The sequence below is a fragment of the Oncorhynchus masou genome, chromosome 30 (genome assembly GCF_036934945.1).
Source record: "Oncorhynchus masou masou isolate Uvic2021 chromosome 30, UVic_Omas_1.1, whole genome shotgun sequence".
NCBI lineage: Eukaryota > Metazoa > Chordata > Actinopteri > Salmoniformes > Salmonidae > Oncorhynchus > Oncorhynchus masou.
In genome coordinates, this window is record NC_088241.1 from 45,385,056 (window position 1) to 45,457,144 (window position 72,089).

General features: G+C 42.8%; 1 protein-coding gene across 5 annotated transcripts; it reads right to left on the reverse strand.

Annotated features, from left to right (window-relative positions):
- Window positions 1–22,156: 22,156 nt before the first annotated feature.
- On the reverse strand, window positions 22,157–57,743 carry pfkpa (phosphofructokinase, platelet a). 5 transcript variants are annotated; one of them, XM_064949116.1, is made up of 23 exons: window positions 57,474–57,743; window positions 47,539–47,612; window positions 45,958–46,038; window positions 45,590–45,779; window positions 43,577–43,742; window positions 43,428–43,472; window positions 41,896–42,004; window positions 41,107–41,202; window positions 40,115–40,207; window positions 39,287–39,412; window positions 38,822–38,886; window positions 38,095–38,164; window positions 37,512–37,658; window positions 31,416–31,486; window positions 30,367–30,454; window positions 27,789–27,941; window positions 26,092–26,244; window positions 25,321–25,485; window positions 24,904–24,965; window positions 24,607–24,718; window positions 24,390–24,489; window positions 23,447–23,552; window positions 22,157–22,969 (listed from the first exon to the last, which is right to left on the reverse strand). In XM_064949116.1, exons 1-23 carry the CDS (start codon window positions 57,568–57,570, stop codon window positions 22,810–22,812), a joined length of 2,529 nt encoding a protein of 842 aa, XP_064805188.1. In that variant the 5' UTR covers window positions 57,571–57,743; the 3' UTR covers window positions 22,157–22,809. The 5 variants fall into 5 exon arrangements, with proteins under 5 accessions (XP_064805188.1, XP_064805185.1, XP_064805187.1 ...); XM_064949113.1 differs by lacking the exon at window positions 27,789–27,941; XM_064949115.1 differs by lacking the exon at window positions 26,092–26,244.
- Between the last annotated feature and the right edge of the window lie 14,346 nt (window positions 57,744–72,089).

Here is a 72,089-nt window from a genome sequence, read left to right on the forward strand (position 1 = left end):
CGGCCTAGGAACAGTGGGTTTGAACGACAGATTAGTACCTTGTCAGCTTCCGGTTACTAGTCCAACGCTCTAACCACGAGGCTACCCTGCCGCTCCAATGAAATCACTGTGGCTCTAAAAGATTCTGACAAATTTTGGGGGATTTGGACAGAGCTGTTTTTTCTCATCTTGATCCGCGGGACTTGGGTTCGATGTTGTTTCTTGTAGCCCATTACAGCTACCCGCCCTGTGAGTTGAGAGTTGAAGCCCGACACAAACACTGAGCCCTAGCTGTAACATGCAGCCAGGAGATTACCCCCCGGAGGAAATGGGAGTGTGTAACAGGGGTGAACCTGAGGTTGAGTCAACTTGAGGCCACAGTGAACGGCTAGTTGAGGAAGGACGATTTCCAGACCGGTTTTGTGTTACCTGAGATTGGTGTCGGTATGGATAGTACAAGCAATCATGTCTCCTAAGCCTTGTGAATAAAAACACTTTGGTCCTTGTTTTTGTTACCTGGCTGGCATTGATCTTACATTAAGTAAACTCATGAGCTTTGTGAAATAAAAACATAACACTAACACTTTGGTTTGGTTTGGTTACTATGAAAGGAGTATCTGTGATTGTTATTGTCATGGTGTTAGCTCGGCTAGAGCCTGGCTTTAAGCAATGGAACCAGGTGCTACTTTGGGCTGCACATGCTGATAGTGCCAGTCAGCCACCAAATTTACAATTACCCTGAATGTAGCTAACGTCTGTACAGAGACATGATTGCTTGATTGGCAGTTGTTATTTCCGTAGCAATTATTTAGATTTTGATTATGTCAATCATTTCACTCTACCAGCACCATGTGGCATCGCCATCAACTAGACCTGTTCACCTGATGATGTGTCTGGGTGGCTGTTTAGAGGTGGATTCTGTTTCTGTACAGCAGTGAAAACTTTAAGAAATTCATGGGTCTGTTCACTGCTTATTACCTGGGAGCTCTGTAGCTCTCTAGTTCATTCTCACTTACTAATGGGTCTGTATATTGTTCCTATAATGGTTATTTCATCTCCATGTCACTAATGCAGTGCACTGTGATTGCTAGATGACGGCAATTTCAGGCAATTCTCTATACTTATTTTATGTCCCACGTTCTTACATTATTAATTGCAAAAATCTTTGACTGCTACTACAACCACCATTTAAACTACCTTTACTCCTATTAGATGTTATCTCCATACTGCTACTACAGCCAATCATAGTCATCATTTCCAACATAATCATCATCACCGCCACCGTGATTATCATCTATTTACTACATGATACGATTAGTGTGTCATCAGATAAAGGTCATGTGAGAGTTGGGTAATCACTCCTTTGAATATATTTCTTTTCAACGGGGATTTTTTACCCCCTTCTCTTTGCATCTCAGAAGAGGGGAAATGACCTTGCTTTCCATTTCATACTAAGGACAACTGTTTCATACCAAGGACAACTGTGCGTGTGCACTTTTAAACGAACCTAGTATCCATGGCAACTGATATGTTTTGCCCATTGGAAGGGAGATCGTGACTGTGACGTTCATAGAGTTCAGTGATATTCGATTTGCAAACATATATTAAAATAATATGAAGAATGGCAGGCTAAACTATAACAATTTATGTTTCTGTAACAGGGAGCAATACTTTTGAACAAACTATTAGCTTATCTGAGCAAAGCAATCTCATAATTGAATTAAATCATTGTTTATATGGTTCCCTGCTTCTGCAAATGTTGAATTAAGTCAGGTCCAGCATTTTCTAGCTAAAATAGGTGTAGCAAGTTATTTACCTGAGCAGCAAAGATCAAGCTAAATAAATTACGATTCTTTATAGTGTATGAAGTATTATAATACTGATCTGCCATTCAAGTACTGTATATACTGTATGGGATCATCCAACACATGCTATCACCAGAAGTGGAGCTAACGTCTTGCGAGAGTTCATATTTTCTGTTAGTCTGAGCTGATATTGAGAGCTCTCCTGTGATGTGTTGAAGTGTGCTTGCTATCAACTCGTTTACCAACACTGACCTGTATCTGGACAGATGAAAGAGAGCAGACCCTACCGCCACCCTTACCACACCACAGCTGTTTTGTCTGAACGTTGGAAGTGAAGTAGGGAAAAAACCCTACTCCAGCTGCACAACACACACGTCTGACAGACTCAGTGTGTGTGTGTGTTAGCGTACTGTACACTCTGGTACAGAGGTCTGCATGCACTGGAGTGGGCCGGAGAACATAATCATCAACACCCCCCGCCCCACACCCCCACAGTGCTGCACACACACCCCCACAGTGCTGTATGACCCCCCTTGAGATATGGATTTATTTATTTTTTTAAACACCCCTCTAATTATGGACTTCATAAAGGAGCTCTGGAATTAATGTAATCACTGTCTAGTCTATATACGGTACTGTATATCTCTAAATATAATCATAACCCATATACTCCGTGAGAGAAAAAAGATTTGGGATGTGTCTTGGAGTAAAACAGTTTAAGCTTGTTGTGAGACTAAAATTGTATTTGATATGAATGCTAAATACATAGCAGCAAAGAGCTCTTGGGGGTATTTATTCCAATGTTATAATGAGATGTGTGTGTGTGTGTGAGAGAAAGTTATGTGCATTAAGGCTCTTTCTCTAAGTTACATACTTATTTGATTGTGTGTGGATGGAGGGAGGCATACGTTTGGTCTAATTCACTCACACTCGTGCACTGGGGCTAATTTCCTCCAAACAAGCGCGAGATGCCACTTCCATGTCAGTACAGCAGTAGTCCACCCGGCCGCTCTTAAAGCCAACCAATTAGTAAAGGCCTCTGTGTCTGTCAGGCCCCTGAGAAGTGATCCTAAGGTTTCTGAAGCCCTTGGAGGATGAATGAGGTCTTGGTTGCATGAAGTGTGGAGGGGGCATACTGTAGCAGTAATAAGCTGTATCTCTCTCTCTCAACATGAAAGACGTCACACGCAACATCAAATATATAATGCTTAAGCTGGCCTTGCCATTAAAAATATATATATTTAGTGACAAATCTCCCCCAAAATTAGCTCCGAATTTTACAAATGAACCATTCAATATGGTCCAGTTTTAATTACCCTAGAGTTGCATTACATTACTAGGCAGACTAAAGCTTTGTTGGAAAAAAAAGAGAAAAACCTTTCCCCTTCTCCCTTGTTTTTGGTCTAAGCCGAAACACATTTAGGTGTCAGGCTGCCTGCTGGGTTGGCTGAAAGGGAACTCGACACTGTGCAGAATTACAATGGTTCCACAAAGGGAATAGTTAATTGGATGGTAATTAATGGCCAATGATAAATACCTTCGTTGTGAGGGAGGCAGGCTTTTCAAGGACGAGGAAGTTAGGATAGGAGAGAGAGCTAGAGAGATAGAGAGAGAGAGAGAGAGAGAGAGAGAGAGAGAGAGAGAGAGAGAGAGAGAGAGAGAGAGAGAGAGGGAGAGACACTCCTTTTCTTCGTTCTGTCAGTTGATCATACTATACTATGCTAACGCCCCCCCCCCCACCACCACCACCAGCCCTTCCCAAATTCACCACACCCCCCGCCCATCAGGACCCCACCCCCCCATCTCCTGTGCCCCATCTGACTAGTTTCCATGGAAACCTGAGAATAAAAAGAGTTACTGCAAGATAAAATGAATGATTTGAAGTACCCCAAACATTTTACGAGCCCTTTGAATTGTGTTCCACAAATTCCTGTTATTACCCTTTATTCTCCTAGACATGGCAGGATGAGTTTCACAACCTGGGATGAATTTAATACAACCACAATATTTTGTCTTATTGTGCTCACTGCTCTATTATAGCACCTATTCACTTGTTAACAGCAATTGGGCAGAGAATTGCAAAGATCTGTATTTTTTTGTGTCTTGTTGTTCCTGTGTGTGTGAGTGTCCGTATGTGCGTGTGTGAGAAATATCTCTCCAGTTGGTTTAATTTAACAGGCTTATTGCAGATGAGTAAGCAAACGACAAACAGCCAGGATGACATCAATAGCAGGTGAGGCTTTTAACCAGCCACTGAGTGCAGTGTAGTCCTTTACACATGGCCGAGCCCTGAAGGAGATGGACTGGTAATATTACCTGGCTGGCTGCAAGGACACACACACACACACACACACACACACACACACACACACACACACACACACACACACACACACACACACACACACACACACACACACACACACACACACACACACACACACACACACTGCTTATTACAGGCAGACAGGCACACAGAGCGGATCTTAATCCCAGGTGAACTGGAGAGTACTCTTACCGAAAACCATGATTTCACGTGACATTTCCACAGGTTTTGCAGGAGTGTTTTTGGAACACTTCACATGTGATGATGTGGATTTTCATATGTGAAATAATCTGAAACCTTGTGTTTTTGGAAGACTTCACGTGATCACACAACGTTTCACATGTGGATTCACATTTTCACATGAGATTTCACAGGTGATGCCCTGCAACCAAAAATGTGTCTCTATGATACACACAGTGCTTTTAACTTACATATTTGGCACACATGACTAAGTTGTGTACGTTTATTTGTACAGTAAATATTACTCAACGCGTCCTTTCTTGGGATTTGAACTCTCAACCTCTTTGGTCACGGCAATCTGATCTTCCTGCTTCGCCACCATGTCTGTCAGTAACTGATTACACTTTGGATGTCAAAGTAAATCTCTGTTAAAAATACATTCAAGAAAACCATTATATTTAACAGAGTGATTCAGGAGTAACATTAAAACAGAATAATATGCGTTGCCAACAAAAAACCCTCAAATAGCTGAAATAAGTCTATTAAATCAATAACGAAAGAATAGTCAGAACAACTGAAAATAGCAGTGCAGATGGCACTGCAATAACCGACACCCGCATTGCTGGTGTTTTGGCGGTGTCGGAGCTGTAACTGCGTTAGAGCTGTCAAATCCACGTCATGAATGCCACACCTGTCCTACTAGCATTCCCATTTCAGAATGAGAAAGTGTAGGCTACACAGAAATAATGACACTTAAGTTGAAAATCATTCATTCAAATCTTGAGGATTACTGTCAGTCATATCGAGGTGTCGATTACATATCACATTTCAGTATCTCAGAAACTATGTCTATGGTTTACTGAGAATGGTGGGACAAACCAAAAACATCCAGTCAGCGTCAGTCCTGTGGGCGAAAACAGCTTGTTGATGAGAGAGGTCGCAGGAGAATGGCAACAGTCATGCATGCTAACAGGCAGGCCACAAACAGACACATAACAGCTTAGTAAAGCATTGGTGTGCAGAATGACATCTCGGGAACTCACAACTCGTCGATCCTTGTCACGGATGGGCTACTGGTTCCACTCCTATCAGCTAGAAACAAGAAGAAGCAGCTATAGTAGGCACACGATCACCAATCCTGGACAATTGAGGAATGGAAAAACAAAGCCTGGAACATGACAGCGAGTTCATTTTACTTGGGCGGCCTGCACAGTCCCCAGACCTCAACCCAATAGAATAGAGCATCTGTGGTATGAGATGGAACGGGCTGTTCGCAGCATGAATGTACCACTGTCAAATATGCATCAATTGCGTGATGCCATCACGTTAGCATGGACCAACATCCGGGCTGTTCTGGAGGCAAAGGGGGGTCCAACCCAGTACTAGATGTACCTAATAAACTGTCCGGTGAGTGTATATCCACACACTCAAAAATAAGAGTATGGCTACTGTACAGTGTTGTTCTCTGGTGTACAAAAAGGTCCAAGGTACACATAAGGTATCTTCAGAGGTACACATAGGAACTCACATGGTGGTTTTCGGTACCTTATAGGGTACGGATAATTTAGTAAAATGGTACATTTTTCTACCCAATATATAAAATATAATGCTGTGTTCGTAACCATGTGGGAGGTCGAAATTTACCAGTTGTGAAGTCATAAATACAAGTTGGATGCATTCACATGCTTTGAAATCATTGGGAAACGATAATTTGCTAATGGCCAATAAGCTGTGTCAACCATAAACTGAAAGTACAGCCTTCCTACTGTAGGTGACCTCAAAGGTCAGCATGTGGGAGTAATGTCAGCCGAAGTCAGCATGTTTCCCAGTCATATGTGGTAAATTCCCACTTGGTTTTGAATGCAGCATTAGGTAGGCTCATTAACATATTTACGGGCACGGTCTAAAATATGTTGTATTTGTGCAACCTGTCAGTTGAAATGTTGTACCAGTTTAAGTGGTGTTACTGTTATGTTGATGAACCGTTGTCAGTTCTGCAATCTTTGTAATAATTTGTGATATTCAAGAACTGCACTGTAAAGAGCAGAGGTGTGGACTCGAGTCACATGACTTGGACTCGAGTCAGACTCGAGTCACAAATACGATGACTTGCAACTCGACTTTGACTTTAACACCAATGACTCTTAACTTGGACTTGAGCCTTTTGACTCGAACTGACTTGATACCCTCCCCAAGCCCAAATATTAAAAATGATGCTACTAAAAAAAGTGTGCAGCTCATCAACTCTTCATTTAACGAATTACAGTTTGAATCGGACAGCAGCCAATCAAATTGTGCCAGCTGAGAAAAAGTTGCGTGCTCCATTCAGATGGAGCCTTTGGAAAGATGATACCCAAAAATATTATTTTCGGATATAAAGACTACGTTGTATCAACAGAAAACGGATTGCAACTTGCAAAACATGCGGGAAGAAAATGACAGACGGAGGCGCAACAACTTCCAACTTTGTTCAACATTTGTAGCTGCACAAAGAACGGTATGTCATGGCTAATATAGCCGACAGCTATACCATTCATAACTTTGCTAGTGGAGCATGTTGGCTAACGTAACGTTAAATCAATGAGCCTCCACACAGTCAGTCAGTGCGGGAACATGATCAATGCACCCAAGATTGAGCTACAACTGGCTATGCAGTTGGTAGCCTAAATCCTGCCTGATGTTACTGCTGTTCCTAAAGCCATTGACATATTGTATGTTAGCCTACTGTAACCACACACACAGTGTGTGTGTGTGTGTGTGTGTGTGTGTGTGTGTGTGTGTGTGTGTGTGTGTGTGTGTGTGTGTGTTAAGGTTGGGCGATTGTGTACAAGCCTACATCGCCCGATTGCGCCCCATAGCGATCCTCGATAGTCAATCGCTATTGAGGGGGGTCTTTCTTATGGCTACCCATGTATTTCCATGGAAATATAAAGTTTATTTGGAAAGTAATACATATATTTTTTTAAATCATTCATGATTTGCGTAAATGTAATATTCAAACTATTACTCTTGTTAAAAATATGAAATGGTATTACATTTGGTGAAGAGCACATTATGACTTGTTTAGGACTCGAAACTCAAAGTTTAGGACTTGAGACTTGACTTGAGACTTGTTGGTCTTGACTTGAGACTTGACTCGGACTTGCCTGTCTTGACTTGGGAATTGAGTGAAACAATTACTTTGTCCCACCTCTGGTAAAGAAGTTACTGTGCATTTTCCTGTAGCTTTTAATGGCAGCTGTTTCACAGGAATTTAGTGTTTACCTTTCAATAACTTACTGTCAACTAGTTACTGTCAACTAGTTATTGTAAAATTCACAGTAATTTGCTGTTGCTAATTCCTCACGCTCACTGACCTGATGGTCTGGTACCAAAGTGATTATTACAATTACATAGTGACTAGCTATAAATGAAGGCTGCAGAACTGACAGTGTACAAGCTTAATGTTAATGAACAGAGGGAGGACATTCCCTTTTATATGAGCCCCACCAGTACATTGCCCCCACCTATCAAAGCTCAGTGACGATCATAACTTACATTCAAAATATTGGGTAGAAAAATGCCCCATTGAGTTCATGTGTCCCTGTGAAGTGTGCCTTTGACCATGTACCCCAGATAATCATACACTTATTTTGTGTTAATATGTTCCAAGCAATTAGTATGAACCTGGTGGCACTGCCAATCAGAATACAGCAGCATAATGTTATTTTATAGAAATAACACCTTCAAGTTGTTTTTTACTGCAACTTTAGGCAAAGTGCAGATAGGTATTCTTGCCAATCTCCATGATGTTACCAGATCTGGTGGAGCAGCATTAACTTAAGGTAACTATCAGGGAAATCCCAAGAGATGTTGAGTCCCAAGTAAACTGCATACTGTCCATTAACACCTGAATTTAGCTGTAAAAATACAGTAACTAGATGTACTGTATTTTCATCGCTACGAGATAAAACCCTCCAGGGGACCATGACATAATATTCTAAAATCCTACTTGGGGCATCCCTGAAACAAACCAGGAGCTAGACAAAAACTGCAGGGGACCATGACATAATATTATTTAAAAAACTACTTGGGGACGTCCCTGAAGCAAACCAGGATCTAGACAAAACCTGCATGGGACCATGACTGTTTAAATTGAATTCATTTCAATTATGGCTTTCAAAGTAAAATACTCTAAATTACATTTGACACTTGTGTTTTCACGTGCTCAAATGTTGTCACGTGTAGTGTTATGGTATCACACGTGGAAATGTTGCATCCTCGTTGTCACATTTATTTAACATTTATTCAACAACATCACATGTGTTCACGTGAAATTCATATGGTTTCTCCATACGGGTAGAGATAGCCGACAGGAACTCGTCAGAGAGTCAATTAATACAGATCAGACTGTATTGTAGTGTTCATCTTTAAAACCACAGTCTGTAAGATGTCCAGTCTTATCAACCACTCAAATATACCCCTCCATTTTAACTCTCTAGCCAGAGTCATGTTACCAGACCACGTCACCATCTTAAATACCAGTCTGTCATGTTTCAAGTACATTTAACTCTTGAAATTTGATTTGAAAAAATGTGACTTATAAATACCTTAATGAGATGAGTACAACTGTCTAATATCTAATCTAACACCACAACAGCATAGCGTAGCACCCCGTATTATCAGCATACTCAACAGCGTTTAACTATATTACCTTCAACGGTGTTACCTTGTGATCAAGCTATCAATGTTTTGTGATCATTATTGTTGTAAAAATGTTAGCTAACAGGTTAGCAATTAGCATGTTTGACTTATCAGTGGAAATACTACTCCGATCAGCTTTTTGACAAGCGGTTTTGCAAAACAAATATGTCCCGAATTATCAGCATACTGCCGGTCCCCAGTTATTGGCCACCTAATTCTGTTCAAAAAAGAGACACCAACCTCATATCCGAAGTGTTTACTAGACAGTTGACTTGTAGGTTAGCCTTCAAGTTAAAAAAAGGACCTGCCTGTCAATTTATCATAGCGTAGCCAGGTGCACCCTCCTTGGTTCTTCACCATCATCTTCTTCAGGGTTGTAACCAAATGATGTCTCATGATTTGTTTTACAGATTAATCTTATGTTTTGAGAAAGTAGATAACAGTTTTAATACTAACATATAAATGAGTATGAATAATTTAGGTAGAAGCTGGATATTAAACGGTGTGGTCTGTCGTGCAGTCGAATGTTACACTATACAGCATGTCCCACAAAATGTCAATATATATAACTTTTTTGAAAACTCTCCAAACCTAACTTAACTTACATAAACTGCAATGAAAATTGGTGGTCAGCTAGCTAGAAGGTTGTCTTTAGTCGCAAAATGTTTTCCAGGCTATTTAAATGTTGAGCTCCAGATGATTTAATCCTCCAACCGCTAGAGAGCGTCCGAAGTTAGGTTGTTTCCGAAGTTCGGGGGTGTCTGTAGTTAGGGGGAAATTAGCTACAGTAATGCTAGCACCGCTACCGCCCAATGTGATGTGATTTATGAGGCACGCCTAATTAATCAATGAATAGGGGTGCCGATTCGTTACAGTGTGTTACAGCACTCCCCTTTAGTGCTTTGTTAAATACGCTTAAACTGCTTGTCTGCCCAATCAATGGTGCTGATACTGGGGGTTCCAGAGGTTGCATTCCAAATGGCACCCTATCCCCTATATGGTGCACTACTTTTAAACAGTAGTGCACTCACTACATAGGGTATAGGGTTCCTTTTGGGATTTAGACAGAGAGTTAACAAGTAACCCTGTGAGAGAATACGAAAGGAATGATTTACTTTGTCATATCTACCTCAATTACCTCATAACTCTGCACATGGACTCGGTACTGGTACCCAGTGTATATAGCCAAGTTATTGTTACTCATTGTATATTTACTCCTCTTGTAATTGTTTCTATATTTTCTTTTTCTCTCTGCATTGCTGGTGTAAGTAAGCATTTCATTTGTAGTCTACACCTGTTGTTTATGAATGTGACAAATAAAACTCTATGTGATTTTGAATTTATCATCTGTTTTCACACAGGGACCTAACCCGAGCAGCCATTGAAGAGGAGTCAGTTCATATTGACATTCCTTACAGTCCGTCTCCCTAGAGGAATATCCACCCTGGGTAAACAGAGCCCACACATCAGATGGTGTGGATGATACATGGAAATAGAATTACTAGAATGGTAAATGGTAAAAAAAAAAACGAAATTGGTCCACCTATCACAGCATATTGACTTGAATAGGAATTCACGTTCTAGTGATTTTATTTCTATGGTCCAGCATACCTCTGGATTATGGACAGGTCACTGTGAATGACTGGGGAATAATTACATTTTAGCACTCTTTGACACCACCACCACCGACTGAACTACAACACCAGCCAGCTAGGGTCGAGGTCAGCCTCCCGTAAATATCTTCACACTTGTTAACGTGTCAGGGCCTTAATGCGCCAGCTAACAGCCCACGGGGGACCTATGGAAAAATAAAAATGGGTGGCTTGAACTGTCGAACAGGACTCTGGACCATCGTTATTTTTACAAGTCTTTACGACTCAATTTAGCTGTCAGGATATAAAACAAGCAGGTATCAAGCGTCAAAATAAAAGCGGCCCAGGTCCAAATGAGTTATTGTCAGTGGAGGTCTCTTGTCAATGATCTCTGCATGGGGGTGGAAGGGTGGAGGAGAGGAAGCGGGAGGAGGATGGGAGGGTCGGCTAATCAACGGGTTTATTTAGATCAGCCTTGGCTTCAAATCCTGCAGAAAATCAAAGTCCACTGGGTTATGTGGATGGGGAGATATAGGACTCATCTCTGTTTGTCAAACAGAGAGAGAGGCCCCTTCACTCATTTGCTGGGTTGGCATGTTCTAAGGGCTCCAACCAAGCACCATCTTCTCCTCCTCCTCAATCTACACCCTAATTATCCAACCGATTTCAATTAAAAACCCACATTTTAAATGCAAATGAACGGACGGTTTAAAAAAATATGTTTTCCTTTTTCATTTCCCTCCCTGTCTTAATATTCCAAACTGGATATTCCCCTGCTAGGAATTGATTAGGTTTTTGCTTTTCTTTTTTTAAAGCTGGCTTAAATGGTAGCTTTGCTGCCTGTGTTAATTATTCTCTGATATAGCTTTTATATCACTCCTGATAGCTAATGTTAATGGCACTGTCTCTCCCTTCAGAAAGGCCTTTTCTGCTGTTATTTCAGACCAATTGGAGCGTACTCTAAAGGAAGGGAGGAGACGATCTGTAATTAAAATTCTGTTCAGCATGACAACGCTGTTTCATGGCTCATTTTACACACGTGTGATGAATGCCTAATAAGCATGGCAACTACAATGGGTAAATAGATACCGGTAGTTCTAGGATACAGATTTACTATTATATAGCCACACCTACATTACAGCTCATGCTTATCTATAGTGGATACAGAACTTATTAGGTTGTGTTTACATATGCATCCCAAATCTGACCTTTTCCCACTAATTGTTCATTTGACCAATCAGATCAGCTCGTTTGCCTATAATTGGGCAACATATCAGAATTGGGATTCTTGTGTAAATGCACTGAAATAATGAATGTGTTTGTTGTTCTGAAAGCTGAACATCTTTAAGGGGACAGTGGTGTGTGAGAGAACTGAGGTGTGTGTGTGTGTGTGTGTGTGTGTGTGTGTGTGTGTGTGTGTGTGTGTGTGTGTGTGTGTGTGTGTGTGTGTGTGTGTGTGTGTGTGTGTGTGTGTGTGTGTGTGTGTGTGTGTGTGTGTGTGTGTGTGTGTGTGTGTGTGTGTGTGTGTGTGTGTGTTTGTGTGTGCATACTGATTATGTGATGTGTTTACACGGTTAGGGGCAGCAGGGTGAGAGATAAACTCCTGGGACGGTGTCCACTGGGCTTGTCAACTAGTGTCACTCACTAATCAATGTATGCTCCTCTGCCTCTGAGCTGGTCTCAACTGAACAAAGACAGCATCCAAGGGACCAGTCCTCTTCAGTATTTAACCTCCACTGTATCCTACCACTCTCTTTTTTCCTCATCAAAGCATTCTGGCTATTTTGTTTCCCAGCTCTGCAGAGAATTATTGCTCATGACAACGATCGCAGAAGTTTTTTTTCCATCTCCCTCTCGACTCAATGCATGCTGGGATTGTATTACCCTGTGATATTCTACCGCTACCTATTAAATATGCATGAACCCTGGAGATGAAAAATAATTTTGGGAATGCTGCTAGTAGACTGTCTCCCTCTCTTTGAATGTTCAAATATGCCTTCATCGTCTTTTGTATCAAACCTTGAATTCATTCTTTAATTTAGGATGACTGGGTATAACAGAAAGATGGGTAGCATTTTGCTATTGATCTCATTAAAAAAGGAAGAAAGGAAAAAAAGAAAGAGGTCCGGACTTAACCAGATGCAAGAAAACGAGGGGTTTGATCCACCAAATACGAACAACTTTGCCCCAAGCTCCTACCCATGAATATTTAGGAAATGAAATTGGAAACAATAAATGAAATTATGTACAGTATGTATGACGGGTGTAAATGTGGACCACCATAATGTGGTTAGTGTTTTGCAACATGATCCTCTCGTTTTCTAGCATTGAATTAGATTCATCATACAGAACAGAACTACATGCAATCATCATGCAGTCTGATGTTGACCTCTGGTCCAAAATGTAAACTATTCATGTGGTTGTTTTGTATGTTCATCTGGATAGAGTTAAACAATTTTCTGGACACAGTTTGAGCCCTGCTATGCACCAAAATGTTATTTCAATCAGGGGTTAGAACAGGATCAGGGAACAGAACTGAAAACTGGAAAATAACAACACTTTTCTTGCAATAGAATCATAAGAGGGTACACCAGTGATCTATACTGTTCTGGAACAGAACCTTTGTTTTAAAAGCAAAGGGAATAATAACTTTCAGGGCATTCATTTTCAGCCCTACACTTGTCTTTCCGTAACGCAAACAACTATAGCTTGCCCACTCCATAGCCTGATTGGTGAAGCAATTTAATATCGAGCTATTTCAAAGGTTTAAAAAGGAACAGAAGGCCTCCTGGGTGGCACAGCGGTCTAGGGCCAGAGACTCACAGCTGGCGGCGACCGGGAGGTCCATGGGACGACGCACAATTGGCCTAGTGTCGTTAGGGAGGGTTTGGCCCGGTAGGAATATCCTTGTCTCATCGCGCACTAGCGACTCCTGTGGCGGGCTGGGCGCAGTGCACACTAACTAGGTGCACGGTGTGTCCTCTGACACATTGTGTTAAGAAGCAGTGCGGCTTGGTTGGGTTGTGTTTCGGAGGACGCCTGGCTTTCGACCTTTGTCTCTCTCCCGAGCCCGTACGGGAGTTGTAGTGACAATTGGATTCCATGAAAAGGAGGTAATTTTTTATTTAAAGGAACAGAAAGGAATGATAAAAAAAACAATACTTTTGGGGAGGTTTGAATTGGTTCAGAACTTTATTTTGCTGGTCAGAACAGTGCAACGGAATTTAAAAAAAGTATTGTTCCAACCCCTGCTTTCAATGGTGATGTCCCACCGAGCAGGTACAGGCTATTGCAATCTGGGCCCAGGAAACTGTCACTAAGTGTAATAAAGGCACCACCTTGGAAGTTGTGGGAACTTAAATTATTGGTTTCCCATTGGTTCTGGGATCAACGTTATGGGAAGGTACGTTTTTGGTTTCCCATTGGTTCTGAGAACAAAGCCCTATGCTTCCTGACCGGTAAAACATAGATTTTCTTAACGTTCTGAGAACAGAAGTGAACAGTTCTGAGAACTTTTTAAAATGGTTCCCTGAACGTTTTCCTGGGAGGTTGTATTAACTTTGTGAGAAGTGAAATTGTATGTTATTTGAAGGTAGGTATTTAAATAAATAACGTTTTGGAGAATATTTTCAATAACACTTTAAATAACACTGCTAGCTTACAGTAGGCTAACTGTTTGACTTCTAAGCACAGACAGGACACATTAATATTCATTTGCTTAGGCATTACTCATGCAAACACATTTTGTTTTGTGGCACAGCGTCAGTGAGATTCAAACCTATGATCTTCTGTTCTGTATCCATGGAATTAATCCACTTCTCCGCCAGGATTGAGCTACTGTAGCATGCCATGTTTTTTTTATTCATACAAATCTGTTAATTTTAGTCTATTCAAACATTCCCCATTTCAAAGTAAACAAGTACTAATTATGATCAGGTGTAGCCAATTAGTGTGCGTGGCAAACACACTTAAACACACTTAACAAGTTAGAGGATAGAGAGAGTTTTGTTGATGCTGTGTTAAATGTTAAATAACATTCTTAGAACGTTCTCTGAACATTACTAAAGTTTGCTTTTGATTTTTATAAACATTTTTCTTAACGTTCTCCAAAAAAATGTGAGAACAGTACTTTAAATAGAACCACGAGGAAACCTGTTGGAAACACTATGCTGAAGAACTGAAATTCCCACAGTAGAACAACCAGTTGAAGAACGTTCCTAGAACATTACCAAAATTGAAATGAAATGTAACCATGTTTGAAGATTTAGGAAACGTTCTGTTAAAGTAATGAAATAGAATGAAAATAATGTTTTTTTTGTCAAGTTCTTTAAATGTGCTGAGAATGTTCTGAAGTCAAGCAACTATCTTGCACCATTCCAAGAAAGTTGTGGGAAGGTTGTATGCAAAATAACCATAAGACAACCACGCTCTCACCAAGCTCTAAGAAACATATGGTTCTCAGAACATTATGTGCTAGCTGGGCAGTTTCCTCTGTCTCTGTCTCATTGAGTTATTGGGCACTCTGTGTTCCCTGTCTCTATCTTTCTCTGAAATGTTGGGCATATATACACATTGTTTGTTATGTCATTGCTGCTGCTGGCTCTGAAGCCTTCCCAGCTAGCATATACATTTCTGAGAACCATATGTTTCTTAGAGCTTGTTGAAAGCCTGGCTGTCCCTTGGTTATTTAGCATACAACTTTCCCACAAAATTCTGGGAATGGCTAAGGATAGTTGCTTGGCTTTGGAACATTCTCAGCACATTTATAGAACTTGACAAAAAAGCAAAAATGTTTTTTAGCATTTCATTACTTCAACAGAACATTTCCTAAATGTTCAAACATGGTTACATTTCATTTACATTTGGATTGTTCTCGGAATGTTCTCCAACTTGTTTTACATTGGGAATGTTCTCAAATAGTTCAGAGAACGTTAAGAAACAACATTCTTCAGAGGGAATTTCAGTACTTCAGCATAATATTATCTACAAGTTTCCTCATGGTTCTATTTCAAGTCATGTTCTCAAATTTTTCTGAGAATGTTAAGAAAACTTTCCAGAAAAACCACAAGAAAACTTTAGTAATGTTCAGAGAACGCTCTACAAATGTTACTTAAAAACATATACATTCCATTCTCATCATCAACAAAACTCTCTCCATCTTCTAACTTGTTACTGTAGTGTGTTCAGGTGTCCACTAATTGGCCGTACCTGATCTTAATGAATGCTTGTTTCCTTTGAAATGGTGTCTGTTTGAATAGACTAAAATTAACAGCTTTGGCGCAGTGGGCTAATTTCATGAATAGAGAACAGAAGATTATAGGTTTGAATATCACTGATGTCATGTCACAATAAAAAATAAATGTGTTTGCATGATTAATGTTTATGGAAATTAATTTCGGTGCTTGGAATTGAATTGTTTATACCCCAAACAGGCTAGCAATGTTATTAAACATCTTATTGAAACAGTCAGTGAAGGTTTTAAGGAAGGTATTTAAAAACCTTCAAATAACCTATCATTTCTGTTCTCAGTGTTAATAAAACCTCCCAGGAAAAATTCAAGGAACCAGAGTAAAATGTTCTCAAAACCTCCCTGCAACCTCAAAATAAACATATACAGAACAGGTGAAATTTTCACTTCTGTTTTCAGAATGTTCAAAAAACTTACCGGTCAGGAAATGTATGGCTTCATTCCCACCAACAATGTGAAATCAAAAACATATGTTCCCACAACTTCCAAGGAATCAAATGTGCTAGCTGGGTTCTGTAGGTCAGGAAATGTATGGCTTCATTCCCACCAACAATGTGAAACCAAAAACGTATGTTCCCACAACTTCCAAGGAATCAAATGTGCTAGCTGGGTTCTGTAGGTCACACACGATGGTACAGTACAGTAGGACCAGCCTCCCTCCCTCCCGCGTCGACCCACCAGCCCCCTATGGGTGGCATTCATTCACTCCAAACCACATCTGCATAACTGCATCTTTCATGAGCAGTTCAGCCATGCCGAGTCCATATTGTATAGAGAGAGAGCCCAGCAGCCCCAATGAGTCCCCTTTCTACCAGAGACAAATCACCATGATCCACACCATCCAAAGACCTGCAGTGGAGAGGAACTGCCTTTTCATGGACAATTAGAAGCCCTTCCATCTCTTTATCACCCTGGTGCTAGTTAGTACTGGCAGCTTGTTTGTGGCTGGTCAATATTAGCTGAAGAGGGATGTGGCCACTAGGTAGTGGGCCACCTCAGGGTTCTTATCAACTAAAGTGGTTTTTGATTAGTGTTAATGGGGGAGGCCTTTAATGGCATTTGGCTGTAACACCCAACGCTCATGATTCAAGTCTGCTTTCAACATTGTCAATGTGTGTGTGTGTACTTTGTGTGTGTGTGTGTGTGTGTACTTTGTGTGTGTGTGTGTGTGTGTGTGTGACTTGAAGCCTTTTGCAAGTCAAGGGAATGTGGACAGCTGCACCATTGAGAGCATCTTGACTAGCTGCATCACTGCTTGGTATGGCCACAGCACCACCCTCAATCGCATGGTGCTACAGAGGGTGGTGCGGACTGCTTCCACACGGCAAGTGGTTCCGCTGCATCAAGTCTGACACCAACAAGCTCATGGACTGCTTCCATCCCCAAGCTATAAGCCTGCTAAATAGCTAACAAAATGGCTACACCGATTATCTGAGTTGACCCTTGACATTCCAACACAAACATTTCATTTGCTCACACACAAATAACACGCACACACATTTATACTGACTCTACACACACGCACACACACTCACATACAATCATCATACACCCTGATGCCTACTGTAGTCATAGTCACCTTACCCCTAAACATATCTACCTCAGTATCCCTGCACATTGTAATTATGGTACAGGAACTGAGCCTGTATATAGTTCTTATTATTTCTTATTTCTCATGTTTTTGTTCTTCTACCTTACACTCTTAGAAACAAAAGGTGCTAAGTAGAACCATATATGATTCCTCGGTTTGTCCCCATAGAGAAACCCTTTTTGGTTCTGGGTAGAACCCTTTGCAGAGGGTTCTGCCTAGAACCCACTAGGAACGGTTCCACCAGCCTTATTTGCTTTTAAAATTGTATAATCTATGAGAATACATTATATATATCATAAGGAATTTCTTTGAGGGCCTAGTTACAGTATAACCTAACAGAGTGGTGTTAGGAATCTCCTGGTCTACATGCCACATTAGGACTGCAAGTCACATTATGCTGGCTTGCAAAGTGATGTGTAATTCCTATTACAATTCCATCAAGTGGAATTGTAAATTACCCACAACCTGCATTCAGTATGACTGCCAGGGTAGGGAAGATAGAACGTTGAGACTGCCTCAATCATCAAATCTGGAACAACCATCTCAGTAATGGGTGCAATATATCCAACAGATTGGATTAGTTCAGAAAACTGTAGGTTATTTATCTCTGTGTAGCATAAAATGTATTAACCAATCAATGTAAATGCAAAAACACAAATATTACAACAAAACGAAAAAAAATCTGAAAATCTAGCACATGCCGGGAAATATTATATGGTTCTTTGTAGTACCCTTCTTGCCTTCCAAATAATCATTCTTGCCTTCCAAAGAAACATCAAATAACCCGTTCTTCCAAAAACGTTTCTTAGGATGTTAAAGGTTCTAGGTAGAACCCTTTGCCTTACAAGAACCCTTGTCTTCCAAAAAGGATTCTTCTGATCAAAACAGTTCTCGGTATAACCCTATCCCAATTCAAAGACCCCTTTTGGAACCCTTTTTCTAAGAGTGTGTGTTAGTTTTAGTACAATACTGAACAAGAATATAAATGGAACATGCAACAATTTCAAAGATTTTACTGAGTTACAGTTCATATAACGAAATCAGTCAATTGAATTAAATAAATGAGGCCCACTCTATGGATTTCACGGCTGGGCAGGGGTGCAGTCATGGGTGGGCCTGGGAGAGCAGAGGCCCACCCACTGGGGAGCCAGGCCCAGCCAATCAGAATACATTTTTCCACACAAAAGGGCTTTATTACATAGAGAAATACTCCCAAGCTCTGTTGGACATTCCTGCAGTCAGCATGCTAATTGCCCGCTCCCTCAAAACTTGACATCTGTGGCATTGTGTTGTGCGATGAAACTGCACAATCTAAAGTAGCCTTTTATTGTCCCCAGCACAAGGTGCACCTCTGTAATGATCATGCTGTTTAATCAGCTTCTTGATATGCAAACACCTGTCAGGTGGATGGATTATCTTGGCAAAGGATAAATACTCACAAACAGTGATATAAACAAATTTGTATGGAACATTCCAGGGATTTTTTTCCAGGTCATGAAACATGTGACCAACACTTTACACGTTGCGTTTATATTTTTGTTCAGTGTACACTGATATTGATTACTGCATTGTCACGTACTTGTGCACGTGACATTAAAACTTGATTCCGCCCTAGTTTTGGTCTTAAACCTGTTGCCTAATCGATACCCTTTCACTAGCGCTTTTAGCTATTCAGAGAATGCTGTTGGTCAGAGGGTATCAGTGTTGCAATACATCCATTGGTTACAATACCAGAGCAGGATCTTTGTCATCTTTTCACAATGTGGGCTATTTACGTCTGGGACTGTGAGTGGAATGAGGGTTTTCTTGTTGCGCATAGCTTTAGGATGCACTCATAACCCCAGAATGAAACAGGGCCATGGCTCTGACTTCCCAAAATGCCTGGCGTCTGGTAAGCTTGACAGCCGCTTGGCATACTAATGGCAAGTTAATATTATTCTTATGAACTGCGAGTGACTTCACATGTTAGCGAGCACTCTGTCAAATTAATGTCAATTCCATTAATGCTGCCTTCTATTCCTCATCGCATGCCGCGCCGGGTCTCGCTCCCTCTCTCTCACACAGACGCACACGCAAAGTCATGCACAGACCCACACACACAGACATGCGGACGTACACCTGCCCACGCACACGCTCACACTGGCCCACACACTCGCCCACACACACACACAAAACACACACACACACACACACACACACACACACACACACACACACACACACACACACACACACACACACACACACACACACACACACACACACACACACACACACACACACACACAGTTTTGATTCTTCACACAGAGGAAAGGAGAGATGAGACAGAGAGGAAAATGAATGTCCTGAATCATTTATCATACAGGTCCAAAAGTATAGATGATCCTGCGATGAAAATCTGTCCTGAGAAATGTCAGGATGATATTAACTCCAATACATCAAAGGACAGCTGCAGTCTCTGAGCTGACTGCCAACTAAAGCTCCTCTCCTTTCATTAAATACAGCAATACAACGCCACCGTCAATATCATCTACTCTGTTCTCTCTATCTGTCACATACAGACGAGTAAATAAAGACACAGACTCCAAGTCGCTTTCTTCAAAAGATTAACATTGTAAATGATGCAGAGCGAACATCATTAGCGGCTCCAATACAATTCCTTATATCTGTCCGATGCCATTGAAGTGTGTGTGAGAGAAATGAAAGAAAATTGCTTTTCCATGTAGATTTCTCATATCAATTCTGAGGCAAATGCCACATAATGGAGTGATGACTATGTTAGGGATGAGTGGACAGGTAGCAGGTTAAACAACATAGAGACCAATGTAAAATTACAGCTTTTCATGCCCTCATGGAAACCCTAATAGCCAAGTGTGATGACCAGTGACCAGTCTCCAGTATCCACTCATTCGGTAAATTGTAAAAATACTCAAATGAGGTTCAACTCACTGCACCTGCCTAAGCCAACACTACACTTCTCTGTGCTTTGCAACATGTTCAATATATCTTTCAACTGGGTCTGAGAACGAGAGCTGTGTGGTTCTAAATCAACCTGCACCACAGTAGTATCACTATTCCAATCCTGCATGGATCCAGAGAACGGAGGAATTGTACTCGTACTTACAATCCATTTACACAGCTACAGCTATAGGCAATATGCATGTTCCTTCATGGGGCAGACATTTGTGCTGCAATGTATTAGCTATTCTAGTATTTTTTAAATATGAATCTTTCCCATGTCACTTATACATGATTTATCTGAAAGGAAAATATTGTTTTTTTAATAACACAAGCAAAGATTTATTGGCTGTCGTTACTCTTGTAATCACAATACCTTTCAAAGTAATCTGTTTTAGCCCCATGGTGGGTAGACTTTATTCACCATTTACAGCGAGAAGAATTCTCTGCCAATATTCCTCATTATCCCTTCAATTCAAGTGTATGAACTTAAAGAGGAAAACATGCTTTTCATCTAGTAAAGGTCAACATAGCAGCCCATTTCAGTGATTCAGTGTCCCATCTTGTAATTGGGCCTTTGGTTAAAGAGAATGCTACATTAAATGAAGACAAAGTTGCGGCTTTGATACATAACTAGAGAGAGGACCCTTCATTTGCAACCTTTAATCAGCCCGATGAGATCAGGTGTGTGTGTGTGTGTGTGTGTGTGTGTGTGTGTGTGATTTTACAACAGAAAGAGGGGAGAAATGAAAGGTAATGACTATTGATTACCTATGTGCATATGACCCCACAGGCTCTCTCTCTCTCTGCATTCTTATATCAATTCAAATGATTGGAGTTGCTAATTTCGTGCTGTAGGAGGGTCAGAGAAGCAATGGGAGAATAATACCTCCCTCTAACCCGAGCCCCCATCACTGAAGGTGAGGAAAACAATATGATGATGAAAAAGAGAACGCTTTTGTAAGAAAGCATGAGTGACTTATACTGTAGTTTAATGTATCATATTAGTTTGAGTTAAAGCTGATTCCCAAGGGAATAAAGATGGTGGTTATGGGTAACTTTTATGAGTAGAATTCATATTTCGTGTTGCTGACTGTCACTTTGCAGTGGTCTTAGCCCTCTGTATACACGCTCACATAACTGCTTATGATTAGCAAAGCAAATCCATTTAGGTGTGAAAAAAATTACCCTATTACATGTATACACATTTAATACACCTCAGGGAAATTGAAATTCCCTTTAAATTAAAAGATAAATTCATTATTATGGTGGCTATGTAGACATAGAAATTCAGGCGCACGCTTTCATGTCTTTTAAAAACATTTTTTTTTTTTTTACAAGAGCCCATGCTCTGAAATGGTTCTGAATGGAATAGGTAGAAATTGTAGGGAGCTTGTTGGAAAACGCCTAGTTAGAAAATGTAGCCTCGGCTACACTGCAGGACAGTACTTTGCTGCCATCAGGTGGCAAAGAAAATAAAACCAATGAACCCAATGACGCATCTAATGCATATGGAATCTTATCGACTCATCATCAGGGCCTTATTCATAAAGAGTCTCAGAGTAGGAGTTCTAATCTAGGATCAGTTTTGTCTTTCAGATAGTAATGAATAGATGACATGAACAAGGAGAACCTGATTCTAGATCAGCACTCCTACTCTGAGATACTATATTAATACAGGCCCAGGAAGGTATAATGAAACCCATTGCATAAGGCTTTTAAAAGGACGTTTTAGTATGTTTGAGTAAATACACAAGTATGTGACCATTAATATAACAAATGCAACGACTTCAGTTCCTTTGTATTTACCTGTTTAATAATGTTTATTGTGTGGGGAATATTGGCCGTACACATTTAAATGAATGGTGCATTACATTTGACTCCTACTTTAAGTAGTGTCTAAATAGTAGTTGTATAATATATCCATGTTTCAAGCAAATTAACATGAAGTTAAAACAAAAACAAAACATTTGTGATGTGAAACTCACAGCCAATATCAGCATTGTATTTCATTCAGTCTTACAGGTACGTAAATATGGCCAGTAACTTCACACTGGCAGATCTACCATATGGTGTTATCTATTCTCAGATGGGTTAGTCTTGGGAACAGACATCAGGGTGTCAGAGGAGGAAGGAGAAAGTACAGTTCAACACAAAGGGTCAGTGTGAAAACAGACAGAAGCACTGGAGTTAGGCTGGAGAGCTCTCAATGGTGACAGACAGACATTCCTAGTCCTACTGTATACGCCGGTTTGTAAATAAAACAAAAAAAGGGACTTTTACAATGGGGACGAATGAAAGACAGACAGAAAAATAAACAAATTGACCGATAACTGACCAACAGAGGACTTTTACGCTGCTATTGGTTGTTGCTAGTTGGTACTCTTTTACGCAGACAGCCCCCTGTTCTAAAGGGGACAATCAGAGAGACCTATGACAACAGATGCTCACATGGCCCCGGAGGGGTCCGACTCCTTGGGCTGGATGTTGCGGACCACGTGCTCCAGCTGGCCAGAGTCAGACACGTCATAGCTGGTCTTGTACTTGGCCAGGATCTTCATCAGGGGGCGGAGCTTCAGCCACCACTGTTCCTTAGGGATCCTGTGGCTGCAGGGGGACAGACAGAGAGGAAAAGATTGTACAGTTGAAGTCAGAAGTTTACATACACCTTAGCCAAATACATTTAAACTCAAGTTTTTCACAATTCCTGACATTTAATCCCAGTAAAAAAATCCCTGTTTTAGGTCAGTTAGGATCAACACTTTATTGTAAGAATGTGAAATGTCGGAATAATAGTAGAGATAATTATTTATTTCAGCTTTTATTTCTTTCATCACATTCCCAGTGGGTCAGAAGTTTACATGCACTTAATTAGTATTTGGTAGCACTGACATTAAATTGTTTAACTTGGGTCAAACGTTTTGGGTAGCCTTCCACAAGCTTCCCACAATAAGTTGGAGTTTTGGCTCATTTCTCCTGACAGAGCTGGTGTAACTGAGTCAGGTTTGTAGGACTTAAGGTGTAGGTGTTACTGTCAGGGGGTGCTGTACAGTGACAAAAGCTGTCAGAGGTAAAGTGACCTACACAAAGTCAGTTTCATCCTTCAGCTGTACGACGGGCTGGAAGACCAGGGCCCTGCGACGCATCCCCAACAGACAGCACGTGTCTTCTGTGTTGGCAAACACTCTCCCTACAAAACAACAGTCAGCAGTCACACACTCATCCATGATGTATATGCCACTTCACGGTTATGGTCCAAGTTTCTAGTACATTATTATGGGTAATGGTTGTTTAGTCAACTTCCTACAATTGGAATGTCACTATACTGTCTACATGGATCTAGGATCATGTTTGAATGGGAAAGGGGAAATACTGTTCTAATTTAGGTTTGACAGAAGGAAACATCTGAATAAGAGCAAACCAAAGAAAAATACACAGATCCAGAAATATCAAAATATAATACCTGCTCTAGTTTTTTTTAACAGAACCTCCAACTGCTACAAACACCAACTAAACTCTATTTGAGACATGTGACACTACAAGGGCATGATGGGTAAAGGGACATGGAACTAGATCTAATGAAATAGATGGTCATGGAGCCAGAGTCAATTAATTAAGTCATTTACCTTCATCTTATATCATCCATGTGCACAACAAATAGACAAAAGACAAAGAAGAATGTCATGTTTTAACGTTAGCCTTAATCAAGAAACTAGTATAGTACTTATTTGACTATTTATTTACTTAGTAAATAAGTAATATAAAAACATGTACATGATGTGATATGCACTTATAGTGCAGTATAAGCTCAATTGTCACATTTATTATGGAATAGTTACTTGCAATTTCCATCATGCAAAGTGTTCTGCTGTGTGATGGATGCATTGTGAACAAAACTACCTAAAACACCCAAAAGGTTATTGAAGGACTCCATGACATATCCAGGTAAAGGTGCTGCATCACGATCACAATCTTCTCTGAGGACACTAGGAATCTACTGGCATGACTACAGTCTTTACTACTGTACCTTGTCTGAAGGTCTCGTTCATTTTCTTGGTGAGCCATAGCATGGCTTTGGCCGAGATCTTTGTCCCAAAGTTGCGGTCGAAAGGAGATGGTGCCCCTCCCTTTCAAAACAATCACAACAGCTGTCACTATATTCACCTCTTCTCAAAAGTAGTGCACAATATAGGAAATAGGGATCTGTTTTGGACGCAACCACAGAGTATTCTACGGTTACCTACCTGCTGCATGTGTCCTAGTACATTCTTCCTGCAGTCGAACACTCCTCTCCCTTCCTCAGAGTACAGCTGGTAGATGAAGTCTGTCGTGTAGTTCTCGTTGCTGTTCTCATTTCTGCCACACCAAAATGAGAATGAGGGAGTGAGTGAGGGAGTGAGTGAGAGAGGGATTGAATGAGACGGTGAGTGAGTGGATACGTCCCAATTATCTCTCCTTTCTCCCAAAGTGTACACTTTTCTCTTGCCTTCACTGAAAAGGAGATATTGGGACACATCCAGTGAGTTAGTGCACTGCGTTACCTGAGGACCAATCCTCTTTGAATGGCTCCCTTCATCTTCTCTGTCAGATGCTCAACGTTGGACTGAAACAAAACATGCTACGAGTCAGTGTTCCTTCTCTTGACCAGCAAAAAGCATAACTGCACCTTAAAAACATTGATCTATATTGGGCACAAATCCATTCTGTTCCACTTACACATGCTCTACTATTATACTGCACTGCTAGCCAAATAGAGCAACTTGAGTATCTTACCTAAACAACAGTCTCTGCAAAGGCAGATGGTCATAACCTGATGTTAGCTGTTATAACTGCTTAGGACATATTCCATTTACAGTATGTCATGGTTATGAGATGCTATGAGGGTCCAAGTTGAAGGTTTTTGGGAGAGATTAACTTGCACATATATTCCTGTCTGTTTAAGTGTGCGTTTGTCTCACCTGAAGGTCCCTGATGTCAAAGGGTTCTTCGTAGATGTAGGCAGCGTCCGCCCCAGCAGCCAACCCCCCGACACTGGCCAGGTACCCACAGTACCCTCCCATGGTCTCAATGATGAACACACGCCGCTTGGTCCCGCTGGCAGACTGCTTGATGCGGTCGCATGTCTGACACACACAAACACACTCGCAGAGTTAGACAGACGCCGACAGCATTAGTCGGGAGATCAAGTGAACAGACACACCATTCCAGGCAGACTACTGCCACAACAGAAGGTGCTAAAAACATGTGAACTCATTTTCTTTCTCATTCTGTTCATACATAATAAGTGGAGAATTCCTGGATTGTTCACGACACGCTATGTTTACACATCTGAAGTGAACAAGTCAACCCAGGCTTCGTGATAGTACATCCCTCATCATAGCGTTACTCCGCCCTACTCGTGGCAGACAACCATAAAGCATTCTGATACTGCCGCAGGTCATTGAGTGGTTATGATACCACGACACGGCTCGCTTGCTATACTAAGCACACATGGGCCCGTTCGTTCTAAAATGTTCTATTCACCAAAAGACTGGAGACCTGCAGAAGGCTAAAAAAGTATATATCGTTTTGTGGTAAATATGTTACATTACATGCAGTGTGTGATACTGTCTAAACATTGCACATCTAAATGTTGTGTTATTTTGTAACAGAGGTAAAACATCTAGAAGAGAGATTTCAATCGATAAGTCATCAAAGTAGTGTGATCTTAGCGGGGGTTTGTCCCTTACCTCCACGATGGAATTGAGGGCTGTGTCTGCCCCAATACTAAGGTCAGTGCCAGGCACATTGTTACTAATGGTGGCAGGCAGCATACACATGGGGATGCAAAACTCCTCATAGCTGGACCGAGCCTCATACAGCTGCAGAAGACACTCAAGCGCCTGAAGCAGTAGGCAGTAGTACAACACGCATTAGACAACCAGGGGGAGACTTCTGACTGAGAGACGGTCGAACACACCTCTCGGAGACACTGATCGAGTGTACCCTGCTATTCCGGGCTCTTTCCGTGTGATAGCAGCTATGGCTTCCCATTGGCAGAGAGGGGGATGGCAGGGAACGGAGGGAGGGAAGAGAGAGGGAAGGATGGAGGAAAAGGCTAAGGTAAGGAACTGGTAGAGGAGGTAGGGAGGTGAGAGGAGGGGGTAGAGAGGTTGGAGGGTTGAAAAAAGAAGCGATTCATCTGATGGAGAGGCAGAGAGGCCTGTTTGGGTTTCGCAGCTCAATGCAGCTGGTGACACTGCGTACAGTACCTCAGCCAATCGAAGCGGTGGCTGGAGGCGGGGCACACAGGTGGCAGGACAAGCACGGGTCAAGTCCACAAACAGAGGATGAGGATGATGACAGAGGGGGGACGGAGATGAAGGAGGAAGAGATGTCGGTCAACTGGTAGCCCAGACTGGACCTCTGCCTTGTCGTTTCACAACATGCTGTTTGGACTGCATACAACAACGTTGTGATGTTGTGCCTATCTGCTGTATACAATCCTTAAAAAAGAGGACTCTTGTACAGTAACTCTTTCACAAGGACCTTTGTTAAAAAAAAAACGAACTGGACTAGATTCTGGTGGATGAATAATCACTAAATTATTTAACCGTGTGCTAAAAAAAAGTGCTAAATAAAAAGAACTGTTCACCATTTTGCTGTAATCTTTACACAAAACACTTACTAAGGGATCGTTCTAAAAAAATGTTTTATGCAAACTTAGCAATAGCACACACGTAGTATCAATGTGAGAGCTTCAACAGCTACTAACGACTTAGCTACCACAACCTAACAACTACAGCATGTTAGTTTGTGCATTTTAGAGGGTAAAAGAGCATTCTATTAAACACTAAGCAGTGTAAAGCCTGAACGTTGTTGACCGTTGGTCTTTGTTAATGAGGTAGGTACACACACAGTCAAGGGGCAGGCTGGAGCAAACATGGTGGCCACCACGACACATAGGTACGGTCAAAGCATGCCTCCATGTCATTACGCACTTACCTGGGAGTGCTAGGGACAACTCGGCTTTGGTTTACCAGACATCCAATTCCCCCTCTGGGGATCAATAATGTTTATTCAAATTCAAACTATGTGTAATGAATGTTTATCTGTTAGTTATAAACTGAGGGAAATATTTAGCCAACATTCACTGCGTGGTTGTTAATTTCAGAAACGGTGTTATTGAATCAATTGTTACATTTAGTCAAATTTAGTACAGTAGATAAAATAAAACATTTTCCTATTCAGGTCCAAAACCTTTTGCCCTGTCAACTGTATCAATGCAAATGTTGGCCAGGATAGCTGATCGTGATAGCTGATTGGCTGATGCTGGTAAATGGAAGGCCGAGGGGGTTGGTCCAGGTCAGCGTTGCCCCTTTATGTGATTGGCTGAGCCTACCAGGAAGTAGGTGTGGCTAGCTCTTTTTTTCCCAGCCTCGCTTACATCAGTGATGGCGTTCAGAGCTGTGTCAGCGCCAATGCTGAGGTCTGAACCCGGCACATTGTTGGAGACAGTGGCTGGCACCATGACCATGGGCACACAGAACTCGTCATATTTCCCACGGGCTTCTAACAATTCCATGAGTCCCAGGTAGGCCTGCAGGGCAGAGCCAGAGCCAGGGGTTTTAGTTACGAGATGGTGCTGATAAAGCAGACTGACAGTCAGGGAGGAGGAGACATGAAAGGATGCCAAGGGGAGAGCCAAGTCTATCACAACGGACAGCAGCGTGAAACAGACAGGTACCACTCCAGACATACACACACAGTGTTCCTACACATGTGTGCATACACGCGCACAGGCACACACACACACACACACACACACTCAATTGAACACACTCTTACATACACATATATAGAAAGCTGGTGAGCCTAGTGCACAGGTGTGCGTGAAATGACGTGTGACTTAATGTGCATTCTGTGTTTTCCAGTGGGACCAAATTATCACTTATCTTTTAAGTTTCAGACCGTTGGTTCACTATTCATTTGAATGTTTTGAATGCCTCAACTAAAGGATCTATTCTAGGTTTTGAACTGAAATCAAAAACTGAACAATGAACCAACTGTTCTTTTCGAATTCTTAAATTGAACTGATTATTCATTTACTTATGCACTTGATGCAACAACAAGTACCAAATAATGGGCATGGCTATGCATTAAAGCAGGTGGGTACGAGCCAACGCTACAAAGAAGCAGATTGATGGAAAGGGTTGGCAAAATCAACATAACAATGTTTTCTATGATGAACTCACACAATAAGCATTACAAAGTTATATATTAGTTATATATACATATTAATACTTTACATCTACAGTATAATACACATGAATGATTCATTTGAATCATGAATTTAATTACAAATACAGAGTACCAGTCAAAGGTTTGGACACACCTACTCATTTAAGGGTTTTTCTTAATGTTTTATTATTTTCTACATCGTTGTAGAATAGTGAAGACATCAAAACTATGAAATAACACATATGGAATCATGTAGTAACCCCAAAAAATCGAAATATATTTAATATTTTTCAAAGTAGTCACCCTTTGTATTGATGACAGCTTTGCACACCCTTGGCATTCTCTCAATCAGCTTCACGAGGAATGCTTTTCCAGCAGTCTTGAAGTAGTTCCCACATATGCTGAGCACTTGTTGGCTGCTTTTCCTTCACTCTATGGTCCAATTTATCCCAAACCATCTCAATTGGGTTTAGGTCAGGTGATTGTGGAGGCCAAGTAATCTGATGCAGCACTCCATTTCTCTCATTCTTGGTCAAATAGCCCTTACACAGCCTGGAGGTGTGTTGGGCCATTGTCCTGTTGAAATACAAATGATAGCGCAACCAGATGGGATAACCAGATGGGATGGCGTATCACTGCAGAATGCTGTGGTAGCAATGCTGGTTAAGTGTGTCTTGAATTCTAAATAAATCACTGACAGTGTCACCAGCAATGCACCCCCACACCATCACACCTTCTCCTCCATGCTTCCCCGTGGGAACCACACATGCGGTGATCATCAATTCACCTACTCTGTGTCTCACAAAGACACTGCGGCTGGAACCAAAAATCTCCAATTTGGACTCATCAGACCAAAAGGACAGAATTCCACTGGTCTAATGTCAATGGCTTGTGTTTCTTGGCCCAAGCATTTCTCTTCTTCTTACTGGTGTTCTTTAGTAGTGGTTTCTTTGCATCAATTCGACCATGAAAGCCTGATTCACGCAGTCTCCTCTAAACAGTTGATGCTGAGATGTGTCTGTTACTTGAACTCTGTGAAGCATTTATTTGGGCTGCAATCTGAGGTGCATGTCAAGTAACTCCTTTCCTATCCTTTTCTATGGCGGTCCTCATGAGTTTCCTCATGAGAGCCAGTTTCCTCATAGCGCTTGGTGGTTTTTGCGACTGCACTTCAAGAATAATTCTTGAAATGTTACACATTGACTGACCTTGATGTCTTAAAGTAATGATGGACTGTCGTTTCTCTTTGCTTATTTGAGCTGTTCTTGCCATAATATGGACTTGGTCTTTTACCAAATAGGGCTATCTTCTGTATACCTCCCCTACTTTGTCACAATACAACTGATTGGCTCAAACATATTAAGGAAAGAAATTCCACAAATGTACTTTTAACATACTTTTAAACGCATTCCTGGTGACTACCTCATGAAGCTGCTTGAGAGAATGCCAAGAGTATGCAAAGCTGTTATCAAGGCAAAGGGTGGCTACTTTGAAGAATCTCAAATTTAAAATATATTTTGATTTGTTTAACACTTTTTTGGTTACTACATGATTCAATATGTGTTATTTCATAGTTTTGATGTCTTCACAATTATTCTATAACGTAGAAAATAATGCAAATAAAGAAACTCTTGAATGAGTAGGTGTGTCCAAACTTTTGACTGGTACTGTATATATTGTAAAATACATGAAAAATGTGTAAAAAAACTAAATCTAACACAAAGCTCGAAATTCATGAAATAATAATATCTACTATATAGCAAAAACAACAGGCGTCAACATACCTCGAATCCTCCGATAACTAACAATGCATTTATGTTATGTGCTCGCATCTGCTCAGCAATTTTTTCAACATGCTTTGCAGGGAGAGTTCTGAAAAAAGAAAATAGGATAAAGCAACAGAAGAGTTACACAGTTTTACATTTAGTGTGTGGGGTGGGGAGGAGACCCTACCTGTGTACTGTAAAAAATAATTGCACTTCAGCATGGTTTTGAGGCACAGTCGATGCCACCCTGGGCTATGGGCCAGAAGGTCGAGGGTTCGCTGACCACCACAGTCGAGTTTACTTTTCCTGCCCGGCTCATTACACAACGATCAGAGCCAGCTGCAGACAATAATCAGCTAGGGGGAATCCGTTTTTCTACATTTTGATGCTATTTTTATAATTATATAAAATAAATGCAATGATTTTCCACCAGCGGGTTTCTGTGTCAATGCACCACACACAACCAATAAGCAACGCATAACTGCATACCGATTACCGACTCCGAGCGCTTCATCACGGTTTGTATTTTCAACACCACAATCAAATGCAATACGACAGTCTCGACTTACAGAAGATACATCCCTCTCTACTCAGTATCAAAGGCTTGGCAAACTCTGAATGTTATTAAACTTTCTGGTGTTTTGTAACAGATGTTTCTTTCCATTCACCGAATGGCCGGTGTGCAGTTTGGATGTTGAAATGATATTAGAATGGAGTCGAATGTGCGCCGGTAGTCTACAGGAGACTTTTGAAGTAGCCTCATCAGCTTGAAACATTATGACTGGTTGCGTTTATGCCACACAAAAAAAAGGTCATACATTTTAAAAGTTAAAGATGTACTATGCAGAAATCGCTCAGCCGTTTCCTGGTTGCTAAAATTGTAATAGTTTGTCTAATTTCAGTTTGTGACAAAACAAGCAAGTATAGTGTAGATAATCATTGCACCATCTAAACTGCTGTGAAATAGATTTTCCATAACGCAAACAAATTGTATTTTTTCTATAATATTATAATTCAAGTGAGTGATATTATATCAAATAAGTTTGCATTTGGGATGGAGACGTTACCGTTTTGTTCCCAACAGAGATCCACCTTGCCCTGTCCATCCTCCGACATCTGCCCATTTGATCTCTTTTATCTGAAGGGACAAAAACACAATCAAAACAAACCAAATCACATTTTATTGGTCACATCCACGTTTAGCAGATGGTGTTGCTGGATGTAGCGAAATGCTTGAGAAAATATTGGAGCCTACTGTAACTTGTGTTGATTGCCCTTACAGTTGCTTGCGAAAGTATCCACCCCCTTGGCATTCTTCCTATTTTGTTGCCTTACAACCTGGAATTAACATGGATTTTTGGAGGTGTTGTATTGATTTACACAACATGCCTACCACTATTTATTGTTTGTGAAACAAACAAGAAATAAGACCAAAAAAAAAAGAACTTGAGCGTGCATAACTATTCACCCCTCCAAAGTCAATACTTTGTAGAGCCACCTTTTGCAGCAATTACAGCTGCAAGTCTCTTGGGGTATGTCTCTATAAGCTTGGCACATCTAGCCACTGGGATTTTTGCCCATTCTTCAAGGCAAAACTGCTCCAGCTCTTTCAAGTTGGATGGGTTCTGCTAGAGTACAGCAATCTTTAAGTCATCCCACAGATTCTTAATTGGATTGAGGTCTGGGCTTTGACTCGGCCATTCCAAGACATTTAAATGTTTCCCCTTAAACCACTTGAGTTTTGCTTTATCAGTATGCTTAGGGCCATTGTCCTGAAGGAAGGTGAACCTCCATCCCAGTCTCAAATCTCTCGAAGACAAACAGGTTTCCCTCAAGTATTTCCCTGTATTTAGCGACATCCACCATTCCTTCAAGTCTGACCAGTTTCCCAGTCCCTGCAGAGTAAAAACATCCCCACAGTATGATGCTGCCACCACCATGCTTCACTGTGGGGAAGCTACATTTTAGTAACATCTGAACAAAGTACCTTCTTCCATATGTTTGGGGAGTCTCCCACATGCCTTTTGGCGAACACCAAACATCTTTGTTTATTTTTTTCTTAAAGCGATGGCTTTTTTTCCTGGCAACTCTTCTGTAAAGCCCAGCTCTGTGAAGTGTACAGCTTAAAGTGGTCCTATGGACAGATACTCCAATCTCCGACGTGGAGCTTTCCAGCTCCTTCAGGGTTATCTTTGGTCTCTTTGTTGCCTCTCTGATTAATGCTCTCCTTGCCTGGACTATTAGTTTGTTGTGGTGCCATATTCTTTCTTTTTTTTAATAATGGATTTAATGGTGGTCCGTGGCATGTTCAAAGTTTCTGATATTATTTTACAACCCAACCCTGATCTGTACTTCTCCACAACTTTGTCCCTGACTTGTTTGAAGAGCTCATTGGTCTTCATGGTGCCGCTTGCTTGGTGGTAAACTACTGAAAGAGCTGCTTCCTGTGCTTGGCCCTCCTAACATAATAAACGGCTCTCTATCCCCTGGATGTGTACCAAACTCACTAAAAGTGGCAGTAATAAAGCCTCTCTTGAAAAAGCCAAACCTTGACCCAGAAAATATAAAAAACTATCGGCCTATATCGAATCTTCCATTCCTCTCAAAAAGTTTTGAAAAGGCTGTTGCGCAGCAACTCACTGCCTTCCTGAAGACAAACAATGTATATGAAATGCTTCAGTCTGGTTTTAGACCCCATCATAGCACTGAGACTGCACTTGTGAAGGTGGTAAATGACCTTTTAATGGCATCAGACCGAGGCTGTGCATCTGTACTCGTGCTCCTAGACCTTAGTGCTGCTTTTGATACCATCGATCACCACATTCTTTTGGAGAGATTGGAAACCCAAATTGGTCTACACGGACAAGTTCTGGCCTGGTTTAGATTTTATCTGTCGGAAAGATATCAGTTTGTCTGTGAATGGTTTGTCCTCTGACAAATCAACTATACATTTCGGTGTTCCTCAAGGTTCTGTTTTAGGACCACTATTGTTTTCACTATATATTTTACCTCTTGGGGATGTCATTCGAAAACATAATGTTAACTTTCACTGCTATGCGGATGACACACAGCTGTACATTTCAATGAAACATGGTGAAGCCCCAAAATTGCCCTCGCTAGAAGCATGTGTTTCAGACATAAGGGAGTGGATGGCTGCAAACTTTCTACTTTTAAACTCGGACAAAACAGAGATGCTTGTTCTAGGTCCCAAGAAACAAAGAGATCTTCTGTTGAATCTACAGTCGTCTCAAATAAAACTGTGAAGGACCTCTGCGTTACTCTGGACCCTGATCTCTCTTTTGAAGAACATATCAAGACAATTTCAAGGACAGCTTTTTTCCATCTACATAACATTGCAAAAATCAGAAACTTTTCCAAAAAAATGATGCAGAAAAATGAATCCATGCTTTTGTCACTTCTAGGTTAGACTACTGCAATGCTCTACTTTCCGGCTACCCGGATAAAGCACTAAATAAACTTCAGTTAGTGCTAAATACGGCTGCTAGAATCCTGACTAGAACCAAAAAAATGTATCATATTACTCCAGTGCTAGCCTCCCTACACTGGCTTCCTGTCAAAGCAAGGGCTGATTTCAAGGTTTTACTGCTAACCTACAAAGCATTACATGGGCTTGCTCCTACCTATCTCTCTAATTTGGTCCTGCCGTACATACCTACACGTACGCTACGGTCACAAGACGCAGGCCTCCTAATTGTCCCTAGAATTTCTAAGCAAACAGCTGGAGGCAGGGCTTTCTCCTGTAGAGCTCAATTTTTATGGAACGGTCTGCCTACCCATGTCAGAGACGCAAACTCGGTCTCAACATTTGAGTCTTTACTGAAGACTCATCTCTTCAGTGGGTCATATGATTGAGTGTAGTCTGGCCCAGGAGTGAGAAGGTGAACGGAAAGGCTCTGGAGCAACGAACCGCCCTTGCTGTCTCTGCCTGGCCGGTTCCCCTCTTTCCACTGGGATTCTCTGCCTCTAACCCTATTACAGGGGCTGAGTCACTGGCTTACTTACTGGGCTCTCTCATACCGTCCCTGGGAGGGGTGCGTCACGTGAGTGGGTTGAGTCACTGATGTGGTCGTCCTGTCTGGGTTGGCGCCCCCCCCCTTGGGTTGTGCCGTGGCGGAGATCTTTGTGGGCTATACTCACCCTTGTCTCAGGATGGTAAATTGGTGGTTGAAGATATCCCTCTAGTGGTGTGGGGGCTGTGCTTTGGCAAAGTGGGTGGGGTTATATCCTTCCTGTTTGGCCCTGTCCGGGGGTGTCATCGGATGGGGCCACAGTGTCTCCTGATCCCTCCTGTCTCAGCCTCCAGTATTTATGCTGCAGTAGTTTATGTGTCGGGGGGCTAGGGTCAGTTTGTTATATCTGGAGTACTTCTCCTGTCCTATTCGGTGTCCTGTGTGAATTTAAGTGTGCTCTCTCTAATTATCTCTTTCTTTCTCTCTCTCTGAGGACCTGAGCCCTAGGACCATGCCTCAGGACTACCTGACATGATGACTCCTTGCTGTCCCCAGTCCACCTGGCCGTGCTGCTGCTCCAGTTTCAACTGTTCTGCCTTTTTATTATTGGACCATGCTGGTCATTTATGAACATTTGAACATCTTGGCCATGTTGTTATAATCTCCACCCGGCACAGCCAGAAGAGGACTGGCCACCCCACATAGCCTGGTTCCTCTCTAGGTTTCGGCCTTTCTAGGGAGTTTTTCCTAGCCACCGTGCTTCTACACCTGCATTGCTTGCTGTTTGGAGTTTTAGGCTGGGTTTCTGTACTGCACTTTGAGCTATCAGCTGATGTACGAAGGGCTATATAAATACATTTGATTTGATTTTGGTGCCCCTTGCTTAGTGGTGTTGCAGACTCTGGGGCCTTTCAGAACAGGTGTATATATACTGAGATAATGTGACAGATCTTGTGACACTTGGATTGAACACAGGTGGACTTTATTTAACTAATTATGTGACTTCTGAAGGAACTTGTTTGCACCAGATCTTATTTAGGGGCTTCATAGCAAAGGGGGTGAATACGCACCACTTTTCCATTTTTTTCCATTTTCAAAACGTTATTTTTAAAATTTCAATGCAGTGGAGCGCAGCAGTTAATGTCATCCCCCTGGTAATCTCTTTACAGTCGTATGGTGTTGTTACGTGCACAGAGTGTCGTGAGAACATACAGTTGAAGTCGGAAGTTTACATACGCCTTAGCCAAATACATTTAAACTCAGTTTTTCACAATTCCTGACATTTAATCCTAGTTAAAATTCCCTGTCTTTGGTCAGTTAGGATCAACACTTTATTTTAATCATGTGAAATGTCAGAATAATAGTAGAGAATTATTTATTTCAGCTTTTTTTATTTTATCACATTCCCAGTTAGTCAGAAGTTTACATACACTCAATTAGTACTTGCCGTTAAATTGTTTAACTTGGGTCAAACGTTTTGGGTAGCCTTCCACAAGCTTCCCACAAAAAGTTGGGTGAATTTTGGCCCATTCCTCCAAACAGAACAACGGTCATTATGGCCAAACAGTTCTATTTTTGCTTCATCAGACCAGAGGACATTTCTCCAAAAAGTACGATCTTTGTCCCCATGTGCAGTTGCAAACCATAGTCTGGCTTTTTTATGGCGGTTTTTAAGCAGTGGCTTCCTCCTTGCTGAGTGGCCTTTCAGGTTATGTCGATATAGGACTCATTTTACTGTGGATAGATATACTTTTGTACCTGTTTCCTCCAGCATCTTCACAAGGTCCTTTGCTGTTGTCTCCTTCCTGAGCGGTATGATGGCTGTGTGGGTCCATGGTGTTTATACTTGCGTACTATTGTTTGTACAGATGAACGTGGTTCCTTCATGCGTTTGGAAATTGCTCCCAAGGATGAACCAGACTTGTGGAGGTCTACATTTTTTTTCTGAGGTCTTGGCTGATTTATTTAAATTTTTCCATGATGTTAAGAAAAGCAGTGAGTTTGAAGGTAGGCCTTGAAATGCATTCACAGGTACGCCTCCAATTGACTCAAATGTGGTCAATCAGCCTATCAGAAGTTTCTAAAGCTATGATGTCATTGTCTGGAATTTTGCAAACTGTTCAAAGGCACAGTCAACGTAGTGTATGTAAACTTCTGACCCACTGGAATTGTGATACAGTGAATTATAAGTGAAATAATCTGTAAACAATTGTTGGGAAAATGACTTGTGTCATGTACAAAGTAGACGTCCTAACCGACTTGCCAACACTATAGTTTGTTGACAAGAAATTTGTGGAGTGGTTGAAAAACAATTTTAATGACTCCAACATTAGTGTATGCAAAGTTCCGACTTCAACTGTAGCTGCACATAACCCTCTCTAAGAAACCTGTGCATAGCTGTCTAAGAGACCTAGGAGGGGATTCTAAACTCACCAGTGATTATTGTCAAATACAGCTATCTAGGGACTACTGGGCAGGTGCTTCAAATCCATGTACTGAACTGTTCTTGTTACCGTAGTGAGTTTAGATCCAACTAAAGCTGAGACTGAGAATTTCTAGTTCAGTACCAGTAGGGAAAGACCAGTAGAACTAGATTTACAAGATACATCATGGTCTTTCATTGGAATGAATCCTCTTTTATAAACGAATGGCACAGGGGGACAATAACAAAACAAGCCTACTCCAGTGAAGTATTTGTATTACGCGTCAGCCATGTCATGTGGCCCCCTGTTGGTGCAGAGTGGTACTGCTCTTACCTGGGAGGGGAAGTGACATCATTGACCAAGTAATTGATTTACAGTAATCTGGTCAGATTATCCTACTGCTTGTACTCTCTATCAATCACCTCAACATTAACAGCCATGGAGTCAGTGGACGGCTAAAGGTGACATGTTCAACTGTCAGCTAGACTGTCATCTACACTGTCAGCAAGACAGCCATCTTTTCTCTTTTTGTTTTTTTCTTCATTCATGTCCATATTTTATCTGCCCATTTCATATCAAAATGGTACATAACAGAGATATGAGCGATCCTGTGGCGGCAAACCTTGTTTGTTTGCAGTCAATCTAATCTAGAGTACATTATTGTAAGTGAATCTCTGAGTCTGTGTGGCATCTTCTAATCCAAATGATATGTGTTATAAATTGTTAGAAGAACATAAGAATACAACTCGTTTTGTCTGTTTATGATTACCTGTCCCTTGTAGAATCCCTCGAAGCCATCGTTGACAGCGAACATCTTGTGTCCCTCAGAGATGCCCACCCTGACGGCAGAGCGGACAGCAGCGTTCATGCCCGCTGCGGGGGCTCCCACATTCAGCACAGCAATGTTGAAGTTACTCTGCAGGGAAAAGGGGAACAGGATACACCATTACCAAAACTGTCAACTGAATATATATATATATATATATTTAACTTTTAAGCAGGGGGTAACAGAGCTAGGTTGGGAAGGGGGAAAGGGGCAACAGAGCTGGGCAGGGAGATAACATGTGTGCATAGGGCCAGAAAACAATTAAGGCTAGGTCATAGGCATACCCCCTGCTAGCTCAGACAGAGATAGACCACGCTGACACATTAGAAACATGTTAGAAGAGGCAACACTGATGAAAAACATTCTCAACACTGGAAAATGGACTTGGAGTGTAAGTCATGTGCAAAATAAACATCCCTCCTGTTATAGATTTCACAGGAATTATGGGGAGGGGAAACTTGAGCAAACATAAAACAATGCTGACTTTCTGTCACCATGCAGGACTCATGACCTGTGATTGACTTACATGTGGGAGTTCTGATTCTAGTTTACGGTGAGCCAGGAGCTTGTATGTTTTCAGATTGTTTTCAAAACTCCTGCAATCAGACAAAAAAGGGAAAGATGTCTTACAATATAGATATTACACAAATACAGAGGAACAGAAATCCACTTACGTTAGCACAAAGTGAGACCTAAATGAATGATAGAATTTGGCCCTACAGCCCGGTTCAATTGATCCTACCATTCTGTTAATAAGTGGATTCAGGAGTGATTCATGACCACGTGACCAGGAACACCTCTAGGTTCTGCAGTAGTTTCAGGTTATAACTAGGGTCCAGAGTGTTTCCTAGCCAGATCAGGTGGTCAGGAAAATATCCTGTCCCTAATAATAACAAGTTCCTCAACATTAACCCACTACTTTTATTCTGTAAATGGGGAAACAATGTCCTAACTGGTGAAGAGGATGTCCCTCAGTGAACTCCAATCATTCCAAACTGGGTGACCCTGACGTAATATAGTGATCTAATTTACTGCCTGACCAGGTCCTTTCATGCTGGCTGCTGCTCTCTCTGTGTATGTATGTGTGTGTGTGTGTGTGTGTGTCAGTGGCCCAGTAGGTCACGTGTCAAGAGGCCTACTAACATCAGCACGAGAAACGGGTCACTGTCCCTAATATTTCACACTGGGCTGGTGGTTGTGGCTGTAGCTGTAGCTGTACAAAGCCACTACAGTGGTTGGTGATGTGGCTGTACCTGCCGCGCAGCTTCACAGCCTCTTCAAACTTCTTCTCATCCATGGCTTTCTGCACCTCTTGAGTCTGGTGAACCAAAGCAGATTTGCATGCAAATTAGCAGACGCTTTTATTCCGAGTGACTTATACATTTCTCTAACGTGTATGTGATTCCTGCCTTAGTAGGACATCAAGTCGATGCAATCTAATGGTAGGTATCTAGGTAAGATCCGAAGGGTTTGCAGTGCAGTCATTGAGAGCTGCTCTGTGAAAGCAACCGGCAGCCACATGCCTTGGATAGCGATTAACCAAAAAAACACCTCGCTCAGAGAACAAAACAACATTCATCCCAGATCCCACTTGATGCACTTATATTTCCCATCAGGCAATTCTCTCATTCCTCCATGTGTGTTTGTGAGTGTGAGGGTGCGTGTGCACGCGAGTAGCATGCTGCCTTGTCCTGGCTACAGTACTCTTGTCTACCTACCATCTGTACACACTCCATGAGAGGCAGTCTCACCGCCTGGTTTCCACACAGAGAGACCACACAGGCCGGTGTATTAGCTGTAGTTTCCAACAGGGCAATGACAGCCTCCACACCCATACGACTGGCCTGGAGAGAACACACAGCCACACATAATAAAGATAGGAAAGATGCCACAGCCAGAAACCTTTCTCCAGAGCAATGTACAATACACTGAGTGCATGTTAGTACATGTACAGAATGTGATCCCTGTTGGAATTCAACCCAAGACATTGGCACTGCTTGGGTAATGCTCTTAGCAACTGAGCCAAACGGGACCACATTAAACATATACTGACATCTCTTCCTCTTTGCCTGAGCTCACACAGGGATTATCGCCTTCCCTCTCTCTGTTTCCCTCACTCTCCCTCTGTTTTCATGCTCTCTTGCTTCCTCTTTTCATTTGTTGTATTTCAGAGGATGTAGGCAAACTGGAAGAGCTTGCCAGCCCTGGATTTCTCCCACTCTCTATGATAGACCAGTACGCCGAGATCAACACATGTGCCATGTCCTCAAATCTGTTAATGTGCTTAGCCTAAAAGCAGCAGTTGTTTCCTCCCCAGGCCTAGTGAGTGCATGTCTTCCACGCGATTAATCTCGTGGGACTGCTGTACACTACTAGCCTGGTCCCGGGTCTGTTTGTACTGCCCTGTCAGCTTTTATGGTCATTTTGTCACGCCAAGCATGGGAGTTGGCAAAACAGCACAAACATATCTGGGACCAGGCTAGTACATGATTGCAGATGTGGGGTAACGGCCAGGAATGTGGTCAGAATACGGTCAGAATACCTACCAGGATACGGTCGAAGGCAGAGGGGGTTCCTCCCCTCTGGACGTGGCCCAGGATTGTCACACGGGTGTCAAACCCCAGGCATCTGACAACAAGCTGGGACAAAAGGAACCATGTTTTAGGTAGATTGAGGTGGTTTTGGCGGCACTCTTTTAAAGTCTGTCTTATAGTAATGGTATAGGAGTAATGGTCATGCGATACACTCATGCAAATGTTAGCTCTAATACTAGGCTAAATACTGAAGCAAGTATTGTTGTATCTTTACGTACTGCAAGTAAACTATCAGATATTATTTGACCTAATATATTCTCGACATACACATTTGTACTAAACAACAAGGAGAAAATACTCCCACAAGCTGAAGAGTCGAGCGAAGGGAAAACACAATGCACATGCAACCCATCCTCCCTATTCCACTCATGTCTTTGGGGTCTTTACAAGATGCACAGATCCCAAGCTTAAAAAAGGGTTGACTTTCAAAATGTGACACAAATAAATAAATAAGACATTCAAGCACACGCTGGATTAAATGCTTTGCCTCAATTCCTGAGGGCCTAGAATGAAATGGTAATATGCTGTGTCATATTGTGCTAGATTATAAAAGGACTTCATTTTCAAAAATGATTAACCATGCAACTCAATTATTTTCCATTTATAGTGTATTTGACAGCGGAAGTACTGATGCGTTTTGTACAAAATGTACCTCTTTACAATGTGTTCCATAGGCCTGGCTAGACATGTACAGTAGGTTAATAAAATGTATCTGCTAAAGCTGTCACACAGCAAATGAAGATGGTAGAGGGAAAAAGCAGGTTATCAGCTGTAAAGTCAGTTTGAGGCCACTCAGGAAGCAGTCTTACCGCAGGGTGTGTGTGTGCGTCAGAGCATTCAAACCAGAGTGCACAGTCAGCGAGTGAAGCCACACCAAGGGCAGCACGGTAGCGATAGAGGCCTAGCAGGAGCTGTCTGCTATAGGTCTGAGTTGCTGTACTTACATCCTTGACATGGTCTGTCGTTATGGGCTTGTTGTTACAATCAATTGCCCCCTCGGCTACTATTATGATATTCAGCCTTTTCATTCCTGCCCGGTTCTATATGAGGGAGGGGGTGGAAGACACATGACAGAAACTAAAACAGAGGTTTTGCCATGGGCTCGCAAAAGACGGAGGGCCAGACAGTGAAAACATTGTCCATGGACCAGAGAGCAAGTGTTGATTCTTGGCGGCTTATTAACCAAAAAATGCTCACAATCTCTTTGTTTGAACATGTCCTTAATATCACATCATTTACTAACTTGGTGTTGACACATAATACTCTGCTCGTTTGCCAGTGGACTATTTTGACACTGTTGGGCCTACGTACTTTTGGTTTTGGCCCTGTAACACGCTAAGGTACTCACGTCCTTGACAACACTACCGGTTATAGCTTTCCCATGTCTGTCAATGGCTCCCTCAGCCACTATGATTATGTTCAACCTTGAACCCCTGGAGCGAGTCTGGACCATAACATTTTATTTCCAAACAGAAAACAGCACAATAACACACAGGTAAATGACCGTAACATGACCAAATAACTGCAGATCAGATCGTAACGCAATGTTAGCTTCATGTGACATTGAACTGAACTTGTTCCCATTCTTGGTTAAGCTAACTTTTTTATTCTAAAAGTAATCATTTATTTCTAAATTGTTCAATATAAACAACAACAAACGAAACAGAGTGAACTGGATAGTGAACGAGCATTACTTATTACAGTGAGTAAGTGTTGTGAGGTTAATACGTTACCGCAGATAGCTTCTGACACATCTTCTCCTCCCAGCCGTCCTCAGGGGGCATCTCAGGAATCAGCACCCAGTCAGCACCACACGCCAGGGCACTCACTAAAGCCAGGTATCTGGAGACGCACACACAGACACACAAAGACGCACACACAAGTCAGACAACAGCACCCAGTCAGCACCACACGCCAGGGCACTCACTAAAGCCAGGTATCTGGAGACGCACACACAGACACACAACGATGCACACACAAGTCAGACAACAGTACCCATCGGCCCCACACGCCAGGGCACTCACTAAAGCCAGGTATCTGGAGACGCACACACAGACACACAAAGACTCACACACAAGTCAGACAACAGCACCCATCGGCCCCACACGCCAGGGCACTCACTAAAGCTAGGTATCTGGAGACGCACACACAGACACACAAAGACTCACACACAAGTCAGACAACAGCACCCATCGGCCCCACACGCCAGGGCACTCACAAAAGCCAGGTATCTGGAGACGCACACACAGACACACAAAGACGCACACACAAGTCAGACAACAGCACCCATCGGCCCCACACGCCAGGGCACTCACTAAAGCCAGGTATCTGGAGACGCACACACAGACACACAAAGACGCACACACAAGTCAGACAACAGTACCCATCGGCCCCACACGCCAGGGCACTCACTAAAGCCAGGTATCTGGAGACGCACACACAGACACACAAAGACGCACACACAAGTCAGACAACAACACCCATCGGCCCCACACGCCAGGGCACTCACTAAAGCCAGGTAGCTGGAGACGCACACACAGACAAACAAAGACGCACACACAAGTCAGACAACAGCACCCATCGGCCCCACACGCCAGGGCACTCACTAAAGCCAGGTATCTGGAGACGCACACACAGACAAACAAAGACGCACACACAAGTCAGACAACAGCACCCATCGGCCCCACACGCCAGGGCACTCACTAAAGCCAGGTATCTGGAGACGCACACACAGACACACAAAGACGCACACACTAGTCAGACAACAGCACCCATCGGCCCCACACGCCAGGGCACTCACTAAAGCCAGGTATCTGGAGACGCACACACAGACACACAAAGACGCACACACTAGTCAGACAACAGCACCCATCGGCCCCACACGCCAGGGCACTCACTAAAGCCAGGTATCTGGAGACGCACACACAGACACACAAAGACGCACACACAAGTCAGACAACAGCACCCAGTCAGCACCACACGCCAGGGCACTCACTAAAGCCAGGTATCTGGAGACGCACACACAGACACACAAAGACGCACACACAAGTCAGACAACAGCACCCAGTCAGCACCACACGCCAGGGCACTCACTAAAGCCAGGTATCTGGAGACGCACACACAGACACACAAAGACGCACACACAAGTCAGACAACAGCACCCATCGGCCCCACAGGACAGATCTGAACTCACACACAAGGTCACACATAAGGTGTGTTAGCATATCAGTTTTTAAATACGTTTAAAAGTCTGTGTCTGTCTTACCCACAATGCCTGCCCATGACCTCCAGCACAAATGTCCTCTGGTGGCTGAAAGAGAGATGAGCGAGTGAGAAGATGACATTTGAGAGAATCATTGGCTCACAGACAAAGTAAAAACCCAAACAACATTTGCTAAAGCTACTATTGCTAACCTCTGTGCGGTGGTCATGATTGCATCCACCACCTCTATGATCCTGTGCAGGGCAGAGTCCGTCCCGATTGTCATGTCAGTGCCACAGAAGTCGTTGTCGATAGACCCCACCATCCCGACGATGTGCAGGGCTGAATACTTCTGGACAGCATCTTCATCAATCAAACCTGCGGCAAAGTTTAAGAACAATGCAATTATATACTTTTGTGACTAAGATTGAAATAAAGGAAAGCAATTTGTTCCAAGTTCCCTGACTCTTCAATGTGAGGTGGGATTAGCCATAACTTCTAAGCAGAAAGGTTAACTTGACATTGGAGCTTCATTCTAAGTTAGGATACGAAACATCCAACACGGGTACACAATGTGAAACTAAGACCAATTCATTCTCAAATAAAAACCATGTCAGAGGACAGAGTTGTTGTCTTCCCGGACAAATCCTTTCAGATGAAAAACATTTGGGGATTTATTATCCTGTTCTAGCAGCGAGCTCACAATGGATTACCTCATCTGCAAATACACTTTTAAGACTGTTCAGCTTACCACAATACCAATCTTGACATTTCCACGTCTTTTCAGTGTCAATATGTCACCCTGTCAGTATGACCTCTCTCTTTTACAGCCCCATACCTTTCTCTAAGCTCTCTTTCAATGACCCCTACATCATGCTCCTGTCTGTCGCCGCAGCAAACAAACCCTTCTGAAGTACACTTTTCTCTCTGCAATCCCTTTCTCTCGTACTTCTCTCCTGTCCAAGCAGCAAACAAACCCTTCTGCAGTACACTTTTCTCTCTGCAATCCCTTTCTCTCGTACTTCTCTCCTGTCCAAGCAGCAAACAAACCCTTCTGCAGTACACTTTTCTCTCTGCAATCCCTTTCTCTCGTACTTCTCTCCTGTCCCCGCAGCAAACAAACCCTTCTGCAGTACACTTTTCTCTCTGCAATCCCTTTCTCTCGTACTTCTCTCCTGTCCCCGCAGCAAACAAACCCTTCTGCAGTACACTTTTCTCTCTGCAATCCCTTTATCTCGTACTTCTCTCCTGTCCCCGCAGCAAACAAACCCTTCTGCAGTACACTTTTCTCTCTGCAATCCCTTTATCTCGTACTTCTCTCCTGTCCCCGCAGCAAACAAACCCTTGTGCAGTACACTTTTCTCTCTGCAATCCCTTTCTCTCGTACTTCTCTCCTGTCCCCGCAGCAAACAAACCCTTCTGAAGTACACTTTTCTCTCTGCAATCCCTTTCTCTCGTACTTCTCTCCTGTCCCCGGTTGAAGTGCCAGTCCCCACCTTTCCAAACCTTCGATCCCTAACCCCTCTCCTGTCCCCGGTAGAAGTGCCAGTCCCCACCTTTCCAAACCTTCGATCCCTAACCCCTCTCCTGTCCCCGGTAGAAGTGCCAGTCCCCACTTTTCCAAACCTTCGATCCCTAACCCCTCTCCTGTCCCTGGTAGAAGTGCCAGTCCCCACCTTTCCAAACCTTCGATCCCTAACCCCTCTCCTGTCCCAGGTAGAAGTGCCAGTCCCCACCTTTCCAAACCTTCGATCCCCAACCCCTCTCCTGTCCCCGGTAGAAGTGCTAGTCCCCACCTTTCCAAACCTTCGATCCCTAACCCATCTCCTGTCCCCGGTTGAAGTGCCAGTCCCCACCTTTCCAAACCTTCGATCCCTAACCCCTCTCCTGTTCCCGGTAGAAGTGCCAGTCCCCACCTTTCCAAACCTTCGATCACTAACCCCTCTCCTGTCCCTGGTAGAAGTGCCAGTCCCCACCTTTCCAAACCTTCGATCCCTAACCCCTCTCCTGTCCCCGGTAGAAGTGCCAGTCCCCACATTTCCAAACCTTCGATCCCTAACCCCTCTCCTGTCCCCGGTAGAAGTGCCAGTCCCCACCTTTCCAAACCTTCGATCCCTAACCCCTCTCCTGTCCCCGGTTGAAGTACCAGTCCCCACCTTTCCAAACCTTCGATCCCTAACCCCTCTCCTGTCCCCGGTAGAAACAAAACCAGCCCCATTCCCCACCCTGCTGGACCAGTTCCTCCAGCAGTCCGCTCCACTCCTCTCTGAAGAGGTTGGCCCCAGTCAGGCTGCCGTCCCCTCCGATCACACACAGGTTGGTGATGCCCCGCTGCACCAGGTTGTGGGCTGCCTTCAGACGCCCCTCGTGGGACCGGAACTCCTTGCACCGGGCACTGCCAATGACAGTGCCACCCTGGCATGGTGGCATTACACAAACATTGAAGTGGATGTAAAATACAGCCCAGATGCAAGATGCCTACTCACACCAATCAATTATAGCTCTGTCTATGTCTACTGGTTTTGTAAATAGGCTACTGTGATTCAGTGTGTGGTCATCTATTTATGTCCTACATGGATGGTACAGTACTCACCATTTGTAACATGCTGGAGACACTTTCCCAGGATGCCTCCTTTATGTTCTCTTCTCCACCATCTACCATACCCTGATATCCCTGTAGATACAACACAGATGTTACAAAGTACACACGCACACTTCTTAGGCTTAACAACCCCCCACTATCTGTAATATCTGGACTGGCATGCAGTGTGTATATCAATCATTATCGTTGCGTGTTACCCCTGCACAGAATCAAATTAGAAATGTCCAAGTACAAGACTAAGCAGTGCTCTAAAAAAAAAAAAATATTGGTAGCACAGGGTAGCAATACGTTTTGTGATTTCAAGTTCAGTCCAATTTTTGGAACTAATTTAGCAATCACGTCATGTTTTGCTTGAATTACCTTTTTTAATTGGTCCCCGAACCCATAGGAGGACATTTTCAAATTTTTATCTGTAAAACTTCCACTGTCAAGTTGTCAACTTGACTTTGAACTTATACTGTCCTTCACGAGTTGCTGAATTTCCTGTTCACCCTCACAGGTGAGTTGAAATGATACAATGCACCAACTTTATCAAATAATTCAACAAATGTAACAACAACCAGAGCGTAGGCCTACTGACAAGAAACGATACACATGTAATAACTTTGCTTCAGCCTACTGACAATAAACGACACAAATGTAATAACTTTGCTTAGGCTACTCCAAATGGCACAAACATCATTTTGCCATTCAATGTTTATCTGAGTGAATATACTTTGAGGCGGACTGGTGCTACCAAATGAAAAAGCTCCAGGCCGCACAGACGACCAATGCTTATAGGAGCATAGCCTATGCAACCAGAATGGTCGCAATTTAAACCAAAGAGTTATAAAACAAATATGTCCTACTGTGTATCAGGTCTTTGGCTTTCACATCCTGTTTAAACGGACACGGAAGCCAAACAGATTACCTGAGCAGACCCGAAAGGGAAAATACATGTGATCTGTCGACTAATGCCTTTAGTCATTGATATAAAAGTGTAGGCCACCATGGACACAAATGACAGAACGAGCAGGCATTTTAGGCCCTGGCCTGCTCAGGCAGTGAGCTGCATAGAGGCTTAACATATCATAATTCATTCAACATATGCATCATCATTAGACCCGAGGCGTAAGCAAAACCCAGCCCATTTGTCAGCGTGTAGGCTATATGTGAAATAGATGGTCTGGTTCCATCCAGAGGGTTAGAATATGCAACACAAACATTGCCCTGTACTGTAGCCTACTGTAGGCATGTATCCCTGTGTTTGTAATTCAGCTTCCACATGATAGATGCAAGAGCTGGTCAAATGTTGGGCCGTAGCCTCTAATCGGCTAATTTTGAGAAAGATTCCAAATGTTGATCAGTCATCCTGTTTGTCTTCATACAAAACCACCCTGGAAGGTAGGAACATACTCAGCTCAGTAAGGTGTTTACAACGTGTTTTGTCCCAGGAATAAAACTCAAGATAAATACAGAGTGCTCCTTGTCTTGCTTTGCCCGGATAGTCCCACCTGTTGGCTTATCCTTGGGTAAGGAAGGATTTGTGTTGTTTGTAAAGTAGTGCTGTGTGTACAGAGTGTCTAGACTCACCTCGCGAATGAAGTAAACTTTGGCTCCCACATAGATTCCCATTCGAACGACGGCCCGGACAGCAGCATTCATTCCTGGCCAACAGAAAACTCACTTGAATAAGGCATTTTTAAATAACTACATTTGAATACTGCTTAAGACTCCTGTAGCGATGTGTCCTACATAGTCTAATTAAATCAACAAGAGAACATATGGCCAAAGCACAGGAGTCCTGCGCATACACGTATGAGCGTACGTGGTGAATAGCTCAACATGTAATGCCATGCCCCCTTTCAGGCCGAAGTCGGAATCTTTTATCACCATAAGAAAGAGCCTCGCTTCCAAAAAATACCAACACTGTGCAGTCCGCTTCCACTGCAGGACTCCCAGTCTCCCACTGCCATGTTCAGTTGCCTTGGAGAGAATTGTAAAGATGGTGTTCTGTGCCTACAATTCTAATGTCAGGTTAACCAACTGTAGCTTCTTAGACAGTAGGAATAATGATTGGTGTGCTTTAGACCAGGCAGATCCGTGGAACTTGGCTGACGAGGCCAAGGCGTTTATAAACAATCTGATAAACGTTTGGTTTCACAGTGCAATAGTTGCTAGGCTAAGCTGTTACTAAGCAACACACTTCTGAGATTGACCATCAGGAGGATATGAAAGAAAGCAAGGGAAAGCAGGGAAGAAAAAAAGAAGAAGAACTGGTACAGACTTCTCTAAATGAACCTCATAGGGCCGAGCCTAACATTGAGTGTGTTATAAAAGCTATTACATAATGACAAATCCATAGTTCTTCATCCATAATCATCATAAAGGGATCGTCCGCTGCCACTTTACAAGTCAAGTGATCATGGCTGTTCTGTTGGCGTAACTACATGAATATGAATAGCATCGTTATATTCGTATTACCTCTTGTAAACGATCTGATTATGAGTGTGGCAGAGCCAGAGAGAACATATGGGTATTGTAAGCTACAAGTCTGACGGACTCATCCCACTGGGCACAAACAGGTTGAATCAACGTTGTTCCCATGTCATTTCAACGACAACAGAAATGTCATGTGATGACGTTGAATCAATGTCTAAAACGGATTTGCAAAAAGTAATCAATGTAAGGGACTGTTTTCTTTTTTTCTCCCAACATTTAATCTCACTCCAATGATATTTTGAAATGTTTTGTTGATTTCACATTAGTTGACAACTCAACCAAATTTAAATCAACTGGCATTGGTGCCCAGTGGGACTTATTTCTGAAGCTGACATTCTTGTTGTTGTTTTCAGTCGGCCTGAATGCTCTCTGATCCTCCAGATGAGTACTACAGTAGTTGTACTTTCTGAGGCCCAAGACTTATGTTTGGGGCCTAACAGAGGCTGAGCAGTAAGGCCTGCAGCGACAGTGAACCCTGCAGCGCAGTGAGGCAGACAACATTGCTTTGGCATTATAAAGCCTCCCACAGGGGATCGATCAGTGTACTCCTGGCCATTCCTGGCTGAGCCAAAGGCATCTTGACTGCACTGTAAGACTTTTCAATATTAAAACACTGTAGAATGCACAGTAAAATTCATTATGGGTAAAATACTCAAATTTCTGATATTAATTGGAATAATTAACAGAATTTCAGTATTTCTTTACAGTATGCCTAATGTAGATTAAAATGTTCAGTTTCAGGCACAAACCGAATGCTGCCGGGAGAGACGCATAAAGCTCAGATTATTAGCAACAACAACAAAAAATGAAGAAAAAACTAATCACGCAGATAATAATTGTAATGATTAGGCTTCGCTCTACCGTAGCCCCTGGGTACAGTAGCCACCGTGAATAAAGCGCAGACTCGTGACTGTTAGGTTTGCACCATTAATACAGAGCAAATGGCTTGTTTCTTGCCCAAACAGTTAAAAATATATATATATTTTTTATTGAATATTCGAAACATACAATATGCTTGCAGTGAAGCCGCTCAACAACTACATCATACCAGTTATCCAACAGATTCCCATTCAGAGCGACACACAGAACCATCCAAGGTCAATGCCTTGCTCAAGGGCACGTTGACCAATCTACCACCAGGCCTAAAAATGTGAACCCGAACCCTCCAAGATCCCCCCCCACAGTTCCCCAAAAGCTGTCCCTCAACCATTTGAGAGCCCTCCCACAGTCCCCCAAGAAGAAAAATAAAAAATAAAATTAATTCCATTCCCCACCCAATGCACCAACAACCAGGAGAATGAACTAAAGAGAAAAAAGGAAAAGACAGAAGAAAACAGCAAACAACAATGCAAAAAAAATAATAAAACAAAATAATACATTTTAAATGACATCAATGACAACTAAAATCATAACAGCAATGTCAACTGTATAGGTTTGGGTGCATGTCTGGCACTACTACATATATGTGTGTGTTCTTGTATGTGTTTATTTGAATGAGAGAGTGTGTATATGCATGTGTACAAACACCTACACGGCATCAGCCTCAGGCAAACTGGCATTAGTTGCATCAGTGTCATTCAAATGTACTTTTGATTATGTTTTATTTTTTAAACGTTCATCTTTGACCATCATTCTATCTCCCGCACAGCAACTCCACTCCCACTTGTCTCCAATTCCACAAACCAATCCTCAGCTTCCCTCAGCCCATCCCATCTATCTCTGCTGGCCACCCACTTTGGGTTTCTACGCAACACATAACTTTCAACTATGCGGTGATGTTTAATGTACAATTTCAATCTATCTAATCGAATAGAATCCGCAGATTGCGAGTTGAAGATAAATACTTTAAATAAGAGGAGTAGTATATTAGTAATTGACTGACCCGGTCTCTCCAGATCTCCTAACAGTACTATTTCTAGGGTCAATTTTAGATCAATGCGATGCATTTTCAGCCATTCCTGAACCTGAGACCAGAAACAGGCTACCTGAGGACAATACCAACATAAATGGTCTATTGATTCTGTATCCTCACAACAAAATCTTCAGAGCTTCAATGATTTTATGCCCCAAATATTCAACATTTTGTTGGTGTCAAGGATTCTATATAATAATTTTAGCTGAAAAGCATGAAGCCTTGAATCTTGCGTTGTTTTAAAAAATGTAAACTCACACACCCTGTACCATGGAATCGGTACATCAAAAAACCTTTCCCAACTATTTTGCAATCTGTATGGCACAGTTGTCCACATCCTGGTCCTCTAATGAAACTGGTATACTTTCCTATTTATGCTATTTTTATTTTTATTCCTCTGACAGTTTTGATCCTTTATATTGGGCAGACAGATCAGTTCCCTAAGAAGATATTACCCATATTACCAGCTGTCACACCCTGACCTGAGTATTCTTTGTTTTCTTTATTGTTTTGGTTAGGTCAGGGTGTGACATGGGTGGTGTATGTGGTTTTTGTACTGTCTAGGGGTTTTGTAGGTTTATGGGGTTGTTTACCATCTAGGTGTTTATATATGTCTATGGTTGCCTAGATTGGTTCTCAATTAGAGGCAGGTGTTTATCGTTGTCTCTGATTGGGCACCATATATTTAGGCAGCCATCTTCTTTTGGTATTTCGTGGGTTATTGTCTATGTCTAGTTGCCTGTGTCTGCACTAGTATTATTATAGCGTCACGTTTGTTGTTTTGTATAGTTTGTTAAGTGTGAGGAGGGATACAGGAGAATGGAGGAACGGCGATGATATAAGGCTACACGGCTGGCATGGAAGCCCGAGAGGCAGCCCCAATAATTATTTTTGGGGGGGGCAAACGAGGAGATTGGCTAAGTCAGGTAGGAGACCTGAGCCAACTCCTTGTTCTTAACGTGGGGAGCGTGTAACTGGTCAGGCACCGTGTTATGCAGAGATGCGCTCGGTGTCTCCAGTGTGCATTTCTAGCCCGGTGCGCTATATTCCAGCTCCTCGCATTGGCTGGGCTAAAATGAGCATCCAGCCAGGACGGGTTGTCAGCTTTACACTCCAGACCTCCAGTACGCCTCCACAGCCCAGTACGTGCTGTGCCTGCTCCCCGCACTCGCCCTGAGGTGCGCGTCTCCAGCCCGGTACCACCAGTGCCGGCACCACGCACCAGGCCTATAGTGTGCCTCGGCAGTCCAGTACGCCCTGTTCCTTCTCCCCGCACTCGCCCTGAGGTGTGTGTCTCCAGCCCGGTACCACCAGTCTCCGTCCAGTCCGGATCCGCCAGAGTCTCCGTCCAGTCCGGATCTGCCAGATGCGCCACCTAAGTGGGCCAAGACTGAGGTAGAGCGGGGTCCACGTCCTGCACCCGAGCTGCCGCCGTGAAAAGGGCCCACCCGGACCCTCCCCGTTAGATTAGGTTTTGCGGCCGGAGTCCGCACCTTTGTGGGGGGGTACTGTCACGCCCTGACCTGAGTATTCTTTGTTTTCTTTATTGTTTTGGTTAGGTCAGGGTGTGACATGGGTGATGTATGTGTTTTTTGTACTGTCTACGGGTTTTGTAGGTTTATGGGGTTGTTTACCATCTAGGTGTTTATACAGTGCCTTGCGAAAGTATTCGGCACCCTTGAACTTTGTGACCTTTTGCCACATTTCAGGCTTCAAACAAAGATATAAAACTGTATTTTTTTGTGAAGAATCAACAACAAGTGGGACACAATCATGAAGTGGAACGACATTTATTGGATATTTCAAACTTTTTTAACAAATCAAAAACTGAAAAATTGGGTGTGCAAAATTATTCAGCCCCTTTACTTTCAGTGCAGCAAACTCTCTCCAGAAGTTCAGTGAGGATCTCTGAATGATCCAATGTTGACCTAAATGACTAATGATGATAAATACAATCCACCTGTGTGTAATCAAGTCTCCGTATAAATGCACCTGCACTGTGATAGTCTCAGAGGTCCGTTAAAAGCGCAGAGAGCATCATGAAGAACAAGGAACACACCAGGCAGGTCCGAGATACTGTTGTGAAGAAGTTTAAAGCCGGATTTGGATACAAAAAGATTTCCCAGGCTTTAAACATCCCAAGAAGCACTGTGCAAGCAATAATATTGAAATGGAAGGAGTATCAGACCACTGCAAATCTACCAAGACCTGGCCGTCCCTCTAAACTTTCAGCTCATACAAGGAGAAGACTGATCAGAGATGCAGCCAAGAGGCCCATGATCACTCTGGATGAACTGCAGAGATCTACAGCTGAGGTGGGAGACTCTGTCCATAGGACAACAATCAGTCGTATATTGCACAAATCTGGCCTTTATGGAAGAGTGGCAAGAAGAAAGCCATTTCTTAAAAATATCCATAAAAAGTGTTGTTTAAAGTTTGCCACAAGCCACCTGGGAGACACACCAAACATGTGGAAGAAGGTGCTCCGGTCAGATGAAACCAAAATTGAACTTTTTGGCAACAATGCAAAACGTTATGTTTGGCGTAAAAGCAACACAGCTCATCACACTGAACACACTATGCCCACTGTCAAACATGGTGGTGGCAGCATCATGGTTTGGGCCTGCTTTTCTTCAGCAGGGACAGGGAAGATGGTTAAAATTGATGGGAAGATGGATGGAGCCAAATACAGGACCATTCTGGAAGAATGGAGTCTGCAAAAGACCTGAGACTGGGACGGAGATTTGTCTTCCGACAAGACAATGATCCAAAACATAAAGCGACATCTACAATGGAATGGTTCAAAAATAAACATATCCAGGTGTTAGAATGGCCAAGTCAAAGTCCAGACCTGAATCCAATCGAGAATATGTGGAAAGAACTGAAAACTGCTGTTCACAAATGCTCTCCATCCAACCTCACTGAGCTCGAGCTGTTTTGCAAGGAGGAATGGGAAAAAATGTCAGTCTCTCGATGTGCAAAACTGGTAGAGACATACCCCAAGCGACTTACAGCTGTAATCGCAGCAAAAGGTGGCCTTGTAAGAGGCTACCAATGTCACTGATATGTGGTAGTAGTGCCCCAACAATTAAATGTATAAAGGGGGCAGATTGGAGTGGCAGCAAGTCTCAAACCTTGAATGCTTGAGTATTTGCCATGTCCTTGGTCTGTTTTGGAAGTTGTTAAGGTTTCTAGAAGTGGAAGTGGTTCATACATATTTGGTATATACTGTATATATAGATAGATAGTGCTGTATTGTATTAATGTTTTTCATATTGTAAAACATTTTACAGCAACCCTGCTGTGGAGCAAAACTAGTATTTAACTGGCAACTCTGCCGCCAGTATAATGCTGTACATTTACAGGGACAATTTTTACAGTGATGACCATCATTGTCACGTTCTGACCTTTATTTCCTTTGTTTTGTATTCATTATTTAGTATGGTCAGGGTGTGAGTTGGGGTGGGCAGTCTGTTTGATTTTCTATGATTTGAGGATTTCTATGTTTCGGCCTAGTATGGTTCTCAATCAGAGGCAGGTGTCATTAGTTGTCTCTGATTGAGAATCATACTAAGGTAGCCTGGGTTTCACTGTGTGTTTGTGGGTGATTGTTCCTGTTTCTGTGTTTGTTTGTACCAGGTAGGCTGTTTAGGTTTTCCACGGTTATTGTTTTTGTATTGTTCGTGTCTATCTTTATTAAAGATGAATCGTAATAACAACGCTGCATTTTGGTCCGATCCCTGCTACACCTCCTCTTCAGAGGAAGAGGAGAAAGAAAACCTTTACAGAATCACCCTCCACAAGAGGACCAAGCGGCGTGGTAACGGGCAGCAGCAGGAGCAGCGAAATAAAGACTTCTGGACTTGGGAAGAAATCCTCGACAGGAGAGGACCCTGGGCAAAGCCAGGGGAGTGTCGCTGCCCCAAGGTGCGGCAGGAGAAGCGGCAGCAGGAGCAGCGCGAGGAGGAATGGACATGGGAGGACGAATTGGACGGAAAAGGACCCTGGGCACAGCCTGGAGAATATCGCCGCCCCAAAGAAGAGCTGGAGGCGGTGAAGGCGGAGAGGCGCTGGTATGAGGAGCAGCACGGCGGCGTGGATGGAAGCCTGAGAGTCAGCCCCAAAAATGTCTTGGGGGGGGCACACAGGAAGTGTGGCGAAGCCAGGTAGGAGACCTGCGCCAACTTCCTGTGCTTACCGGGGGGCGAGAGAGACCGGGCAGGCACCGTGTTATGTGGTGGAGTGCACGGTGTCCCCAATGCGGGTGCATAGCCCGGTGCGGTACATACCAGCTCCGCGTATCGGCCGGGCTAGAGTGAGCATCGAGCCAAGTGCCATGAAGCCGGCTCTACGCATCTGGTCCCCAGTGCGTCTCCTTGGGCCGGCTTACATGGCACCAGCCTTGCGCACGGTGTCCCCGGTTCACCTGCATAGCCCAGTGCGGGCTATTCCACCTCGCCGCACTGGCAGGGCGACCGGGAGCATTCAACCGGGTAAGGTTGGGCAGGCTCGGTACTCAAGAGCTCCAGTGCGCCTGCACGGTCCGGTCTATCCGGTACCACCTCCACGCACCAGCCCTCCGGTGGCAGCCCCCCGCACCAGGCTGTCTCTCCGTCTCATCCCTACAAGTGCTCCCGCCTGTCCAGTGCTGCCGGAGCCTTCCTCCTCTCCAGTGCTGCCGGAATCTCCCGCCTGTTCGGCGCTGCCAGAGCTACCGCCCCTCAGTCAAGAGGCGCTAGAGCCCCTCATTCCAGAGGCGCCAGAGCTACTCAGTCCAGCGCTGCCAGAGCCTTCCTCTCCAGCGTTGCCGGAGCTTCCCGTCTGCCCAGCGCCATCTGAGCTACCCGTCTGCCCAGCGCCATCTGAGCTACCCGTCTGCCCAGCGCCATCTGAGCTACCCGTCTGCCCAGCGCCGCCAGTACCGCCAGTCTGCCCAGCGCCGCCAGTGCCGCCAGTCTGCAAGGAGCCACCAGTGCCGCCAGTCTGCAAGGAGCCGCCAGTGCCGCCAGTCTGCAAGGGGCCGCCAGTGCCGCCAGTCAGCCAGGGGCCGCCAGTCAGCCAGGGGCCGCCAGTGCCGCAAGTCAGCCAGGGGCCGCCAGTGCCGCCAGTCAGCCAGGGGCCGCCAGTGCCACCAGTCAGCCCAGAGGCGCCAGAGCCCCTCTGTTCAGAGCTTCCGCCCCTCTGTCCAGAGCTTCCGCCCCTCTGTTCAGAGCTTCCGCCCCTCTGTCCAGAGCTTCCGCCCCTCTGTCCAGAGCTTCCGCCCCTCTGTCCAGAGCTTCCGCCCCTCTGTCCAGAGCTTCCGCCCCTCTGTCCAGTAGGGTCATTTAGAAGGGTTGCCATGGTTAGGAAGCCAATGAGGGGGACAATGAGGCGGACTAAGACAATGGTGAAGTGGGGCCCGCGTCCCGCGCCAGAGCCGCCACCGCGGACAGACGCCCACCCAGACCCTCCCCTATAGGTTAAGGTTTTGAGGCCGGAGTCCGCACCTTTGGGGGGGGGGGGGTGTCATGACAATCATTGTCACGTTCTGACCTTTATTTCCTTTGTTTTGTGTTTATTATTTAGTATGGTCAGGGCGTGAGTTGGGGTGGGCAGTCTATGTTTGATTTTCTAGGATTTGGGGATTTCTATGTTTCGGGCCCAGTATGGTTCTCAATCAGAGGCAGGTGTCATTAGTTGTCTCTGATTGAGAATCATACTTAGGTAGCCTGGGTTATACTGTGTGTTTGTGGGTGATTGTTACTGTCTCTGTTTGCACCAGATAGGCTGTTTAGGTTTTCCACGGTTATTGTTTTTGTATTGTTCGTGTTTATCTATATTAAAGATGAATCGTAATAACCACGCTGCATTTTGGTCCGATCCCTGCTACACCTCCTCTTGAGAGAAAGAGGAGAAAGAAAACCTTTACAATCATGTTGTATCCTGCAGTGGGTAAGGGCATTTGGTCATCATTGTAGGGGTGTGTGGGCAAGTTCATTTCAAATAGATACTGCAGTGCAATGTGATGGACCATGTGGAATATAGATAGGCTTCCAACCATGGCTCATAAGTCAATATTGCTGCAGTAGGCCTATAGTGATAAAGTTATCTTTTGAGCAAAGGCCTACTGCAGCAATCTTGAAAGCGGTTCTGCTTTCTCTATGATTCAATCAAGTCGTTTGAGCTGATTCCCACTGCTTATTCCTCTTTTGAAAAGCATGTACACTTGCTGAAATAATTACAGTACAGCTGGTATGGCCCTATTTTGACTAAGGCACAAGTCACATTCATAAAGTGACAGTAGGCAGCATACGACAATGGGTTTCCTCTGACGCTGCCTGCAGGTCCTCACGTAGGCAACATACAGGCTAGGGCATCCCTGAAGCTTATAGCAGTCCCATAACTTATTTCAATTACATTCTCGTTCATAATAAACATAACAGTGAACGTCTGCTTTTCAGAGACAGACGTGTATTACATTTCAAAATGATGAAGATAGCATGAACACTATCGTTTTTAGTGACTTCCTGGTTGGGAGGAGTCGTCGTGAACATTCATCCTCACTAATTCCTTTATCAACCCGATGTTATAATGTGGCATATTACTATGAAGCATACCAGTATTATTAAGGGACAAATGCTACAATACGTGATCACACGAACAGAACGAAACTCCGCAATGCAGTGGCAAGAATTCGAAAAATTAAATCACCTCTCCTCTCTCCACACTTCGACCGGTGTCATCGTTTTTGTTAATGTTGTGGAAAATCAATACAAATCAGATGATTGGCCAGATAATCGAATAGACGTCGAGCTATTTGGCTATGTCGGCATTTGTGTTTCACCTTGACGGGAGCCTGCAGCTAGCCTAGTGGTGAGAAAATGCTCCATATGTGGGTAATCAGAGCGAGCTAACCACCGAAATGCTAACTGCGCCTGAGATATCAGCTACTGTAACATTACTTCAAAGAATTGCTATTTTTATTGAAACATGGTATCAAGGCTAGTTGATTCAATATACGATGTAACAATGTGTTTCTTTTCAGTTCAAATTGGTGCTTTTCGCCCTCTACGGGCCTCTCCACTGATACAATGTCATAGCATACAATCTCTTGCGCTGTCATCTGTCACAGTACCTTGAGCATCCCCTCCGCTAGTCAGCACTGCGATGGATTTCCCTGCTCCCGACAGACTCTCAAAGAATCTCTTGCTTTGATTGTCTGGCTGTGCCATTTTGGCGGCTTTCACTTCTTCTTATGAATAAATTGGTAGATGTACAGTTATATTTAAAACAGTATAAATTGTGCCGCTGATGGAGGGCTAAAATTGCTGTCCGCCCCCCTTTCCTCTCTTCCTTCCCGTGCCCGCTACCGCTATTCTCCCACTGCCTGTTCCGCATGTACGCTCGTGAGCGATTTGCATAGAGTACAAGTTGGCGATAAATTGACATAATCGTCAGCAAATGAACTTTCGCTTCACGTAGACCTTTCCGTATTTGGACCAATCGGAGACTTGTGGGTGGGCAGATTAGGTGATGGAATGGGAGGTACCTATGAGCAGTACACGAGTAGGCCAACCTGACTGTAAAACCACTGTATGTGACAGTACATTGAATAGGCCTAATCACATTTTAATGGCTGCTAACATTGAATGCATAAAGGCTGACCATAAAAGACAGGCCACTTCATGAGTTCGGTGCAGTGTATAGGATCTATGTTATTGAAAACTCAAAACTGTTGTGCAAAAAAATCTACCTACTCTGCAGATACCTGAGATGCTTTCATATTTAAAAGATACCACTGGTATTTACATTCAGATTGCCTGACTCGCTCTCTATCTCTCTCTGTCTCTCTCCGTGTGTGTGTGTGTGTGTGTGTGTGTGTGTGTGTGTGTGTGTGTGTGTGTGTGTGATATCACATTTTTAGGGAATATGGAGCAGTACTTTTTACAGTGGGGATACACTGTATCTTACCTTCTCTCACATTATCTCTACCGTGTGTGTGTGTGTGTGTGTGTGTGTGTGTGTGTTATATATTTGTAGTGGTGCACCCGTCATAGAAAGGTAGATCTATGTTATGCAGTCCATTAAGGGTGGCTTTGCAGTTTGGAATGAAGACTCATATTTCCACACTGACCAGTTTAAACTGCCATTCTGATATTGTATATTATTCTATATAAAGTAAGACAACATTCATGCCTCTATAAAAAAATGTATGTGATAAATTTGGCAAAATATTTGCACCCTCTCCTGGGATGTTTGTTCAAAATACATTGTCGCCATCTGGTGGCCCAATGCACAAACTAACAAGGATATCAAAGAACATAAAAGTTACAGTTTCATAACAAACTCCAATAAATGATTGCCTACCTCCAACATTTAAATCCATGTATTTTTATTTGATAAATAGGCCCTAAGGCATGTATTTCCCCTTTTTGTGATGGAGGAAATTCTCCAGTTTGTTAAAGCATGCAGTCACTGGCTCATGGTCAGTATTTGAATGGAGTTGTGCCACTGCCTATGGTCGGAATAAATATGAGTTATAAGTAAATAAAAAAACACATGTGGAAAACTAAAATGTGAATATGATCTTAGCAATACAGGCGAAAGATGGTTGTAGCCATTCACACAAGATGTTAGCCTATGTTGCGACATGGGCAATTGCTCTATTAATGCCCATGATTTTGGAATGAGATGTTCAACGAGCAGGTGTCCACATACTTTTGGTTATGTAGTGTATCTATCATCCAGAATGGTCAGATCCATTCAAGATTATAATCATATTTTTGTCCTAAAATGTTAAGTTTTTCTATCAACAGAATGCACAAAAAATAAGTGAACTTTACCTCGGAGTAGATGTCCTTTCTCAACAGTAAGATGCTGCGTCTTGTTCTTGTTCCCTGATATAGATGGGGGTTTTGTGATGCCCTTCGTTGCGAGTCCATGGTACTTTTATACCAAAGAGATGCGGTTTCTGGGATACCACACCTGTTGGGCTTGCAGAAATCAGTGTATTCTTCAAGGGACTTTGATACTGCTATACAACAGTAAACAAAGTATTGATCTATATAGTACTAAGATAGTGTGCAATTATCTCAGTAAGTTTCCTTTCTCCTAAAATGGTGTGAATATTTTGTCAATCTGCAACTGGCACTACAAGCATTTGTGAGCTGTTTGTGTGTGGGTGTAGAGAGGAAACCCTTCCCGGCAGCACCACTTGGGAGACTCTTTCTCTCTCTCTCTCCCTCAGTTTTGTGTGTGGGTAAATTCACGTTTATAGGGAGTATGGAGCAGTACATTGATCCTCATTTACTTTTTACAGTGGGAACACACATTCTCTCACATTATCTCTACCTAGTGTGTGTGTGTGTGTGTGTGTGTGTGTGTGTGTGTGTGTGTGTGTGGATGCAGTCCTTCAGGGTGGCTTTGGAATGAAGCCTCGTATTTCCACACTGACCAGTTTAAACTGCCATTCTGATATTTGATATTATTCTTTATAAAGTAAGACAACATTTATGCCACTATAATAAAATATATGTGATGAATTTGGCAAGATATTTGCACCCTCTAGTGGGATATTTGTTCAATATGAATTGTCGCCATCTGGTGGCCCAATGCACAAACTAGCAAGAATATCAAAAACACAAGTTACAATTTCATAACGCATATTACAATAAACGATTGCCAACCTCCAACATTTAAATCCACATATTTTTATTTCATAAACAGGCCCTAACACATGTATTTCCTCCAATAAAACAATACAAATGAATTAAAATACAAAGCAATCTTTTTTTCAATGTTGATGTAATAAACAATTTGATTCAATCATCTTCTTCGTCGTAGTCCTCTGACGGTGCGTTTCTCAAATCTCTGAAGGATTTCTCTGACTGTGATGTGGATAATCTTCCAAGCACACTGTAGATGAGCCTGAATAAGAGATAACAGTTTATAATCAGCTTACTGCACGTTGTCATCATATTTAGTCTATCCAACACCCTCGTATCACTTGTAATTTTGTGACACTGACCTTTTTGTGATGGAGGAAATTCTCCAGTTTGTTAAAGCATGCAGTCACTGGCTCATGGTCAGCATTTGAATGGAGTTGTGCCACTGCCTATGGTCGGAATAAATATGAGTTATAAGTAAATAAAAAAACACATGTGGAAAACTAAAACATGAATATGATCTTAGCAATACAGGCGAAAGATGGTTGTAGCCACTCACACAAGATGTTAGCCTATGTTGCGACATGGCCAATTGTTCACTGAAGTTGTTAAACTGAGGGCTTTTCTCATACATGGTCACAGCCTTCTTCATGATGTCAGCCAGAACTACTTCTTTGTGTTCCATCTGTTGAAAATAGAGAGAAGCACTTCAAAGTCTGTATCTCCCTGATTTAATTATGTTAGCAGGCTATCAAACATATCAATCTGGATCCAAACTGAATTGCTCACAACAATGATAAAACCTAGCAATTGAAGTTGGATTCAGACTAATAGGCACCTCGGGAGCAGGTGAATTTGAGTGATCCCGTATTTTATTACAGAGGTCAACATCATATACATGGAAAGTGATTGACTATTTGATGACAATGTCAACCTGTTTCTCTTACCTGACCGAGCATCAGTTGAGGATCACATAGACTGGCCTTATCGTGGTGATGCACACACTCGTGGGAGATGTCTTTGCACTGATGGGATGTACAGAACATAGCATATAGTCACATGGATGTGGAAAGGAAATCAAAAAATGTTTTGTGGAATGGTTATGCATGATTTTTAAAATGTGTCGTTGTATATTATATTTGCCCATTGTGTAGGATATTTACCAAGATGTTTAAGCTGTGCAGTAGATCGCTCCATACAACATGTTTAAAGCACTCTTTCTGAGCCTTCACCAGGCTTATCAGAACACAGATGACAGCAACTCTTATCCAACACATGATCCCTGGAATAAGAGAAATATAGGTGTATTTAGACATAATTTTAACAAGATACATTGATACACGATACAGTGCATTCGAAAAGTATTCAGGCCCATTCACTTTTTCCACATTTTTTTACGTTACAGCCTTATTCTAAAATGGATAACACACAATACCCCATAATGACAAAGAAAAAACAGGGTTTCAGAAATGTTTCCTAATTTATAAATAATTTAAAACTGAAATGTTGCACTTTGCTGTGAGACTCAAAATTGAGCTTAGGTACATCCTGTTTCCAGTGATCATCTTTGAGATGTTTCTACAACTTGATTGGAGTCCACCTGTGGTAAATTCAATTGATTGGACATGATTTGGAAAGGCACACACCTGTCAGAGCAAAAACCAAGCCAAGCCAAGAGGTCGAAAGAAGCGCCGGGACAGGATCAGACCAGCTGTGTATTGTCACTTTCCATGTTGTCTATAGCTTGTGAGATGTGGGAACACTTTGTTGCTTTAATGTATTTGGTTTTGCTGCTTTTGGTGCTTTTGCTCTGTCTGCATGCTACATGTTGCTTGTCCTATGTTCGTCTGCATGTGCTCACTGCTCATTGTTTGTCTGTATTGATGTTGTAATTGTTTTTAATAACCTGCCCAAGGACTGCTGTTGAAAATTTGCCGGCTGGCTAAAACGGGCACTTTTACTAAAACGTTGATTAATGTACACTGTCCCTGTAAAAAATAAACTCAAACTTAAGAGTGGGGGGACCAACTCCATATTAATGCCCATGATCGTGGAATGAGAAGTTCAACTAGCAGATGTCCACACACTACATAACCAAATGTATCTCTATCATCCAGAATGGTCAGATCCATTCAAGATTATAATCATATTTTTGTCCTAAAACGTTAAGTTTTTCTATCAACAGAATGCACAAAAAATAAGTGAACTTTACCTCGGAGTAGATGTCCTTTCTCAACAGTAAGATGCTGCGTCTTGTTCTTGTTCCCTGATATAGATGGGGGTTTTGTGATGCCCTTCGTTGCGAGTCCATGGTACTTTTATACCAAAGAGATGCTGTTTCTGGGATACCACACCTGTTGGGCTTACACAAATTGAAACTACACTGTATCTTTGGACCTTACCTGATGTTACTATTACTGTACCTCATGTGGAAATCCCAAATATGGGCACAGAAAGGTGTTTTCACGTCACAATTCCAAAAATAGTGATCTGTAATATCACAAATGTTGCAGTCCAAACAACCTATTGTAAGTGCATCAACTTATTTTCATGCTGTTATATTAGAATCAGTCCTAATTGATGTTATATTAGAATCAGTCCTAATTGCAGTGTAGGATTAACATCGTATTAAATGGGTTATAATATTGTGTAATACTTTGTAACAAATAAACTGGATCTAGAGTAAGACGCCTGCTCTTGTAAATCAGTGTATTCTTCAAGGGAGTTTGATACTGCTATACAATAGTAAACAAAGTATTGATCTATCTAAAAAAGCTCAACAACCCTTGAGATTATTGGCAATATATCTACTTTGATGGTGAAAGAGGTCAAATGTGACAGAAATGCATACAGTACTAAGATAGTGTGCAATTATCTCAGTAAGTTTCCTTTCTCCTAAAATTATGTGTGAATATTTTGTCAAACTGGAATGGGCACTACAAGCACTTGCGAGCTGTTTATGTGTGGGTGTAGAGAGGAAACCCTTCCCGGCAGCACCACTTGGGAGACTCTCTCTCTCTCTCTGTCCCTCACACACTCACTCACTCACTCACTCACTCACTCACTCACTCACGCACTCACACAGACACAAACACAGAGAGAGAGAAGGAAGGTTGCCTGAAGTAGCCTGGCATGTCCCAACATGCACTGCTGCAAAGTGGAGTGACAGCTGTAATTTCCCTGAAACTCCAATACCACATTCTCAGAGAGCACTGAAGTCAAGCTACTCTCTCATGTGGCTTGAGAGGAAATGAATGTGCCGAGCCTAGCATATCTGTTATAATAGTTACAGCTCTCTGAAGAGAAGAACGGTGCCCCAAATGACAGCCTATATCCTATATAGTGCACTACTTTTGACCGAGGCCCATATGGGTGTCATTTGTGATGCGTAAAGGACTGTAGTAGAGGTTGTTTGGTACTGTAGAGTGCAGTTGTTCCATTTGTGATGATATATGTCAAGCAGCCTTTTCTCATTGCCATCACTATTGTTTGCATTTGGGTATCCAGGGACAGCTGCATGTAAAAGACAGGTTCACTAGAGAAAACATGCCTCTGCCATGTACAATATTATCCCCAGTTGTGGTCATTGAGAAAATGTGTCCTTTCAAGATACTATAGAATAGTCTGCTTGGATACTGGCAGGTAATTGTTAATGAGTTTGAGTCATTGTATTGTGGTAGATAGATGAGTAAATATGTGGGACTTGGTCTTAAGCTAATGGCCACCACATCTCTCACAGGTCACTCCCGACAGCATTATTGACCCAGAGTCCTCTTGGGAGGAAAGACTCCTGTCCAATAGATTACATTGGCTGTTTGTGGAGATGAGGGGTATTATAAGGAATGGCTCACCTCTAAAATCATCATATGACGGTTGGCTGTGTCCAAAGGGAAATCATATACCATATAGCCTACACACCAGTGGGTTTGGATTAAATTGATTACCTACTAAAGTTTGCCTTATTGCTAGTTGGAATATAGCTAGTGTCCAGGATGAGTTTGCTGCCAAATAGATGGGCTTCAAGATTGTCCCCGGTCCCCTGATACTGACTTGGGATTTCTAACTATTCTATTTCATGGATCAACAACCCTTTCCCAGTCAGCAATTTTACGCCTAGTGACAATTAGCCCACTTAGAATCAGCTGCACATGGTGCAAACCATTAATGGAATAAAGTATTGTCTTTCTTTTCACAGAAAAAAGTAGCAAAAACTGCATTCGCTATTAACTAAGCAAAGTACGTTTCAACACAGAGTCAGTAAAGTTGTTTGGATCAGTTATGATGACATGGTTTGTAGGAAATGTAAAATTGCTTTGTGCTGTAATGCTTATCAAGGTTGAGATCTAAGGCACAATGTCGATGACAAGTTTCCTTTTCCAGAATGAGAGAAAGTAGGATCTCATGATGAGATTTGGAGAGTTTCAGAATGAACATAGCTTGGGGCTTTGATGTGCCGGATTCCTGAGGTGGAGTCAATTTTTTCACAAGGTGTTTCTTCTAAATGGAAATGCTTTTGGGAATTTGTACTAAGTCAGTTAGTGCTATCATACAAAACTTGACGCATTTACTACACATGAATGACATCATCATTTTATTGTACATACAGTGCACAGTACAGTGCATATAGTGCAAGTTGGTAGTTTGGGTTAATAGGGTTGTAATGTCTGGTAATGTGCATTTAGTTGATGGACAATTCACATTAAGACCAACAGATCTTTCATTAGTCAGGGTTAGGGTCAATTCGAATTGAAGGCAGTCAATTCAGGAAGTAAACTTAAATTACAATTAAAATATTAAAAAATATTTTCAATTACTTCTCAATAAAGTAGTAGTGCTATTGAGTAGTAATAGCAATTTTTTCAAAATTTGTAATGTTCTTGCATTTTAAGTTAAAATTACTTCCTGAATTGAGTGCCTTCAATTTGAATTGATTCCAACCCTGCTATTAGTATGCGTAGTCTGATTGTCTTACCATAACCTTCACCTCCCTAATCGGGACAGGAGTAACACAGGATGACAGACATAAGTATCTGTCTCTCTATTACTGTGCTGATATGAGACGAAACAATGTGTCCCTCTCTAATGCATTAATAATTTAATGAATGTAATACTTTTGTCAAAGATGCACTGGAGAACTGCCTCTAGCTGAAAGTTAATTGGGGTTACATGGAGGTCACATCCCACAGTCACACAGTGAATCTTGCACAGTTGGACTTCACTGATTTGTCAAGGGTAAAAACAAAAAAAGAGGAGGGAAAAAGGAAAGAAATGTATGAGTTTAATGTACAGATAATGGGGGAGACTACTTCTAGTCTGGACTGATTTCTCTCTCTTGCACTCTCTTTCGCTCACTCTCTTTCTGTCTTTCGGAGATTGCCACATGGGAACAAGTGAGAGCGAATCAGATTTGCTGAACTGATTTTCAGGGCCTGAGGTTGCTGATTAATGCAGTGTGTGTGTGTGTGCGTGTGTGTGTGTGTGTGTGTGTGTGTGTGTGTGTGTGTGTGTGTGTGTGTGTGTGTGTGTGTGTGTGTGTGTGTGTGTGTGTGTGTGTGTGTGTGTGTGTGTGTGTGTGTGTGTGTGTGTTGATAAAAAGACAGCACTGAGCAGCCGTACCCACTACCCAGTCTCCCACTAGGCCTTTGATTAGCCTAATCAACCTATTGTCACCCAGCACTCTCACTCTATACATCTTTTACCCAAATGAAAAGGGAAAAGAACGACGGGGAAGAAAGCTGCATTCCCTTTCCTTCACCTCCTTTCGTTTGATTTTTTTCTCCCCATATCAAATTTTGCCCCATTAACTTTTCCCCCCCCCCATAAAACCTGTATACCATCCATCTAGCTCACTTTAATGGCAGACTCATAATTATTTAGATAATTATGGTTGCAAGCCATTTAGCATGCTCAATGACACAATTGAATTTATTTACTGCATCTATACTCAAACGGGGACCAGGGAAAAGGCGCGTAAAGTGGAGGGTGGTGGCGCAGCGCTAGTCGTGGTGGCAGCTAAGCTAGTCAGCCCAGAAATCATTTGATATATTGCTGTTGTTGTTGGAATATGTCATATAGCAAAGTTAATGTGTTGGATCCTAACAAAAGGCATGGGCTTTATGTTGCATTGCAATGTAACGCTTGTGCTAATGAGTTGTGCGTTGGTTGACTAGAGAAGCCACATAACTTACTGCACCATTGGACAAGCTATTAGTCCAGGATAATAGGACTTATATTGGTGTAACAAGAATGGCTGATATAACAGGGAATGTGGCCTTCTTTCTTGGAGAATGAAAGCACTGTATGAGGCTACAAGGCTACATAGAACTTTTAGAATACCTTCCAGAATACGTTAAACTGTGTTGCAATGATGTAGTCCACTGTACATGCATAGATAGCAGATAATACTTTACGAATGGTTACTACTAAATTGGTGATTTCTATAGACATGTATGCAATTCATTTCTCTAACCACTAGAGAGTGGTAAAACCCCACTGAAACACAAAAAGTCTTGTTCATTCTAACTTTGACTATGTTAAATAGACTGCGTTTGTTTACAGGTCGTCTTGATATGATTATGGATTACCGTTTATATTTTATTTCTATTGATCAAGTTTTTTTTTTCTTTTGAGGTCCCAGATTTACTCACGTGTATTTGATATATTGTAACCTTCAAGCTAAAATCTGTCCGGATACTCGTCCTCAGTTATTTCAGGATGTCAAACAAAACATTCATATTTTAGGAGGCACCAGATTTTTGCATCTACTCATCAATTGTTTGATTTTGGGGTATTTTGTTAGTATAATCATTTTTAAACTTGATGTAAATGTATATTTTATTTTGTTTACCATGCTACCGTCATCAAAATGTAATTTACATTTACATTTAAGTCATTTAGCAGACGCTCTTATCCAGAGCGACTTAATGAAATTGAACCACATTCAAATGGACAGAAATGCATCATTTCAAAGCTCACTGCATGTAATTGTACACAAATTAAAAGCCTGTTTCACAGGGGAATGTTACAAACTGGACTACATGTAGTCTAAATAGGCTTTTAGCAATTGGTAGGCTAAATTCATTGTACTTACTTTAACTGCCTTTTCCTGAAAGTCAGACTCTTCCCAAATACCAACTCATTTTTCTCCACTCTGTGTGGTTTTGCGTGGTTATATCCACAGACATATTATCCAGACTTGTATCGATGGAATTGTTCATATGTTGATTGTTGATATGTTGTCAAATATTGATTCTGGATATTATTATTTTTTTAAGAAGGACATATGTGCCCAAAATGCAATTTTACGTACATGTCTTCAGTATTTTACAGATCGAAAGATGAAAAAAGTATATATCCACAATCTGCTCTATAGAAGTCCGGACCTGGATTGTCATAACAAATTGAAATTAAAATATTAAGGCGGACTTATTCCAGTGTCCTGAAAAATGGATTTGTGGTATATACAAATGTGCACATATTTAATGTTATATTGCCTCATTTGCATATTTTAATATCATATTTCAGAGAACTTTCAATACAGAAAAGTGTTATATTGGTGTCTTTATTGAACTGGTAAAGGTTCATTGTGATATGAAGAAAAATACTATTAAGGTGTGGTGCCTCTCCTTAACTCTTTCTAGGAAACTTCCACATCCTTACAATTTTTTCTCAAATACTTCACTTTTACATATTATATTATGTTTGACATCCAAAGAGATGCCCTATACAACAACGCACTATGACATCCAAAGAGTTGTATTACGTCCACAATATTCAATGTTATTGGACATAACAGAGGACAAACTGTCCAATGCTTTGAGCCCTATCTGAGCGCTGACAGTCTCAGTGGTGAGGTCTGTCTCTTTGTTACCAGACTGCACCCTCATCTCTGGCATCGGCAGTGACTTGTGGGAGAGGGATTTCAGGAATAATCACATTTCACTTGTTGTCAGTACTTGGTGTCCTGGTCTATTTCCTCTCCGGAATGTCACACACGCAAGTCCACCTGTGACAAACCAGGTTAGGAATCCAACGAGGGACATTTAAGGACTGTCTCCATAAGAGGTATTCTGTGTTGGCCTCAATGAAATGGAACAGCCAATCAGATAACAGAAACAAACAATGAGAGTTGCCGTATTTCGTTTATTTTTTAAGTATTACCTTCATAGGTATGGTGAACGGGAGCTGAAACACCTAATGAAGAGGAGACCTCACCTGGGGATGAGCCAGGAGCAGAATAACCACTGATTGCAGGCAGAAAATACATAAATATAATGTTTATACAAAGACAAACCAAAAATTCACCCTCCGCCTATATCTAATAAAGACAGTCTTCTTCATTAGCAGTAGGCCTAATCCTCCCCTGAATTATTTATCCCAGAATTGGCCTAAAAGATTGGCAAAGAGAGGAACTGACACCCCCCCCCCTCCCCATAGTTGAAATAGAGCTAATAAAAGATGTGCAAGCTAAGGAGAGGTAACTAGCTCTCCATCTCCCGTTAGGTGAATAATACACAACCACCAAACTCTGTTCTTCGCAGGATTTCTTCCAACCCAGAGCTCTCTTCAAAGTGCATTTGAATTGGTTCACAGTGCAGGAGTTATGAGTTCATACACAGCTCCCTCCTCCTACTCAGTCGTCTCAGCTCAGTTTGAATAAGCAGTCGGAACACAGAGGTTTCCTCAAATCCACACCTAAAATAGCCACAGGGCTGGTTGAGGATATCGGGGCTTTGTAAGTCAAATAGTTGCAGAGTAGAAAAGTTTAAAACCTTGTTTTTGAACTCCCCCTTTTGCGGATGCTGGAATATTCATCATCAGTTACATGAATATCTTCATTATAGTAATCAATATTATTGTAACTATCCTCCTGGTCAGTTATTTGTAAACATGTCTGAGTTTATGGTCATGCTGACGAGTTTCACAGGGTTTCGCAGGATCCAGCATGCCAGTCACTCTGCTGTCTGCCAATCAAGGGGATGCCTGGAATGTTTCAGTGCCAGGTGTCCTTGTGGTTGGTGTACAGCGTGGGGGCTTATCCTTTGTTCTCTCTCTTTTCTTCTCCCGACAATGTGCATTTAGTTGTTGCTGTTCTTTAGGGTTTTGTTTGGCTACGGCCAGACAGTAAGCTGTGAGAGTTCGGTTCAATAAACCTTTTCCATGCGAGAACTCAAGAACTGTCGTGGACATTCGCTCATTTATGATTTTTCGAGGTTATTATATTGGTGTCAGAAGTAAAAGCTCAAATTGCGCTAGCTAGCTGACTATGAAGGCTTGCTACGTGGATTAGCCTAGCAATAGAGGGGACTGAAAATGATTCAACGCGGTCCGAGAGTGAAAGTAGAAAACTGAGGACGATCACGTTGATGGGGGTGCTTGTGGATGGACATAGGAGGATCTGATTGAGGATTTTGCAAGGGCATAGGGGCACAAGTCCAGTATGAAAGAGACTGCCAGACGGATGGCAACTGACCCGGGCATGGGTGCATCCTCATCAGCTTTTTGCACGGATTCTGGTTGGCGGAGCGAAGGTGTGACACCGACACTGCATGACGGAAAGGCTGGGCTTCAGAATAACAGAATAACAGAATAACATCAGTAAACAAACATGGCGGGATCCAGTCCCCAGTCGCATCCGTAGCTTAAGGACCGGACCCTTCTTTTAAATTTTTGCCTAAAATGACATACCCAAATCTAACTGCCTGTAGCTCAGGACCTGAAGCAAAGATATGCATATGCTTGATACCATTTGAAAGGAAACACTTTGAAGTTTGTGGGAATGTGAAATGAATGTTGGAGAATATAACACATTAGATCTTGTAAAATATATATAAAAAAAACAACATTTTTATCATTTTGGAAATGCAAGAGAAAGGCCACAATGTATTATTCCAGTTTAGGCGCAATTAAGATTTTGGCCACTAGATGGCAACAGTATATGTGAAAAGGTTTAGACTGAAAAAATTGACCATTGCATTTCTGCTCAAAATGTTGTATCAAGTCTGCCCAATTGGTTTATTAATGTGCACTCTCCTCAAACAAGAGCATGGTATTCTTTCACTGTAATAGCTACTGTAAATTGGACAGTGCAGTTAGATTAACAAGAATTTTGGCTTTCTGCCCATATCAGATATGTCTATGTCCTGGGAAATGGTCTTGTTGCTTACAACGGCATGGTAATCACATTAGCGCACGTTAGCTCAACCATCCTGCGGGAGGGACAGGGGACGGATGGACACTGATCCTGTAGAAGTTAAGGGAAAGGGGATACCTAGTCAGTTGCACCACTGAACTGTATTTAACCCAACCCCCCTGAATCAGAGAGGTGTGGGGGGCTGCCTTAATTGACATCCACGTCAACAGTGTCTGGGGAGCAGTAGTTGGGGGTTAAGTGCCTTGCTCAAGGGCAGAACGGCATTTTTTTTTACCAGTTACTCCAGGGATTCGAACCAGCAACCTTTCAGTTACTGGCCCAACGCTCTTAACCGCTAGATACTCCGGTAAGGGGGCTTTTCTTCCCCAGTTTGAACTGTTAGGTCATTCAGGGGGGTGATCGGCTAAAGATAAGGCACTTCAGGTAGCTTTGTGCCTCATGGACGATGCTCTGTCCTGTTTGATATTGATTAGCCCAGAGGACAGACGTGATTATGGGGCTTTAGTTGAAGCACTGAAGAGGAGCTTTGGACATTGTTTACAACCTGAGTTGCTGCTCTCCAAACTGAGTAATGGACGCAGGCAGCCAGGGTAGCCACAACAGGTGCCAGCTAATTGAGAGCCTCACTAGGCAGGCATACGCTCACATACCCCCCTCAGTGCATATATGAACTCTCTCCTACGAAGCTTCGCCCACAGACCAAACTGGCTCATCCCACAGACCAAGCTGGCTCATCCCACAGACCAAGCTGGCTCATCCTGAGTCATTACAGAAAGCCTTGCAAATGGTTTTCAGAGGGAGATTGTGTGGGCCGGAGCTTCAGTGGGGGCGTGTGGAGATACACCCACTCTGATTGGGCTGTGGTGCATAGCAGCCCAGAGCAGGAAAAGCCTGCACGGGTAGCTGAAATAACTGATGTCATTCGTGCTGGGATTGCCCCATGTCTCCGAGAGCTCAGGGAAATGGGTTGGGGTCTGCGTAGATGGGGCGGTGCGGACCCCTGGCTCTCTTTTCCAAACCCCACCAACGCCAGGAGGATGCCAACGGCATAGACAGGGGAGCAAGGCTCCACTTCCCCCAGAAGCTGCATGCAGATGGAGCCTGTTGTTGTGGTAGGCTGGACCTGTAGGGAATTATGCATCATCCTATGTGGGTGGCGACTGTGTAGGACTCCTGTATCCTGGAGTTTGACTTTCTTAAGAGCACAGGCTGCCAGCTAGACCTAGACGGGAGAACACTGAGCTTCCAGGGTAGGCCCGCATTCACCATGGCCCCTCCTAATGTCACAGTCACGCAGCCCAATGACCCCCTTACTCAGGCTGTGAAGGCAACAGAGACCCATGGCTGCCCCCCTCCCCCACACACACACATATGTGTGTGACTTTCCCCCAGCTCCTCTGTCACCTACAGCTGTGTGTTACATTCCTCCATGACACGTCCCTCTGTGAGCCTGGGCCACACCCCCTGCCCAGCTACACCAGACAGAAGAGGAGAGGACACTGTCCGGAGATATGGGGGAGGGACTGTGTTGGTCTTGACCCCGACCAGTAGAAACAGCTGGGGCAGTTGCTGTTGGAGTTCAGAGACAGCTTTGATCTGGGTGAGGAGGAGGTGGGTCAGACTCATCTGGTGCAGCATGAGATTGACACAGGGGGTGCTAGGCCCGTTAAGATGCGTCTCTATCATATCCTGCTGGCTTGCCCGGCGGTGGCAGACAAGGCTGTGTTGGAAATGCAGCGGGCAGACTTACCGAGCCCTCTGACAGCCCCTGGGTGGCTACAATAATCACGGTTCCTAAGAAGGGGGACAAACTGATGTTCTGTGCAGACTACAGGAAGCAGAAATCGGTAACCAAAAATAATTCATACCCTATACCATTCATCAATGAGTCGCTGGTTCTCCTCACTGGACCTCCGCAGTGGCTACTGGCAGG

What these genes read in the sequence shown, in the direction of transcription:
- pfkpa (XM_064949116.1), bottom strand. Translation starts at nt 57,570, where the DNA reads ATGGCACAGCCAGACAATCAAAGCAAGAGATTCTTTGAGAGTCTGTCG. An exon ending in TGTGTCAGAAGCTATCTGCG is followed by an intron (nt 41,203 to 41,895) that starts GTAACGTATTAA and finishes TCCCTCATATAG; the next exon opens with AACCGGGCAGGAATGAAAAG. An exon ending in TTGACATCAGGGACCTTCAG is followed by an intron (nt 24,966 to 25,320) that starts GTGAGACAAACG and finishes GTTTTGTTTCAG; the next exon opens with TCCAACGTTGAGCATCTGAC.